General features: G+C 37.3%; 3 protein-coding genes and 1 pseudogene across 4 annotated transcripts in view; 2 read left to right on the top strand and 2 right to left on the bottom strand.

The window, feature by feature from the left end:
• LOC138872943 (uncharacterized) overlaps nucleotides 1–826 on the bottom strand; it is a 5,274-nt gene extending 4,448 nt beyond the window's left edge. Inside the window, exon 1 of the mRNA XM_070151366.1 lies at nucleotides 596–826. Within this exon, the coding sequence (XP_070007467.1) occupies nucleotides 596–826 (231 nt within the window). The remainder of the gene's footprint in view (nucleotides 1–595) is intronic.
• Nucleotides 827–38,274: 37,448 nt separating this feature from the next.
• Nucleotides 38,275–40,222, top strand: LOC138872942 (uncharacterized). Its single transcript, XM_070151365.1, has 3 exons — nucleotides 38,275–38,384; nucleotides 39,694–39,942; nucleotides 40,036–40,222. The coding sequence occupies exons 1-3, from the start codon at nucleotides 38,275–38,277 to the stop codon at nucleotides 40,220–40,222; spliced, it is 546 nt and encodes a 181-aa protein (XP_070007466.1).
• An 8,439-nt stretch (nucleotides 40,223–48,661) lies between these two features.
• LOC104214662 (universal stress protein PHOS32-like) lies at nucleotides 48,662–65,404 on the top strand (annotated as a pseudogene).
• LOC104214663 (uncharacterized) lies at nucleotides 64,393–69,344 on the bottom strand. 2 transcript variants are annotated; one of them, XM_009764367.2, is made up of 5 exons: nucleotides 69,113–69,344; nucleotides 67,870–68,982; nucleotides 66,390–67,709; nucleotides 65,289–65,403; nucleotides 64,393–64,907 (listed from the first exon to the last, which is right to left on the bottom strand). In XM_009764367.2, the coding sequence occupies exons 2-5, from the start codon at nucleotides 68,518–68,520 to the stop codon at nucleotides 64,672–64,674; spliced, it is 2,322 nt and encodes a 773-aa protein (XP_009762669.1). In that variant the 5' UTR covers nucleotides 68,521–68,982; nucleotides 69,113–69,344; the 3' UTR covers nucleotides 64,393–64,671. The 2 variants fall into 2 exon arrangements, with proteins under 2 accessions (XP_009762669.1, XP_009762671.1); XM_009764369.2 differs by having other exon boundaries at nucleotides 67,870–68,977.
• Nucleotides 69,345–72,089: the final 2,745 nt, after the last annotated feature.

Genomic DNA, 72,089 nt, shown 5'->3' with positions numbered 1-72,089 from the left:
TAAATGTAGATTAACTGTAGTTAGAATGAAGTTAAATATATGAGCTATACAGGTTACAATAAAAAATATCATATCTACAATTTAACCATCAGACTACACATCAACTACAAACTAACTACATTTATACACTGTCTAAGAGTCACAGTTCCAATTAGACTACAAAATTGAGACAAAGAATCTACAAAATTAGGACAACACCACATTTTACCAAAATACACTTGAACAATCAAAGAAGAACAATGCACTTGTAAACATTATCTACAGAATGTAACAGTTACTTCAAGTAACTCACAACATGTAGATAAATTGTATTTAGAATGAAGTTAAATGAAGCAGCAATACAGGTTGCAATGAAAAATATCATCTCTACAATTTAACGATCAGACTACAAATCAACTACAAACTAACTACAGTATACACTGTCTAATAATCACAGTTCCATTAAACCTACAAAATTGCGAAAAATAATCTACAAAATTAGGACAATACCACATTTGGCCAAAAAACACTTGAACACTAAATTAACACTTGAACAACAGATTTTTACAACCAAAATCAAACTACAAAACAGTAAGGAAACATAAATAGTCTTTACCTTTATTGAAATTTTTTCCTTAACCAATTTTGGTACTTTTTTTGAGGGTTTCTTCTTCTTTGGTTTTGATGAAGAAGGAGAGACCTTGTGTTTTTTCACAGATGGAACTTTGGGAGAATCATCTACAAAATCGTCATCTACACTCAACTCTTTCCCCTTGCGTTTCAGTTGATTGTCGACTAGTTTATCAACTCCACCAACATCAACATCGTGCAAATGCTTGCTTCTCATTTCCGCATGAATTTGTCTAGGAGATGAAATACCAGTAGTTTGTTCACTTGCATGCGTCGTTTGTGAATTTTTTGGTGGTGATTTTGGTGTTAAAACAACCAAATCAAAGGTTGGAATATCAGCTAATATAGCTTTTGATGATTTTTTTGGGGAGTGTTGGTTTTTTTCATGATTTAGGAATTGAAGACAAAGATGGAAGTGAATTCAAATCGTGGGGGATACTATCAACTGAAGGTAATTAAGTGGAGAAGAAAGTGATGGTAATTGTGGGTGAGAAGAGGTTGTACGAGAATGGAGGAAAAACTGAAGGTAAATCGTGGGGGTTGGGAACTGAAGGTAAATCGTAGGGGGTGTGGGGGTGGGAGGAGAGAGGGGCGGGTAAACCAAATAACGTGAAGATACAGTCCTATAATTATGCCTAATAAAAATGAACCCTTAATTATATCCCTAATTTGAATTATGGTATATAAATTGTAATTTGGTATGCTTAAATGTAATAAACACAAACCTTAAACATTGAGGGTAATATAATATAGATCGGTAAAATTCCCAATTTTGAACCTATAAAGTTAAAGCCCGAATACGCCTCGGGTTGTAGTCAGCATAAGTATCCGTAGTTCAGAATTGAATGGACTGTTGCCCATCTGTCATAATTGTCTCTTTTACTCAAGATTTGCTCGTAGGTCGGAACAAAATCCGAATCAGTTTCAGTGGTACAAAATTGAATGGACATGTCCCACGTGGAACACCTAAATTGGACACCTAAGCATAGAAGATGCTTTGCCGCTACGTTACTGGAAATTTATGGCTATGGAAACTTGATATTCGGGATTGTCCCTGTCAAAGTATAAAATAAAAGAAACTTTGTTATAGATATATTATATTGTAGATGTTGATTTAGTACTTCGTGTAAATAAGCTTCTATGAACTTTACCGTACATATATTTATCTATTTAGTATTCTATTGGAAATAAATTTCCTAAAAAAGCTTATTATTTCGGTACTCGGTTATGGATAAATATTATCTCCGGTAGAAGATTATTTATATCTGGTACAATAAGCTTATCCTTTCAGTACTCCGTTATAGATTAACATTACTCTCAGTCAAAAATTATCCATATCTGATATAATAGCAGCTTACACAGCAGCTTACACAACAACTTCCTTTCTTCTGTAAATAGAAGAGATTTCAGTTCATTATATACATCAGTTTGAAAAGTTAAATAATATATCAATCACTTTCTACTTCTCTTCAATTTATTTACTTTATAGTAATTATTTTATAATACGTTATCAACACGAGATTCTGCCATTTTGAGCGCTAGTAAATGAAAAAAATTATTATATGGCCCCAGAATTTCGGGAATTTGAAATTGGGTCTTTGTATTATGTTTAGGAAATTTCAGAGAAACTTGAATTTCAAGAATTTGAAAACGGGAAAAAGGCTGATGTATTAGTAGAGAAAGATGACAAGGGGCTATTGTATTATTTGGATTTGAAGCACCGAAAAATTATCATTAAAACCAAAGATGGCTTCCAACGATTCAACAATTGTAGACCGAATCAGTGAGTTTTTTCTTTCTTCGTAGTAGTGACGTAGATATCACTTACATCTGGAGTGATCAAATTTGCATAATTTAATTTGAGCCTTTTGCTTATATTTTAATATTTTTATTATCGCTTGTTTGGTTATATGCTACGTATACACTATCTATTTTGGTATTTGTTTTTATCCGTATTATTTTAATAAAGGGTTACAAAGTGAATAACATCGTTAGATCCATTTAAACTCCAGGAGAGTTTGCAAGAAATATACAATCACCATAAGTGATTATATTTTGTATATCTCATTTTAACTAAATTTTGTCAACCACCAAAAGTGGTATATGCCTATGACCACCAGATGTGATAATTTAGGCTTTCTATAGTTACAATTGAAGATAAACTAGAGAAATATTCTCTATATTACATGCATGCCTCGGTTTGCTCCTGAAGTAGTATAATCATAAAAAAATTCTAAGACATCACACAATTTGATGTGATTAATGCACGTTTAGATAATTATGTTCTGTTCCCTGAAGGATGAGAACTTTTGATAAATATTAATCTATTCCTTGAAGTAAATATGACAATATTAATAAAGTTAGTAAATATGAACGCGCTCTTGATGTAAATATATTACAATTCACCTCCGAAAAAGGTAATATGATTGAGGGAATATATGCTCAATATTTCGTATTTTAAATTTGCTCATGAAGAAGTAACACAATTAAAATTTTCTCCTGAAGCAGAAAAATATTATGAAGCTGTGTCTTTCTGTGCTTAAATAAAATAATAAGTTATCCAAAGTTATTTTTGAAGCACATTTTCATTCCCTGGAGTGAATGAAGAAATACCACAACTCACCTCTTGAAGAGATACAATAACAAATGATATAAATCTTGTTTTTGTGGCATAAAGATCATTGTCGCACGTACCCGTTGTCGCACCTCCTTTTTTCGCCCCCGCGAGGGTGCGTAGGGAGTTTTCTCCAATTAAAGGACAGTCGAAACGGGATTTGTTTGTTTGTTTCAGAGTCGCCACCTGGGAATTTTAAGGCGTCCCAAGTCACCAATTTTAATCCCTGAATCGAGGAGAATATGACTCTGTTTATTATTCTGCGAACCAGAAATCCGGATAAGGAATTCTGTTAACCCGGGAGAAGGTGTTAGGCATTCCCGAGTTCCGTGGTTCTAGCACGGTCGCTCAACTGTTATATTTGGCTTGATTATTTTGATTTATTAAATACATTTTTATTGCATGATTTTATTGTTACCGCTTCTATTTAAATTGTTTATAATTAAAGACCCTTCTTCGAATCGAATCACGCGTACGTGTATTCGTTTTATATATTAATATTTTTTAACGTGAAAATCGTGTCACGCGTACGTATACACAATATAATAATTATTATTTATTTTTTTTCGAAAAAAAAAAAGACTTAAGTTCGAAATTGTGCTAAAAATAAAATTAAGAACGTTCGTCGCTCTTGTATAATTAAATATTGAACCGCACATCTCGAGTTATATGAAATTAATATTGATATTCTCCGAAGAGCCCCCTTTTTATTAAATGTTCGTTCGAAGTTGCGCGAACGCATAATCCGAATTGCTTTTAGAAATATAATCAGGTTACGCGAACGCATCCCTAATCACGCAAAAGATTCTTAATAGTAGTATAGATTTTCCATAAATGTTTATTGCATCCATCTATTTTTAAATGTAAGAATCATGGAGAATTACCGATTGGGATGCCACCAAATTTCTTGACAAAGAATTCAAAATTTATTAGGCGTTGCTACAAGTCTTATTTTACGCGTATGAATTATATACCTCAAAACTATTCAAATTTTAAAGAATTAATGATATGAAAAAGAAACAAACAACATGTAACTAAAAATACTACCATTTTTATCGTGGATACAACATTAACATATCCAAAAATCGAATCGCATATAAAACTGGAAAAAGAATTAATTTGATAAACAAATTAATAGTTTCTGAAGAATTTTTATTGTTATATTTGGAGCAAACGCTATTTACACATTTTTTGACTTAAAAAGTTACAATCTATAAATCTCATCCTTCTTTTACACCACTTGTTTTTAGTCCGAGGTTATAATTGTTTGGTTAATTTTGCTTACGAAGATTGGGTTTGAGATAAATAAACCAATTCTTATATTCTGCCTATGCGAATATTTGCAAACACTAACTCTATATTTTGTAAAAAATCATTGACATTATTTCATATATTAAAAGAAATGAGTTGATCGCGTTCCTAAAATAACTAAGCCATTTGTTATTAAGAAAGAGAATTAATCTACCAATTGATTTAATACTATATTAACCAACTAAAACAAAACTGAAACTTAAACTAATAAAATTTAAATGAGTAGAAAACATCCTTATAATCAAACTTCATTTACTTGCCATGTTGAAGCTTTTCATGACATGAATTTTCAGATATGTACCTGATATTGGAAGCAAAAGAAAATGATGATGAGAATCAGCAGCAATAATAACAGTACAATAGCAACAACTGCCCAGCAACAGTAACAACCCAGTAACAGACCGGTAGAGTAGTAATCCTAAAAACAAAAACTTTAAGCTTTAAATGTAACAACAACCATTAATACTAATTTCAAACAAAGAAAGAAAGCAGTAGATTTTTTTTTAGCTTTTATTTTTATTTTGAAAGCTTAAATATTTTTCGGAATTTTTCTCTCTTCTATTCTCTGTCCGTTTTTTTCTCTCTATCTGTATTCTTGTTATCCTCATTTGTCTTCAAGACTTCCCATATATATAATCCCATCCCATAAATCTTTTAATCAATTAAATCAATACTTTTTCTCTACCCAACCCATTATCTTTCCACTCATCCCAATTACATTAAATAAACATATCACACCACCCCATTATATTTTGTCCCCCATGCTTTAATTAAAATAATGCAAGATTCCCCTTTAATTTAAATCTTGTCCCCCCTTTATATTAAATAATCATATCACAACCCACCCCATTTCATTTTGTCCCTCATGCTTCAAATAAACAATTTCAAAATGTACAATTCCTAAACTACCCCTTCCGACCTTACTGAAATTACCAAACTACCCCTGAACGTATTACAAATTTACCAAACTACCCATCAGCTATAACACATCAATTAATCAAACTTAACCAAAATATAGACAATATGATCAATTTCTAACAATGTTCAAACAACAATATGAACATGGATGAACATCATAACAACAATATCACATGAACACGATTTTAACAACATTTCAACAACAAATCACATGAACACGAATTGAACAACAAAGAACAACTAAAATTTGATTGAACAATATTTTAGCAACAAACAATCCTATTTTCGGATTCAACAACAACAACAATCAAAGTATGAAGATTTCTAAATTCAATCATATTGAACTTAAAATCAACTCTAACAACATTACAACAAACAATTCTTATATTAAACTTAAAACAAGATTATGAGAACAATTCAAGCAATAATCATAAATGGTAAACAAGAAATCAAACTATACAAAATTCGGATTCAAGATCATCCAAACAAAGTATGAACATGAATGAATCTATTTTAAGACAACAAACATGACGAATTAAACGATTAAAACAATATATTCCTTTAATACAACTAAATTCTTTAAACAAATAACAAGATCGACGAAGAAACAATTATGAACTTAAACTTGAACTTAACAATATTAACAATTTCTAACTATACATAAACACATGAAACAAATTGAAGAAATAGTTGATTAAATTTCAATTTGAATCTAACAAACATCAAACTAACAAATATTCACTTAAACAATAATACAAAACATGACATGAATATGAAAACAACTAATTAAACTTCCATTTTAAAATCTGAAAATTAATTTAACAAATAACACATGAACATGAACTAAAAATTAATTCAAACGATAAACAAAACAAACAAGAATCAAATACTTATCGGCTTTTACTTCGAAAAATATAAAAACGAAATAGACTCAAAACCAAACTAACCGGTTTAAAACAACTATGAAGCACGAAGAAGATGAAGGAACAGCAGAAATGGCAACGTGCGCAGCAATCTAGCTGTGTCCATGGCAATGAAAGAACCGAAACATGGCCATGGAAGTCGTTGAAACAGTAGACAAGGCAGTAACGGACGGGCTGGCAGCGTTGCGGCAACGGAGGAGCTTTGTCAACGTACTTTGGTGAAGCAGTAGCAGTTGATCGATGCCGAACAGCAGCAGCAGCGGAGGCCATGGCAGCAGCAGTCGCGAGGCAGCTGGAAGGAGGGAGGGAAACCGCAGCGATGGGGTTCCTCCTTCGTTGGTCGAGGGTTTTTTCCGGCGTGACTGGGGTTACCTCGGGTGGAAGACGAGGCTGGTTATTCGACGAAGAGGATGAAAAGGACTGTGAGGAAGCAGCCATGAACGAGCTTGAGCTTGGGGTCATTCATGGCGCGATGAAGAAAGCTTGGGGTCGTTCATGGTGCGATGGTGGAGTTGTTGGTGTTCAAAAGAAGAAGAAGCAGCCATGGGACTGCTCGTTCATGGTACGATGAAGAAGATGAGGACGAGGCTGCCATGGGAGCTTGAGGGGGAAGCCATGGATGAGCTTTGGAGAAATTTGGAGAAGAAGAAGATAGGGGAGGGGGTGGCGGATTGTTTAGAATTTTTTTTAGGGTTTTTTGTCTTCTTGTTTTGTTTTGTTTTTGTAAAATGTAAGACAAAAGGGTTTGGGTCTTTTGGGTTATGGACTGGGTCGACCCAGTTCGAAATGGACTGGGTCGTAGGGAAGATTGGGCCATTTTTTGGGCCTATGGCTTGAAATCGAAGAAGAGGCCCAATTCCGACTTTCTTTATATTTTCGCTCTTTTTTCTTCTTTTATTTTTTCTAAAACTAAATTATAAAAATACTTAAACTATTATTAAGAACTAAATTAAGTTATAAAAGCGCAAATTAACTCCCAATAACAATTAACGCACAATTAAGTATTAATTAAGCATAAAATTGTATATTTGGACATTAAATGCTAAAAATGCAAACGATGCCTATTTTTGTAATTTTTAATTTTTGTAAAACAAATTTAATTACTAACAATTGTAGAATTAAATCCTATATGCAAAATGCGACATATTTTTGTATTTTTTATTAATTTAGCAAATAAACATGCACAGATAAATACAAATAATTATTCAAAATATCACAAAACATCACAAAATTGCACACCAAGAAAAATCATTTTATTTTGCATTTTTTGGGAGTATTTCTCATATTGGGCAAAAATCACGTGCTTACAGCTGCCCCTCTTTGCCCGAAGACACGAAGGGTTTTCGTGCAAAGATAAAGCGAGCGATTTTTGCCCATTCGAGTACTCCGTTGAAGCATTTTTTGAAAAAGATTTGACCGAACCTTTGCTTCAAAGGTTTCCTACATATCCTGGGCTAAACAGGAATCAGGTCAATGTAGTTCGGGAAACTTTGGTAGCTGGGACTACCGTTGGACTGCAATGTTACTGTTGTTGCATGCTATTACTACTGCTTACTGATCTCCTTGTTACACCGTGTTTAAAAGAAAACAAGAAGCTAAGCTATACTGCAATTTTTTCTTGTTGCCTTGCTTTCTTGTCTGCTTGCATTTTTTCCGGTGCTTTTCTTCTTTTGACACATGCACTTGAGTTTGTGCTGTGACCTCTTGTTGCAACCTTCTGCTTCCCGGTGCCGGGGAATTTTATTGTTTCCTGCTGGGGATTCCTATTGTAACCCTCTGTTTTATTGTTCTTTGACTTGATCTTGAAATGTATGCCTCTGTTATCTGGGCGGGCTCCCAACTTCAATACTTGAAAATTAAAGACTTGAAATGTATGCCTCTGTTATCTGGGCGGGCTCCCAAGTTCAATGCTTGAAAATTAAAGACTGAAATGTATGCCTCTGTTCTATGGGCGGGCTCCCAACTTTAACAACAACTTTGAAAATAATTCGCCATTCCTCTCTTCAGGCGGGCTCCTGACTTCCACCAATACATCGCCATTCCTTTCTTTAGGTTGGCAAGATTTCAACAACTTTTGACAACGCCTTTCCTCTCTTCAGGCGGGCTCCTGACAACAACTTTGAAAATAATCGCCATTCCTCTCTTCAGGCGGGCTCCTGACTTCAAACCATACATCGCCATTCCTTTCTTTAGGTTGGCAAGATTTCGACAACTCTTTTAAAACGCCTTTCCTCTCTTCAGGCGGGCTCCTGACAACAACTTTGAAAATAATCGCCATTCCTCTCTTCAGGCGGGCTCCTGACTTCAAACCATACATCGCCATTCCTTTCTTTAGGTTGGCAAGATTTCAACAACTTTTGACAACGCCTTTCCTCTCTTCAGGCGGGCTCCTGACAACAACTTTGAAAATAATCGCCATTCCTTTCTTTAGGTTGGCAAGATTTCAACAACTTTTGACAACGCCTTTCCTCTCTTCAGGCGGGCTCCTGACAACAACTTTGAAAATAATCGCCATTCCTCTCTTCAGGCGGGCTCCTGACTTCAAACCATACATCGCCATTCCTTTCTTTAGGTTGGCAAGATTTCGACAACTCTTTTAAAACGCCTTTCCTCTCTTCAGGCGGGCTCCTGACAACAACTTTGAAAATAATCGCCATTCCTCTCTTCAGGCGGGCTCCTGACTTCAAACAATACATCGCCATTCCTTTCTTTAGGTTGGCAAGATTTCAACAACTTTTAAAAATGCCTTTCCTCTCTTCAGGCGGGCTCCTGACAACAACTTTGAAAATAATCGCCATTCCTCTCTTCAGGCGGGCTCCTGACTTCAAACAATACATCGCCATTCCTTTCTTTAGGTTGGCAAGATTTCAACAACTTTTAAAAATGCCTTTCCTCTCTTCAGGCGGGCTCCTGACAACAACTTTGAAAATAATCGCCATTCCTCTCTTCAGGCGGGCTCCTGACTTCAAACCATACATCGCCATTCCTTTCTTTAGGTTGGCAAGATTTCAACAACTTTTTAAAACGCCTTTCCTCTCGACGCCTGACTTCTTCTTTTCTCATCCTCATTCTCCAGATGGACGCCTGACTTCTTTAATTCTCATCCTCATTCTCCAGGTGGACGCCTGACTTCTTCTTTTTCATCCTCATTCTCCAGGTGGACGCCTGACTTCTTCTTCAATTTTTCCTTCGCTCTGCTTTGTTCTTGCTTGCTGGGGATAATACCACTATGGGAGCCTCCTTTCTTCCCCTCCTTCAAATTCAATTTTTTTTTTTTCAGAATTTATTTTCGCTCAACACTGCTAGGGATAAAAGTGTTATCTTCTTGGGATAACGTTGTTGAGGATAATGCTGCTGGGGAATTTTATCCCTTCAAATTGATGCATCATTCTTCTGGAAGCTGCTGGGGATGATAATGGTTTTTGCTCTTATGAGCACAAATGTCATCCCTTTGTTCTGTCTGCTGGGGAACAACTTCTTTTATTAAAACTTGTTATGCTGGGGGTAAAACTGGTTCAAAGACCACTTCCCTTGAGACTGGTGCTATATTCATTTTACCCTGAATGAGTATCTGACTTCCAGAAAATTTTCCAAATGAAAGGAAAATTTTCTGCCCCAGTTTGACAGTCTCCCTTATGGCCTGCATTTCTGTCATCAATGCCACTTCCTTTACCTGTTTCAATTTAAACAAAATTTGTTAGTTTAAAACGCGGTGGTTGGTTGTGATACTCCCACTGGGATGGTTTTCCCTTTTCCCTTCCTTGCTCTGCGTTCCACAACTTGTTGGGGATGATATTCTTTGCTGGGGATAATCCTTTTCTGCTGGGGATATCCCTCTTCTTTCGTGGCATGGCTCGGAAACTTGCATTTTCCCGACCTTTTAGTCTCGCATGAATTTCCCAAATCATGCTTATTGTTTTTCTTGTTTTGTCCACGGGCTCTGGTCTTGAGGTTTAATAACCTTTGATTTCGGCAAGGATATCCCTCTTGACACTCGTCAATCCTTTTGCTGGGGATATCTTTCTTGACACTGGCCTCGCGCTTGTTCCTTACTGACTATATCACTTGGATGTACTAGTCAGATCTTATCTTGGAAAGCTGATGGTCTACTTTGAAGTCATTTCCCACTGGTCTTGACCAAACAGACTCTACTGGGGAAATTGCTATGAAAGGAAAAGATAAAAGGGAACAGAATAAAAGACAAAGGAAAAAATGACTCTTTAACAAAAGAAACTATAAATAAAAACCTATCAAATGAAAACACTGACTCTAATGGTCATGACATGCATATGTGGCCTATCCTTCGTCATCAATCGTCTTTCAAGGTCTTCCCTTGACTATTCCCCATCTGATTCCCAATCTTATTCGACTTGTAGTGCCCGAAGGGTTTTCACTATCAAGCCTCTCTCATTTTGGGTTTTTCTCTCAGCTTTCATCGCCTTATGGTGTCCGTGAAGATTTTCACCGATAAGACTCTCTCATTTATATCACTTTCTAGCTGGGGATTTGGAGTGTTGCCGGTATGACTCTCTCTGCTGGAGATTAGAGTCCTTTCTGCTGTGGAACAGAATGTTATGTTCGCTGGTAAGATTCTCATTTGTCTGACTTGGCATCTTTTGCAGACTGATCAGAAGGTCTTTCTTTGGACCGTAATGTGGGTTTTTTGGATAGGCTTAGAAAGAAAGGGTATTAAAGGCTCAAAAACAAATCAATTTGGGGTTCAAAATTACAACCTTCGAAATCATATTTGTTTACAACAAGCGCAACCCTTGCCCCAGTTTCTTGCTTGGGGATTATTTATTATTATATTTTTTTAATTTTTTTTTGTTACACTATGCACACCATGCACACTATGCACACTATGCACCCTATGACCGAGCCGTGAAGCGCCTACGTATCCTCTTTGAGGAATCAGGTCAAACGTAGTTCCCAATTCCTTTCATTTGACTTTCTTTTGTTTGTTTTTTTTCATTTTTCTTTTTCTTTTTCGTTTTTTTTTTGATTTTTGATTTTTTCTTTACCTTCCAGGCTCGTATTTCCTAGTCGTTGCTATTGATTCCGAACGAGGGGTCTGAAAGAAAATAAATAAGGCTCAAAAGGGGTAACGAAGGATAAAGTGTTTAGGTAGCAGAATAAAATGCCTTCGTCATTCCAGTCTTCAAAACATGCCAAGTGCAAACAACACAATTGAACATAGATTTATAGTCTCTTCCGATGGTGCTGGACTTGACAATTATGTTAAACACTTGCTTTTTCATTTGTCATTTCTAAAGCACTGCTGGGCGACACTCTCACTCTCATGCACGACCCTCATGCCAATTTGGCGAATCTTGCATTTAACGGTTTTCTTTATGTTTTACTTGCCCCAGTTCCACATGACTCGGGCTTCAAATAATCTCAAACCGTTCTTATTTCCTTTAAATGCTTTGATCACCTTCCCAGGGTTTTATGATTAACTTTATAGACTAGGCCCAAACTGTGTGCGCATGTCATGTCCCTAGAATCGGCATTGAACGAAAATGACAAAAGGACTAAATAAAAAGATGACTGGAAATAATAAAAGACCGGCTTTTGTATTAGACTTCCGGCGAAATGGTTAGAAAAACAAACAAAACAACCAGAATGAAATCTTAACACAACATCAACGAGACTTAAACAAACTGATACGACAAAAATGGAAAGATAAGATGGTTTGACCCAAGACAATATTCGGATTACAACCCTAAGAATAATCCGGATAACAGAAATGACAACAAAATAACCACCAACATCTTCTCTCTTGCTAACCAAGGAACGGGGCGTCCTCCCATTTTATCAAAATTGGCATCTTAGCCACTAAGCTTTGCATTAGTATTGCCAAGACCATTATCAGCTTCCATATCATCAACCTCCGTCAACAAGTTCTTGATAGGGTTCGAGTGCTCCATGTTACTGTTATCGATCACAATCCGCCCTTCTTGAATCATTTTCTCTACTTCCCTTTTCAAATTACGACAACTCTCAATGTTGTGCCCTATGACATTGGAGTGGTACGCGCATTGCGCTGCCGGATCAAAGTTTCTTGCATGTGGATCTGGAGTATATGCGGGGAGCGGCTCAATCAAGCCAGCATGCTTTAGCCTTTCAAACAGACTTGCATAAGATACTCCGATAGGGGTGAGAGCCTTTCCTCGTTTCAGCAACCTTTCGTTCCTAAATGCTTGATTGGGCCGGAAACCTGATCCAGGGGGCTTCCGGTAGGCTTGTGAGGGTGGATAGGCCTTCTGTGGAGCTGGGTATTTGGAAAGTGAAGCCCATCTTTGGGAACCTCGTGGAGAGAAGTAGCATTGGGGAGGGGAGTAGCGTGGACGAGTGATGGAGCTACTCGGGTAGCTAGGAAAGCTGTCATAAGTGGGTTGGGATGGAGAGTATGGGGATGGGTAATGCCAGAGTTTGAAAAGCTTGGCGGTGGTGGGGGTGGTGTTTTCCCAGTTATCCATGCTTGATACATGTCTGTCACATGTTGTCTCAGCATTTTCACTTCTTCTACCAACCCGTTGTTCTGTTCGACCAATTGTTGTCGGTCATCAGTACCGACCCATCCTGTTCTGAGGTTCTGTGTCATTTGCTTTGCGGGGAGGAGTTACCACAACCAACCACTTTTCTATATATGAACACAGCAAAGGGAAGCCATGATGTTAGTGTCAGGGCATTTGACAGATAATCATATATTAGAGATGCAATGCACCTAAGCAGTTAAACTGTTCTATCAGAAATGCGATGCACTTGCGCTTTCTTTTATTTTTCTTTCTTCCTTTTTTTTCTTTTTCAGTGGTGGTCGAATCTTATAGAGATTGACTACGTATCATGACCCCGCATGAATCAGACCTTGCGTAGTTCGGACCAATAAAAGATAAGCAATACTAATCATTTTTTTTTCAATTTTCATATTGGGTTTCAAAGGTTTAAAAATGACCTACAAACTTGAAAATCAAACGACCCACATATTATAATCAAAAGTTTTACAAACTCCAAAACAAACGGCCAGCTTCCTTTCTCCGTTTGACAAATGCAACCAAACGGTTATTTTTGCAAATGTGACCCCTTTCAAATCTCACATGAATTTTGAGGCCGGGGAGGATTATTTTATGACACTTTACACACTTGTCCGTTCTTTTACGAAAATAACGTTTCGACAACTGAAAGATACTCTAAGGCTATTTTGGCAAGAACGGTTTAAGACGCGACCGAAGCTGGCTCGACTTATTTTGACTAAAAATCCACACGGTATTCACCTGACCGTTGACTCTTTATTTATTTTATTTTTTTATTATTTTTTTTTCAAATTACAATAAAAAACCGGGTGTTGCAAACACGGCCCTTCAGCGCCTCGGGGACGAAGATTTTTTTAAGGCTGTGTGGGTCAACTGGATCAAAAAATCCTAAATATGACCCAAAAGGTGGCTGTTTATGCAAAGTCAGCCTTCCGGCGTCCCTTTTGGGAACATTCGGTTATGTCTTGATAAAACAGCGTCACCCGACTTCTTTATGACAAAATTAAAATTTGACATATATTTTTTTTGTTTATTTATTGGTTTTTGGCTATTTTAGCAAAAAGGGGGTTGGACCCGATGAGGGTTGCCTACGTATCTCACATCCGGTGAGAATCAAACCCGCGTAGTTCGGGCAGGTCGTGAATAAAGTAAGTAAACTAATTTTAAATTATTATTATTTTGAATTTGTAAAAGAACTGCTTTGAAAGAAGAAATGAAGTATGTATATTTTTTTTGAATTTTTGATTGATTTTTTTTGAAAGAAAGACTTCTAAGAATTCCTTTTCTTTTGATTTGAACTTTGAGAATTTCAAAAGTAAAAGGAAGATTTTTTTTTGTTCTTTCTTATTCTAAGAAGAAAGAAAATATTTTTTTATATATTTTTTTTTGGAATTTTACCTTTAATAAATGAAATGTTTTCTAAAAAAAATATTTTTTTTTGAATTTTGAATTTTCTTTTCAATTTTTAAAGAAGAAGGAAAATATTTTCGAATTTGTTTTATTTTATTATATATATATATATATATATTTTATAATTAAAAAAGACTTTCTAAAGAAGTCAATAACGGAAAAAAAAAATTTGGATTTTTTTTTTGTTTTGAAAATTGAGAGTCTAAAAAAAACTTTTCTAGACTTTTGGCACGACAAATATTTTTGCAACAAATAAAGATATATATACATTTTTTGGAAATAAAGAACAACTTTTTTGGATTTTTATATATATACATATTTGCAACAAATAATAAAACCACTTTCGACGCGACTCTTTTTATTTTATTAGTTATTTTTATTTTGGTATCTAAACAAATAAATAAATAAAAACTCATTTTAAAACAAGACTCTTTTTCATTTTCATTTTTTTTATGGCAAGACAAACTATTTTTTTTTCTAATTTGTTTTTTTAAAAACAAGACAGAACAATGACTCTTTTTTTTTCTTTCTATTTTTCCTTTGCTTTTAATAAAACAAACTAATAAAACATTTTTTTTTTCATTTTCTCAAAATTTCGGCAGAGTTTTGACAGTTATTTGGGCATTGTTTTTTTTTTCAAAAATAAACAATCAATTCCCTAACCGCTATTTTTTTCAATTTCAAAATATTATTCATGATATTCAAAAGTCAGTCAACACAAAATTCCGAATCAAATAAATGCGCAAATAGCAGCAAGTAAGATGCATCAGGATGGTCATTTTCATTTTTTGGTACACCTGTCCTAGACAGACCCAACCCCTGTGTTGAGCCTCCAAAGTCAAATGCACGTGATGCAAACAAACGTTCCTACTAGGGATCCGGCATGAAGCTGAGTTATTCTAAGTGAAAAAACCTGAGGCATATTGTTCTAGCCCTGGCTTACCCAAGTGGACAGCTTGAGCCGAAATGGGGGCAACGTACCGGGAGCACGAAAGTCTGCCCGGCCTAGTTACTTGTCCCAACTTCGTCTTATTTGGTATGACTTCTAACAGAAAGGTGGGTCACGCGCACGTGTACACCATAAATTTAGAAGACTCAGAAAGAAGAAGAGTTTCGTAGCAGTTTTATACACAATTCAGATAATATTAAAGCGGTAAAAGCATCATTTAGCATATTAAGCATAAACATGTAAAAATCAGATAATAAATAAAGCCAATTATTGCAGTTATCTTAAGCTCGAATTCTTTAAACACTGAACCAGTGGTTCTGGGTTAAATAATATCAGTCCCCAGCAGAGTCGCCAGAGCTGTCGCACCTCCTTTTTCCGCCCCCGCGAGGGTGCGTAGGGAGTTTTCTCCAATTAAAGGACAGTCGAAACGGGATTTGTTTGTTTGTTTCAGAGTCGCCACCTGGGAATTTTAAGGCGTCCCAAGTCACCAATTTTAATCCCTGAATCGAGGAGAATATGACTCTGTTTATTATTCTGCGAACCAGAAATCCGGATAAGGAATTCTGTTAACCCGGGAGAAGGTGTTAGGCATTCCCGAGTTCCGTGGTTCTAGCACGGTCGCTCAACTGTTATATTTGGCTTGATTATTTTGATTTATTAAATACATTTTTATTGCATGATTTTATTGTTACCGCTTCTATTTAAATTGTTTATAATTAAAGACCCTTCTTCGAATCGAATCACGCGTACGTGTATTCGTTTTATATATTAATATTTTTTAACGTGAAAATCGTGTCACGCGTACGTATACACAATATAATAATTATTATTTATTTTTTTTCGAAATAAAAAAAAGACTTAAGTTCGAAATTGTGCTAAAAATAAAATTAAGAACGTTCGTCGCTCTTGTATAATTAAATATTGAACCGCACATCTCGAGTTATATGAAATTAATATTGATATTCTCCGAAGAGCCCCCTTTTTATTAAATGTTCGTTCGAAGTTGCGCGAACGCATAATCCGAATTGCTTTTAGAAATATAATCAGGTTACGCGAACGCATCCCTAATCACGCAAAATATTCTTAATAGTAGTATAGATTTTCCATAAATTGTTGAATGTTATCCATCTATTTTTAAATGTAAGAATCATGGAGAATTACCGATTGGGATGCCACCAAATTTCTTGACAAAGAATTCAAAATTTATTAGGCGTTGCTACAAGTCTTATTTTTACGCGTATGAATTATATACCTCAAAACTATTCAAATTTTAAAGAATTAATGATATGAAAAAGAAACAAACAACATGTAACTAAAAATACTACCATTTTTATCGTGGATACAACATTAACATATCCAAAAATCGAATCGCATATAAAACTGGAAAAAGAATTAATTTGATAAACAAATTAATAGTTTCTGAAGAATTTTTATTGTTATATTTGGAGCAAACGCTATTTACACATTTTTTGACTTAAAAAGTTACAATCTATAAATCTCATCCTTCTTTTACACCACTTGTTTTTAGTCCGAGGTTATAATTGTTTGGTTAATTTTGCTTACGAAGATTGGGTTTGAGATAAATAAACCAATTCTTATATTCTGCCTATGCGAATATTTGCAAACACTAACTCTATATTTTGTAAAAAATCATTGACATTATTTCATATATTAAAAGAAATGAGTTGATCGCGTTCCTAAAATAACTAAGCCATTTGTTATTAAGAAAGAGAATTAATCTACCAATTGATTTAATACTATATTAACCAACTAAAACAAAACTGAAACTTAAACTAATAAAATTTAAATGAGTAGAAAACATCCTTATAATCAAACTTCATTTACTTGCCATGTTGAAGCTTTTCATGACATGAATTTTCAGATATGTACCTGATATTGGAAGCAAAAGAAAATGATGATGAGAATCAGCAGCAATAATAACAGTACAATAGCAACAACTGCCCAGCAACAGTAACAACCCAGTAACAGACCGGTGGAGTAGTAATCCCAAAAACAAAAGCTTTAAGCTTTAAATGTAACAACAACCATTAATACTAATTTCAAACAAAGAAAGAAAGCAGTAGATTTTTTTTAGCTTTTATTTTTATTTTGAAAGCTTAAATATTTTTCGGAATTTTTCTCTCTTCTATTCTCTGTCCGTTTTTTTCTCTCTATCTGTATTCTTGTTATCCTCATTTGTCTTCAAGACTTCCCATATATATAATCCCATCCCATAAATCTTTTAATCAATTAAATCAATACTTTTTCTCTACCCAACCCATTATCTTTCCACTCATCCCCATTACATTAAATAAACATATCACACCACCCCATTATATTTTGTCCCCCATGCTTTAATTAAAATAATGCAAGATTCCCCTTTAATTTAAATCTTGTCCCCCCTTTATATTAAATAATCATATCACAACCCACCCCATTTCATTTTGTCCCTCATGCTTCAAATAAACAATTTCAAAATGTACAATTCCTAAACTACCCCTTCCGACCTTACTGAAATTACCAAACTACCCCTGAACGTATTACAAATTTACCAAACTACCCATCAGCTATAACACATCAATTAATCAAACTTAACCAAAATATAGACAATATGATCAATTTCTAACAATGTTCAAACAACAATATGAACATGGATGAACATCATAACAACAATATCACATGAACACGATTTTAACAACATTTCAACAACAAATCACATGAACACGAATTGAACAACAAAGAACAACTAAAATTTGATTGAACAATATTTTAGCAACAAACAATCCTATTTTCGGATTCAACAACAACAACAATCAAAGTATGAAGATTTCTAAATTCAATCATATTGAACTTAAAATCAACTCTAACAACATTACAACAAACAATTCTTATATTAAACTTAAAACAAGATTATGAGAACAATTCAAGCAATAATCATAAATGGTAAACAAGAAATCAAACTATACAAAATTCGGATTCAAGATCATCCAAACAAAGTATGAACATGAATGAATCTATTTTAAGACAACAAACATGACGGATTAAACGATTAAAACAATATATTCCTTTAATACAACTAAATTCTTTAAACAAATAACAAGATCGACGAAGAAACAATTATGAACTTAAACTTGAACTTAACAATATTAACAATTTCTAACTATACATAAACACATGAAACAAATTGAAGAAATAGTTGATTAAATTTCAATTTGAATCTAACAAACATCAAACTAACAAATATTCACTTAAACAATAATACAAAACATGACATGAATATGAAAACAACTAATTAAACTTCCATTTTAAAATCTGAAAATTAATTTAACAAATAACACATGAACATGAACTAAAAATTAATTCAAACGATAAACAAAACAAACAAGAATCAAATACTTATCGGCTTTTACTTCGAAAAATATAAAAACGAAATAGACTCAAAACCAAACTAACCGGTTTAAAACAACTATGAAGCACGAAGAAGATGAAGGAATCAGCAGAAATGGCAACGTGCGCAACAATCTAGCTGTGTCCATGGCAATGAAAGAACCGAAACATGGCCATGGAAGTCGTTGAAACAGTAGACAAGGCAGTAACGGACGGGCTGGCAGCGTTGCGGCAACGGAGGAGCTTTGTCAACGTACTTTGGTGAAGCAGTAGCAGTTGATCGATGCCGAACAGCAGCAGCAGCGGAGGCCATGGCAGCAGCAGTCGCGAGGCAGCTGGAAGGAGGGAGGGAAACCGCAGCGATGGGGTTCCTCCTTCGTTGGTCGAGGGTTTTTTCCAGCGTGACTGGGGTTACCTCGGGTGGAAGACGAGGCTGGTTATTCGACGAAGAGGATGAAAAGGACTGTGAGGAAGCAGCCATGAACGAGCTTGAGCTTGGGGTCATTCATGGCGCGATGAAGAAAGCTTGGGGTCGTTCATGGTGCGATGGTGGAGTTGTTGGTGTTCAAAAGAAGAAGAAGCAGCCATGGGACTGCTCGTTCATGGTACGATGAAGAAGATGAGGACGAGGCTGCCATGGGAGCTTGAGGGGGAAGCCATGGATGAGCTTTGGAGAAATTTGGAGAAGAAGAAGATAGGGGAGGGGGTGGCGGATTGTTTAGAATTTTTTTTAGGGTTTTTTGTCTTCTTGTTTTGTTTTGTTTTTGTAAAATGTAAGACAAAAGGGTTTGGGTCTTTTGGGTTATGGACTGGGTCGACCCAGTTCGAAATGGACTGGGTCGTAGGGAAGATTGGGCCATTTTTTGGGCCTATGGCTTGAAATCGAAGAAGAGGCCCAATTCCGACTTTCTTTATATTTTCGCTCTTTTTTCTTCTTTTATTTTTTCTAAAACTAAATTATAAAAATACTTAAACTATTATTAAGAACTAAATTAAGTTATAAAAGCGCAAATTAACTCCCAATAACAATTAACGCACAATTAAGTATTAATTAAGCATAAAATTGTATATTTGGACATTAAATGCTAAAAATGCAAACGATGCCTATTTTTGTAATTTTTAATTTTTGTAAAACAAATTTAATTACTAACAATTGTAGAATTAAATCCTATATGCAAAATGCGACATATTTTTGTATTTTTTATTAATTTAGCAAATAAACATGCACAGATAAATACAAATAATTATTCAAAATATCACAAAACATCACAAAATTGCACACCAAGAAAAATCATTTTATTTTGCATTTTTTGGGAGTATTTCTCATATTGGGCAAAAATCACGTGCTTACAGCTGCCCCTCTTTGCCCGAAGACACGAAGGGTTTTCGTGCAAAGATAAAGCGAGCGATTTTTGCCCATTCGAGTACTCCGTTGAAGCATTTTTTGAAAAAGATTTGACCGAACCTTTGCTTCAAAGGTTTCCTACATATCCTGGGCTAAACAGGAATCAGGTCAATGTAGTTCGGGAAACTTTGGTAGCTGGGACTACCGTTGGACTGCAATGTTACTGTTGTTGCATGCTATTACTACTGCTTACTGATCTCCTTGTTACACCGTGTTTAAAAGAAAACAAGAAGCTAAGCTATACTGCAATTTTTTCTTGTTGCCTTGCTTTCTTGTCTGCTTGCATTTTTTCCGGTGCTTTTCTTCTTTTGACACATGCACTTGAGTTTGTGCTGTGACCTCTTGTTGCAACCTTCTGCTTCCCGGTGCCGGGGAATTTTATTGTTTCCTGCTGGGGATTCCTATTGTAACCCTCTGTTTTATTGTTCTTTGACTTGATCTTGAAATGTATGCCTCTGTTATCTGGGCGGGCTCCCAACTTCAATACTTGAAAATTAAAGACTTGAAATGTATGCCTCTGTTATCTGGGCGGGCACCCAAGTTCAATGCTTGAAAATTAAAGACTGAAATGTATGCCTCTGTTCTATGGGCGGGCTCCCAACTTTAACAACAACTTTGAAAATAATTCGCCATTCCTCTCTTCAGGCGGGCTCCTGACTTCCACCAATACATCGCCATTCCTTTCTTTAGGTTGGCAAGATTTCAACAACTTTTGACAACGCCTTTCCTCTCTTCAGGCGGGCTCCTGACAACAACTTTGAAAATAATCGCCATTCCTCTCTTCAGGCGGGCTCCTGACTTCAAACCATACATCGCCATTCCTTTCTTTAGGTTGGCAAGATTTCGACAACTCTTTTAAAACGCCTTTCCTCTCTTCAGGCGGGCTCCTGACAACAACTTTGAAAATAATCGCCATTCCTCTCTTCAGGCGGGCTCCTAACTTCAAACCATACATCGCCATTCCTTTCTTTAGGTTGGCAAGATTTCAACAACTTTTGACAACGCCTTTCCTCTCTTCAGGCGGGCTCCTGACAACAACTTTGAAAATAATCGCCATTCCTCTCTTCAGGCGGGCTCCTGACTTCAAACCATACATCGCCATTCCTTTCTTTAGGTTGGCAAGATTTCAACAACTTTTGACAACGCCTTTCCTCTCTTCAGGCGGGCTCCTGACAACAACTTTGAAAATAATCGCCATTCCTCTCTTCAGGCGGGCTCCTGACTTCAAACCATACATCGCCATTCCTTTCTTTAGGTTGGCAAGATTTCGACAACTCTTTTAAAACGCCTTTCCTCTCTTCAGGCGGGCTCCTGACAACAACTTTGAAAATAATCGCCATTCCTCTCTTCAGGCGGGCTCCTGACTTCAAACCATACATCGCCATTCCTTTCTTTAGGTTGGCAAGATTTCAACAACTTTTGAAAACGCCTTTCCTCTCTTCAGGCGGGCTCCTGACAACAACTTTGAAAATAATCGCCATTCCTCTCTTCAGGCGGGCTCCTGACTTCAAACCATACATCGCCATTCCTTTCTTTAGGTTGGCAAGATTTCAACAACTTTTTAAAATGCCTTTCCTCTCTTCAGGCGGGCTCCTGACAACAACTTTGAAAATAATCGCCATTCCTCTCTTCAGGCGGGCTCCTGACTTCAAACCATACATCGCCATTCCTTTCTTTAGGTTGGCAAGATTTCAACAACTTTTTTAAAACGTCTTTCCTCTCTTCAGGCGGGCTCCTGACAACAACTTTGAAAATAATCGTCATTCCTCTCTTCAGGCGGGCTCCTGACTTCAAACCATACATCGCCATTCCTTTCTTTAGGTTGGCAAGATTTCAACAACTTTTAAAAATGCCTTTCCTCTCTTCAGGCGGGCTCCTGACAACAACTTTGAAAATAATCGCCATTCCTCTCTTCAGGCGGGCTCCTGACTTCAAACAATACATCGCCATTCCTTTCTTTAGGTTGGCAAGATTTCAACAACTTTTAAAAATGCCTTTCCTCTCTTCAGGCGGGCTCCTGACAACAACTTTGAAAATAATCGCCATTCCTCTCTTCAGGCGGGCTCCTGACTTCAAACCATACATCGCCATTCCTTTCTTTAGGTTGGCAAGATTTCAACAACTTTTTAAAATGCCTTTCCTCTCTTCAGGCGGGCTCCTGACAACAACTTTGAAAATAATCGCCATTCCTCTCTTCAGGCGGGCTCCTGACTTCAAACAATACATCGCCATTCCTTTCTTTAGGTTGGCAAGATTTCAACAACTTTTAAAAATGCCTTTCCTCTCTTCAGGCGGGCTCCTGACAACAACTTTGAAAATAATCGTCATTCCTCTCTTCAGGCGGGCTCCTGACTTCAAACAATACATCGCCATTCCTCTCTTCAGGCGGGCTCCTGACTTCAACCAATATATCGTCATTCTGTTCTTCAGGTGGGCTCCTGACTTCTTCTTAAATTCTTCATCCTCGTTCTCCAGGTGGACGCCTGACTTCTTCTTTAATTCTTCATCCTCATTCTCCAGGTGGACGCCTGACTTCTTCTTTTCTCATCCTCATTCTCCAGGTGGACGCCTGACTTCTTCTTTTCTCATCCTCATTCTCCAGGTGGACGCCTGACTTTTTTTTTTCTCATCCTCATTCTCCAGATGGACGCCTGACTTCTTTAATTCTCATCCTCATTCTCCAGGTGGACGCCTGACTTCTTCTTTTTTTCATCCTCATTCTCCAGGTGGACGCCTGACTTCTTCTTCAATTTTTCCTTCGCTCTGCTTTGTTCTTGCTTACTGGGGATAATACCACTATGGGATCCTCCTTTCTTCCCCTCCTTCAAATTCAATTTTTTTTTTTCAGAATTTATTTTCGCTCAACACTGCTAGGGATAAAAGTGTTATCTTCTTGGGATAACGTTGTTGAGGATAATGCTGCTGGGGAATTTTATCCCTTCAAATCGATGCTTCATTCTTCTGGAAGCTGCTGAGGATGATAATGGTTTTTGCTTTTCTGAGCACAAATGTCAATCCCTTTGTTCTGTCTGCTGGGGAACAACTTCTTTTATTAAAACTTGTTATGCTGGGGGTAAAACTGGTTCAAAGACCACTTCCCTTGAGACTGGTGCTATATTCATTTTACCCTGAATGAGTATCTGACTTCCAGAAAATTTTCCAAATGAAAGGAAAATTTTCTGCCCCAGTTTGACAGTCTCCCTTATGGCCTGCATTTCTGTCATCAATGCCACTTCCTTTACCTGTTTCAATTTAAACAAAATTTGTTAGTTTAAAACGCGGTGGTTGGTTGTGATACTCCCACTGGGATGGTTTTCCCTTTTCCCTTCCTTGCTCTGCGTTCCACAACTTGTTGGGGATGATATTCTTTGCTGGGGATAATCCTTTTCTGCTGGGGATATCCCTCTTCTTTCGTGGCATGGCTCGGAAACTTGCATTTTCCCGACCTTTTAGTCTCGCATGAATTTCCCAAATCATGCTTATTGTTTTTCTTGTTTTGTCCACGGGCTCTGGTCTTGAGGTTTAATAACCTTTGATTTCGGCAAGGATATCCCTCTTGACACTCGTCAATCCTTTTGCTGGGGATATCTTTCTTGACACTGGCCTCGCGCTTGTTCCTTACTGACTATATCACTTGGATGTACTAGTCAGATCTTATCTTGGAAAGCTGATGGTCTACTTTGAAGTCATTTCCCACTGGTCTTGACCAAACAGACTCTACTGGGGAAATTGCTATGAAAGGAAAAGATAAAAGGGAACAGAATAAAAGACAAAGGAAAAAATGACTCTTTAACAAAAGAAACTATAAATAAAAACCTATCAAATGAAAACACTGACTCTAATGGTCATGACATGCATATGTGGCCTATCCTTCGTCATCAATCGTCTTTCAAGGTCTTCCCTTGACTATTCCCCATCTGATTCCCAATCTTATTCGACTTGTAGTGCCCGAAGGGTTTTCACTATCAAGCCTCTCTCATTTTGGGTTTTTCTCTCAGCTTTCATCGCCTTATGGTGTCCGTGAAGATTTTCACCGATAAGACTCTCTCATTTATATCACTTTCTAGCTGGGGATTTGGAGTGTTGCCGGTATGACTCTCTCTGCTGGAGATTAGAGTCCTTTCTGCTGTGGAACAGAATGTTATGTTCGCTGGTAAGATTCTCATTTGTCTGACTTGGCATCTTTTGCAGACTGATCAGAAGGTCTTTCTTTGGACCGTAATGTGGGTTTTTTGGATAGGCTTAGAAAGAAAGGGTATTAAAGGCTCAAAAACAAATCAATTTGGGGTTCAAAATTACAACCTTCGAAATCATATTTGTTTACAACAAGCGCAACCCTTGCCCCAGTTTCTTGCTTGGGGATTATTTATTATTATATTTTTTTAATTTTTTTTTGTTACACTATGCACACCATGCACACTATGCACACTATGCACCCTATGACCGAGCCGTGAAGCGCCTACGTATCCTCTTTGAGGAATCAGGTCAAACGTAGTTCCCAATTCCTTTCATTTGACTTTCTTTTGTTTGTTTTTTTTCATTTTTCTTTTTCTTTTTCGTTTTTTTTTTGATTTTTGATTTTTTCTTTACCTTCCAGGCTCGTATTTCCTAGTCGTTGCTATTGATTCCGAACGAGGGGTCTGAAAGAAAATAAATAAGGCTCAAAAGGGGTAACGAAGGATAAAGTGTTTAGGTAGCAGAATAAAATGCCTTCGTCATTCCAGTCTTCAAAACATGCCAAGTGCAAACAACACAATTGAACATAGATTTATAGTCTCTTCCGATGGTGCTGGACTTGACAATTATGTTAAACACTTGCTTTTTCATTTGTCATTTCTAAAGCACTGCTGGGCGACACTCTCACTCTCATGCACGACCCTCATGCCAATTTGGCGAATCTTGCATTTAACGGTTTTCTTTATGTTTTACTTGCCCCAGTTCCACATGACTCGGGCTTCAAATAATCTCAAACCGTTCTTATTTCCTTTAAATGCTTTGATCACCTTCCCAGGGTTTTATGATTAACTTTATAGACTAGGCCCAAACTGTGTGCGCATGTCATGTCCCTAGAATCGGCATTGAACGAAAATGACAAAAGGACTAAATAAAAAGATGACTGGAAATAATAAAAGACCGGCTTTTGTATTAGACTTCCGGCGAAATGGTTAGAAAAACAAACAAAACAACCAGAATGAAATCTTAACACAACATCAACGAGACTTAAACAAACTGATACGACAAAAATGGAAAGATAAGATGGTTTGACCCAAGACAATATTCGGATTACAACCCTAAGAATAATCCGGATAACAGAAATGACAACAAAATAACCACCAACATCTTCTCTCTTGCTAACCAAGGAACGGGGCGTCCTCCCATTTTATCAAAATTGGCATCTTAGCCACTAAGCTTTGCATTAGTATTGCCAAGACCATTATCAGCTTCCATATCATCAACCTCCGTCAACAAGTTCTTGATAGGGTTCGAGTGCTCCATGTTACTGTTATCGATCACAATCCGCCCTTCTTGAATCATTTTCTCTACTTCCCTTTTCAAATTACGACAACTCTCAATGTTGTGCCCTATGACATTGGAGTGGTACGCGCATTGCGCTGCCGGATCAAAGTTTCTTGCATGTGGATCTGGAGTATATGCGGGGAGCGGCTCAATCAAGCCAGCATGCTTTAGCCTTTCAAACAGACTTGCATAAGATACTCCGATAGGGGTGAGAGCCTTTCCTCGTTTCAGCAACCTTTCGTTCCTAAATGCTTGATTGGGCCGGAAACCTGATCCAGGGGGCTTCCGGTAGGCTTGTGAGGGTGGATAGGCCTTCTGTGGAGCTGGGTATTTGGAAAGTGAAGCCCATCTTTGGGAACCTCGTGGAGAGAAGTAGCATTGGGGAGGGGAGTAGCGTGGACGAGTGATGGAGCTACTCGGGTAGCTAGGAAAGCTGTCATAAGTGGGTTGGGATGGAGAGTATGGGGATGGGTAATGCCAGAGTTTGAAAAGCTTGGCGGTGGTGGGGGTGGTGCTTTCCCAGTTATCCATGCTTGATACATGTCTGCCACATGTTGTCTCAGCATTTTCACTTCTTCTACCAACCCGTTGTTCTGTTCGACCAATTGTTGTCGGTCATCAGTACCGACCCATCCTGTTCTGAGGTTCTGTGTCATTTGCTTTGCGGGGAGGAGTTACCACAACCAACCACTTTTCTATATATGAACACAGCAAAGGGAAGCCATGATGTTAGTGTCAGGGCATTTGACAGATAATCATATATTAGAGATGCAATGCACCTAAGCAGTTAAACTGTTCTATCAGAAATGCGATGCACTTGCGCTTTCTTTTATTTTTCTTTCTTCCTTTTTTTTCTTTTTCAGTGGTGGTCGAATTTTATAGAGATTGCCTACGTATCATGACCCCGCATGAATCAGACCTTGCGTAGTTCGGACCAATAAAAGATAAGCAATACTAATCATTTTTTTTTCAATTTTCATATTGGGTTTCAAAGGTTTAAAAATGACCTACAAACTTGAAAATCAAACGACCCACATATTATAATCAAAAGTTTTACAAACTCCAAAACAAACGGCCAGCTTCCTTTCTCCGTTTGACAAATGCAACCAAACGGTTATTTTTGCAAATGTGACCCCTTTCAAATCTCACATGAATTTTGAGGCCGGGGAGGATTATTTTATGACACTTTACACACTTGTCCGTTCTTTTACGAAAATAACGTTTCGACAACTGAAAGATACTCTAAGGCTATTTTGGCAAGAACGGTTTAAGACGCGACCGAAGCTGGCTCGACTTATTTTGACTAAAAATCCACACGGTATTCACCTGACCGTTGACTCTTTATTTATTTTATTTTTTTATTATTTTTTTTTCAAATTACAATAAAAAACCGGGTGTTGCAAACACGGCCCTTCAGCGCCTCGGGGACGAAGATTTTTTTAAGGCTGTGTGGGTCAACTGGATCAAAAAATCCTAAATATGACCCAAAAGATGGCTGTTTATGCAAAGTCAGCCTTCCGGCGTCCCTTTTGGGAACATTCGGTTATGTCTTGATAAAACAGCGTCACCCGACTTCTTTATGACAAAATTAAAATTTGACATATATATATTTTTTTGTTTATTTATTGGTTTTTGGCTATTTTAGCAAAAAGGGGGGTTGGACCCGATGAGGGTTGCCTACGTATCTCACATCCGGTGAGAATCAAACCCGCGTAGTTCGGGCAGGTCGTGAATAAAGTAAGTAAACTAATTTTAAATTATTATTATTTTGAATTTGTAAAAGAACTGCTTTGAAAGAAGAAATGAAGTATGTATATTTTTTTTGAATTTTTGATTGATTTTTTTTTGAAAGAAAGACTTCTAAGAATTCCTTTTCTTTTGATTTGAACTTTGAGAATTTCAAAAGTAAAAAGAAGATTTTTTTTTGTTCTTTCTTATTCTAAGAAGAAAGAAAATATATATATATTTTTTTTTGGAATTTTACCTTTAATAAATGAAATGTTTTCTAAAAAAAATATTTTTTTTTGAATTTTGAATTTTCTTTTCAATTTTTAAAGAAGAAGGAAAATATTTTCGAATTTGTTTTATTTTATTATATATATATATATATTTTTTTTATAATTAAAAAAAAGACTTTCTTAAAGAAGTCAATATTGGAAAATATTTTTGAATTTTTTATTTTGAAAATTGGGAGTGTAAAAAAAACTTTTCTAGACTTTTTGGCAGGACAACAAATAAAGATATATATACATTTTTTGGAAATAAAGAAAAACTTTTTGGATTTTTATATATATATACATATTTGCAACAAATAATAAAACCACTTTCGACGCGACTCTTTTTATTTTATTAGTTATTTTTATTTTGGTATCTAAACAAATAAATAAATAAAAACTCATTTTAAAACAAGACTCTTTTTCATTTTCATTTTTTTTATGGCAAGACAAACTATTTTTTTTTCTAATTTGTTTTTTTAAAAACAAGATAGAACAACGACTCTTTTTTTTTCTTTCTATTTTTCCTTTGCTTTTAATAAAACAAACTAATAAAACATTTTTTTTTCATTTTCTCAAAATTTCGGCAGAGTTTTGACAGTTATTTGGGCATTGGTTTTTTTTTTCCAAAAATAAACAATCAATTCCCTAACCGCTATTTTTTTCAATTTCAAAATATTATTCCTGATATTCAAAAGTCAGTCAACACAAAATTCCGAATCAAATAAATGCGCAAATAGCAGCAAGTAAGATGCATCAGGATGGTCATTTTCATTTTTTGGTACACCTGTCCTAGACAGACCCAACCCCTGTGTTGAGCCTCCAAAGTCAAATGCACGTGATGCAAACAAACGTTCCTACTAGGGATCCGGCATGAAGCTGAGTTATTCTAAGTGAAAAAACCTGAGGCATATTGTTCTAGCCCTGGCTTACCCAAGTGGACAGCTTGAGCCGAAATGGGGGCAACGTACCGGGAGCACGAAAGTCTGCCCGGCCTAGTTACTTGTCCCAACTTCGTCTTATTTGGTATGACTTCTAACAGAAAGGTGGGTCACGCGCACGTGTACACCATAAATTTAGAAGACTCAGAAAGAAGAAGAGTTTCGTAGCAGTTTTATACACAATTCAGATAATATTAAAGCGGTAAAAGCATCATTTAGCATATTAAGCATAAACATGTAAAAATCAGATAATAAATAAAGCCAATTATTGCAGTTATCTTAAGCTCGAATTCTTTAAACCCTGAACCAGTGGTTCTGGGTTAAATAATATCAGTCCCCAACAGAGTCGCCAGAGTTGTCGCACCTCCTTTTTCCGCCCCCGCGAGGGTGCGTAGGGAGTTTTCTCCAATTAAAGGACAGTCGAAACGGGATTTGTTTGTTTGTTTCAGAGTCGCCACCTGGGAATTTTAAGGCGTCCCAAGTCACCAATTTTAATCCCTGAATCGAGGAGAATATGACTCTGTTTATTATTCTGCGAACCAGAAATCCGGATAAGGAATTCTGTTAACCCGGGAGAAGGTGTTAGGCATTCCCGAGTTCCGTGGTTCTAGCACGGTCGCTCAACTGTTATATTTGGCTTGATTATTTTGATTTATTAAATACATTTTTATTGCATGATTTTATTGTTACCGCTTCTATTTAAATTGTTTATAATTAAAGACCCTTCTTCGAATCGAATCACGCGTACGTGTATTCGTTTTATATATTAATATTTTTTAACGTGAAAATCGTGTCACGCGTACGTATACACAATATAATAATTATTATTTATTTTTTTTCGAAATAAAAAAAAGACTTAAGTTCGAAATTGTGCTAAAAATAAAATTAAGAACGTTCGTCGCTCTTGTATAATTAAATATTGAACCGCACATCTCGAGTTATATGAAATTAATATTGATATTCTCCGAAGAGCCCCCTTTTTATTAAATGTTCGTTCGAAGTTGCGCGAACGCATAATCCGAATTGCTTTTAGAAATATAATCAGGTTACGCGAACGCATCCCTAATCACGCAAAATATTCTTAATAGTAGTATAGATTTTCCATAAATTGTTGAATGTTATCCATCTATTTTTAAATGTAAGAATCATGGAGAATTACCGATTGGGATGCCACCAAATTTCTTGACAAAGAATTCAAAATTTATTAGGCGTTGCTACAAGTCTTATTTTTACGCGTATGAATTATATACCTCAAAACTATTCAAATTTTAAAGAATTAATGATATGAAAAAGAAACAAACAACATGTAACTAAAAATACTACCATTTTTATCGTGGATACAACATTAACATATCCAAAAATCGAATCGCATATAAAACTGGAAAAAGAATTAATTTGATAAACAAATTAATAGTTTCTGAAGAATTTTTATTGTTATATTTGGAGCAAACGCTATTTACACATTTTTTGACTTAAAAAGTTACAATCTATAAATCTCATCCTTCTTTTACACCACTTGTTTTTAGTCCGAGGTTATAATTGTTTGGTTAATTTTGCTTACGAAGATTGGGTTTGAGATAAATAAACCAATTCTTATATTCTGCCTATGCGAATATTTGCAAACACTAACTCTATATTTTGTAAAAAATCATTGACATTATTTCATATATTAAAAGAAATGAGTTGATCGCGTTCCTAAAATAACTAAGCCATTTGTTATTAAGAAAGAGAATTAATCTACCAATTGATTTAATACTATATTAACCAACTAAAACAAAACTGAAACTTAAACTAATAAAATTTAAATGAGTAGAAAACATCCTTATAATCAAACTTCATTTACTTGCCATGTTGAAGCTTTTCATGACATGAATTTTCAGATATGTACCTGATATTGGAAGCAAAAGAAAATGATGATGAGAATCAGCAGCAATAATAACAGTACAATAGCAACAACTGCCCAGCAACAGTAACAACCCAGTAACAGACCGGTGGAGTAGTAATCCCAAAAACAAAAGCTTTAAGCTTTAAATGTAACAACAACCATTAATACTAATTTCAAACAAAGAAAGAAAGCAGTAGATTTTTTTTAGCTTTTATTTTTATTTTGAAAGCTTAAATATTTTTCGGAATTTTTCTCTCTTCTATTCTCTATCCGTTTTTTTCTCTCTATCTGTATTCTTGTTATCCTCATTTGTCTTCAAGACTTCCCATATATATAATCCCATCCCATAAATCTTTTAATCAATTAAATCAATACTTTTTCTCTACCCAACCCATTATCTTTCCACTCATCCCCATTACATTAAATAAACATATCACACCACCCCATTATATTTTGTCCCCCATGCTTTAATTAAAATAATGCAAGATTCCCCTTTAATTTAAATCTTGTCCCCCCTTTATATTAAATAATCATATCACAACCCACCCCATTTCATTTTGTCCCTCATGCTTCAAATAAACAATTTCAAAATGTACAATTCCTAAACTACCCCTTCCGACCTTACTGAAATTACCAAACTACCCCTGAACGTATTACAAATTTACCAAACTACCCATCAGCTATAACACATCAATTAATCAAACTTAACCAAAATATAGACAATATGATCAATTTCTAACAATGTTCAAACAACAATATGAACATGGATGAACATCATAACAACAATATCACATGAACACGATTTTAACAACATTTCAACAACAAATCACATGAACACGAATTGAACAACAAAGAACAACTAAAATTTGATTGAACAATATTTTAGCAACAAACAATCCTATTTTCGGATTCAACAACAACAACAATCAAAGTATGAAGATTTCTAAATTCAATCATATTGAACTTAAAATCAACTCTAACAACATTACAACAAACAATTCTTATATTAAACTTAAAACAAGATTATGAGAACAATTCAAGCAATAATCATAAATGGTAAACAAGAAATCAAACTATACAAAATTCGGATTCAAGATCATCCAAACAAAGTATGAACATGAATGAATCTATTTTAAGACAACAAACATGACGAATTAAACGATTAAAACAATATATTCCTTTAATACAACTAAATTCTTTAAACAAATAACAAGATCGACGAAGAAACAATTATGAACTTAAACTTGAACTTAACAATATTAACAATTTCTAACTATACATAAACACATGAAACAAATTGAAGAAATAGTTGATTAAATTTCAATTTGAATCTAACAAACATCAAACTAACAAATATTCACTTAAACAATAATACAAAACATGACATGAATATGAAAACAACTAATTAAACTTCCATTTTAAAATCTGAAAATTAATTTAACAAATAACACATGAACATGAACTAAAAATTAATTCAAACGATAAACAAAACAAACAAGAATCAAATACTTATCGGCTTTTACTTCGAAAAATATAAAAACGAAATAGACTCAAAACCAAACTAACCGGTTTAAAACAACTATGAAGCACGAAGAAGATGAAGGAACAGCAGAAATGGCAACGTGCGCAGCAATCTAGCTGTGTCCATGGCAATGAAAGAACCGAAACATGGCCATGGAAGTCGTTGAAACAGTAGACAAGGCAGTAACGGACGGGCTGGCAGCGTTGCGGCAACGGAGGAGCTTTGTCAACGTACTTTGGTGAAGCAGTAGCAGTTGATCGATGCCGAACAGCAGCAGCATCGGAGGCCATGGCAGCAGCAGTCGCGAGGCAGCTGGAAGGAGGGAGGGAAACCGCAGCGATGGGGTTCCTCCTTCGTTGGTCGAGGGTTTTTTCCGGCGTGACTGGGGTTACCTCGGGTGGAAGACGAGGCTGGTTATTCGACGAAGAGGATGAAAAGGACTGTGAGGAAGCAGCCATGAACGAGCTTGAGCTTGGGGTCATTCATGGCGCGATGAAGAAAGCTTGGGGTCGTTCATGGTGCGATGGTGGAGTTGTTGGTGTTCAAAAGAAGAAGAAGCAGCCATGGGACTGCTCGTTCATGGTGCGATGAAGAAGATGAGGACGAGGCTGCCATGGGAGCTTGAGGGGGAAGCCATGGATGAGCTTTGGAGAAATTTGGAGAAGAAGAAGATAGGGGAGGGGGTGGCGGATTGTTTAGAATTTTTTTTAGGGTTTTTTGTCTTCTTGTTTTGTTTTGTTTTTGTAAAATGTAAGACAAAAGGGTTTGGGTCTTTTGGGTTATGGACTGGGTCGACCCAGTTCGAAATGGACTGGGTCGTAGGGAAGATTGGGCCATTTTTTGGGCCTATGGCTTGAAATCGAAGAAGAGGCCCAATTCCGACTTTCTTTATATTTTCGCTCTTTTTTCTTCTTTTATTTTTTCTAAAACTAAATTATAAAAATACTTAAACTATTATTAAGAACTAAATTAAGTTATAAAAGCGCAAATTAACTCCCAATAACAATTAACGCACAATTAAGTATTAATTAAGCATAAAATTGTATATTTGGACATTAAATGCTAAAAATGCAAACGATGCCTATTTTTGTAAATTTTTTATTTTTGTAAAACAAATTTAATTATTATCAATTGTAGAATTAAATCCTATATGCAAAATGCGACATATTTTTGTATTTTTTATTAATTTAGCAAATAAACATGCACAGATAAATACAAATAATTATTCAAAAATATCACAAAAACACTCAAAATTGCACATCAAGAAAAATCATTTTATTTTGCATTTTTTGGGAGTATTTCTCATATTGGGCAAAAATCACGTGCTTACACCCGCGGTACGTAAAATATCTTGGATAATTTTATTAAATATCATTCCAAGGCAAAAGTATTCTTGTAGAATGCTTTCTACTACAACCACATTAATATGTTATGGTTAGTTATCGAGTTCCCCGAAGGATATAATAACTCATGTATCTTTCCCTGAAGGATGTAATGACTATGTGGTTAATACTTTGATATAAAATATTCAGATGTTAATGGCGTTTCTCCCTGAAGGAGATATTTGTCACAAAGTTGGTGGTAAAAATACTGAAATTCTTAATTTCTTACATTCATAAATTTAGAATTGTCTTTATAATGTTCATTTGATTATGATTTTCTCTCATGATACCAGAAGTATCTGAGTAATATTTGATAGTACAAAATATATCAACAACTCCTGAAGAGCTAGCTGTTTGTCTAGAAGACATATGATACCAGTAGTGTACGATAAATATTAGATTGTGAATAATGATGATGGCTACCATATTGAAACTACAAATGATTGAAAGATTGAAAATTGTTATGTTTCCACAACCATAGGGGGTAAAATAATATGTATGTGAGAAGTAACCCGCCTTATTCTTCATTTTGTACTATAACATGTATCACAGTAAATCAGAAGTTTACTAATACAAAAGCAGCTACAGTAAATCAGAAATTTACTTATACAAAAGTAGCCACTGTAAATAAGAAGTTTACTAATGCAAAAGTTTATGCAATAGTAAACCAGAAGTTTGCTAAGAGATAACACATGCCACGATAAACTTGAAGTTTTCATTTGCCTTTTTTAAATGAGCTATTTGAGAATTCAGATAAGCATATATTGAAGAACTAGAAGATTCTTAAAGAATTCTTGTGTTGCTTGTTCTCATAATAAATTGATTATACCAGCTAAAGTTGGGACTAAGACCCCTGATTATGAAATATATAAAAGGTGAATATGGGCTTATTCACCTATCATGTGAACCACTTATAGATGCATATATAAGATAGTTCATCTTGATGATGCTGGTTTATATCCAAGTTGGTCTAGTATTGAATACCCCCTATTAATGGCTAAACTATTGCTTATGAGAACAAAGCTTCATGTGTTGGTCTAAGATTTTTTAAATTGTATGAAACAACACTTGTATGCATCAGACCAGCAATATATTGTGATGACCCAGCCGGTCGTCTTAAGAATTTACGCCCCGATCCTCCATTAACTGCTTTTTCCAAGTTTATTTCTGCTATTTTGATTTGCCGAGATGTTCGATTTTTAGTTTCGGAGAGTTTTGGGATACTTAGTCCCTAAATGAGAGCTTAAGTATTGGAAAGTTGACTGTAGTCGGAACAGTGTGAAGACGGCCTCAGAATGAAAATCCAATGGTTCTGTTAGCTCCGTTGGGTGATTTTGGGCTTAGGGGCGCGTTCGGATTGTGTTTTGGAGGTCCGTAGCTAATTTAGGCTTGAAATGCTGAAAGTTGAATCTTTGAAGTTTCCGGTTCGATAGTGAGATTTTGATCCGAGGGTCAGAATGAAATTCTGGAAGTTGGAGTAGCTCCATAGTGTTTAATGTGACGCGTGTGCAAACTTTCAGGTCATTCGGACGAGGTTTGATAGACTTTTCGATCGAAAGCGTATTTTTAGAGTTTTTGGAATTCTTAGGCTTGAATCCGTTGAAAAATAGGTGTTTTGATGCTGTTTTGAGCGTTCCGAAGGTTGGAACAAGTTTGAACGATGTTTTAAGATTGGTTGGCAGGGTTGGTTGAGGTCCCGGAGGCCTTGGGATGATTTCAGATGGTTGACGGAAGGATTTTGGAGTTTGAAGTTTGCAGCTTCAGCTGATATCCGTCATAACCGCACCTGCAGTTTGGGTTCCGCAGGTGCGGAGCCGCAGAAGCGGCGGATCAACCGCAGAAGCGAAATTGAGGAGTATCAGCAGGTTCCGCAGATGCGAGAGACTTACCGCAGAAGAGGTACCGCATCTACGAATGGGTAATCGCAAGTGCGGAATCTGGACTTTAAGTGAGAAGTCGTAGATGCGACCTTGGCTCCGCAGAAGCGGTCCCAGGACCGCAGATGTGAAAACAGCTGGGGCAGAAATATGAAATTTTAAGGGTTTAGTTTCATAAGTTGGAAATTTGAGTTGGAGCTCGGGAGAGGGAGATTTTGGGAAGAAATTGAAGAGGAGATCAGTGGGTAACAATTCTTTAACCCTTTCTAGTTATATTCCATCAATCTATAGTTAGTTTTATCATTTAATTTCTAATCGGAGATGAAAATTGGGGAAAAGTTAGAAGAAAGTTCTTAGACCTAAAAGTTAACTTTTGACTGGGAATTTGACCTTAGATTTGGATAATTTTGATATGCATGAACTCGTGAGAGTGTGAGGATTTTGAAAATATAAATTTTACCCGATTCCGAGACGTGGGCTCGAGGGTCATTTTGGTTATTTTACCTAATTTTGCGTATTAGCTTAGAATTTCTTTGTAAAATCAGTTACTTGAAGTGTTATTTACATTATGCAAATGAATTGAATAGATTTGGGCCATTTGGAGTCGATTACTTATGGCAAGAGCGTGGTTTGGGGTTGATTATTGAGTCAGTTCGAGGTAAGTGGCTTGCCTAACCTTGTGGGGGGGGGGGGACCTTCCCCTTAGGATTTGGTATATTTGGTAATTGAAATGCCTTGTACGTGAGGTAACGAGTGCGTACTTGTGCTAATTGTTGGAAATCCGGTTTTCTTTAAGTAATTACTAGTATGTTTCCTTTTCTGTTTTTATTACTTGCACTATTAAGCCTGTTGTTAGCTTAGGAAAGCATGTCTAAGTGACTTAATTGCTTTACTTGCTCAAACTGCCTTTCCTGAATACTGTGCAGTATGCTAGACTAGAATTACTTGTTCGCCTCAATATGAAATTGCCATTTCTGAATATTTTTCCTGTTGTTGTTGGGTATTTACATTTGGACTACGGATGTGGGATTCCGGTAGTTCCCCCCCTTGCTTGTTTATTTTTGGACTACGGATGTGGGATTCTGGTAGATCCCCCTACACAGTTATATGGAACTACGGGAATGTACCCGGTAGATTCCCCCAGTACTGGGTATTTACAATTGGGACTTCGGAACGGGATTCTGGTAGATCCCCGCGCACTATAAGTTGGACTATAGGACGGGATCCCAGGAGATCCATTGGATATGTACATATGGAACTACAAGACGGTATCCTAGGAGATCCCCGGTTGTTATTTTGGTGCTAAGTCGCATTTCTTTCCGTGTTTTGCCTTGTCTCTGTAATAGTTGTTGTTGCCCTTTTTATATCCTGTGTTACTTTTACCGCTGTATTTATTTATACTGTTCTGTTCTATACTGTCAAACTTTATATTTTATTTAACCTCAGTAGAGCCTTGACCTTCCTCGTCACTACCCGACCGAGGTTAGGCTTGACACTTACTGAGTACCGTTATGGTGTACTCATGCCCCTTCTACGCATGTTTTTCATGTGCAGATCCAGGTACTGCGACTCAGTCCTATCACCTTTGAGGTGAGGCGACTGCTCCAGCGACTTCGAGGTATATCTGCCGCGTCTGCAGACCGAGGAGTCCCTTTCTATTCTAACTTTTAAACATTTGCCCTTCTGTATTTCTTTTACTTGTTAGATATTTTGGAGTTAGAGTACTGTGTAATGATCCTTAGCTTATGATTCATGGGTTTCCGGGTCTTGAAAGTATGTATTTGTTTGAGAGTTAAATATTGTGTATGCCGAGCGTCACTTTTAAACACTGTTTTATCACTCTTCATTCTGTTTAATTTGTTTTATTCCGTGCTTTGGTTACCTTCCGCAATTTAGGCTTACCTAGTCGTAAAGGACTAGGTGCCGTCACGATGGTTCACGGAGGGCGAACCGGGGTCGTGACATATATGATAAGTCCTCCCCTTACAATTGGTTTAGGATCAGAAACCAAATATTTATACTATCTAATAACTTTTAATGTGTGGTATATAATTAATTTGTCTACCACAATGCACAAAGATAGGTTTACCAAAGAGGATTGAGGATATATGTTAGTTTTTCTAACATTTGGGATGGAATAAACAGCTGAAAATATGCTATATGAATCGAATTATCATTAATATGATCCTCACTTAAAAGATAATTCAAGTCAAATGCCAGAAGCATTTGCTGATCCAAAATTAAATATCATATTTCAGCTACAAATGCTCCTATTAAAACTAAAGCCCCTGAAGCATAAAGTTTATTGTAAAACTGATCGATTCCAAAGGTAACAATCCTTGAAAAATGATAGGAGCAAATGATCAAAATGATTATAATGAGGAGGAAATGAGCTCTAGAAGAGCACACGACATAACATTTCATGAAACTCCAGAAGAAGTTTAGGTACCTGAAAATAAAGAAAGTGATAAGATCTCAACAAGTTATGTTGCTTAGGAACCGAGACAAAATGATCGTCGATGATATATTTGATACAATATAGTGCACAATATTGTAAAAGATTGTGAGGATCGTACCTGTAGTCCAGACACCTAAAGATGTCATGCCATTTAAATGCAAGGCATAATCTATATGACTCATTTGATTAAGTCTATATGAAGATCCCTGAAGGATTTAAAATGCTTGAAGCATATAATTCAAAGTCTTGAGAAATGTATTCGATCAACTTATAAAGATCTTTGTGTGATTTAAAACAATCTGGAAGCGTGTGGTATAATCGCCTCAGTGAATATTTGCTGAAAGAAGATTACATAAATAATGTTATTTATCCATGTATTTTTATAAAGAAAATGTCATCAGAATTTGTTATACTTGATATTTATGTTGATGACATAAATAGTTGGAACTCCATAAGAGCTCCAAAAGGCCATTGAATATCTTAAGAAAGAATTTGAGATGAAAGATCTTGGAAAGATAAAACTTTGTCTTGGTCTGCAAATTGAACATTTAGCAGACGGGATCTTTATCCATCAATCTCCCTATACATAAAGGGCCTTAAAACACTTTTATATGGACAAAACGCACCCATTAAACACCAATGGGTGTTCGATCACTTGAAGTGAATAAGGATTCGTTCCGACCTCCAGAAGATGATGATAAACTCCTTGATCCTGAAGTACTCTATCTCAGTGCAATTGATGCACTTATGTATTTTCTAATGCTAACAAAGGTGGTGCAAATCGTATTGGTTATGCAGATGCATGTTACTTATCCGATCCCCATAAAGCTCGATCTCAAATCGGCAAATCTGTTCAAGTGACAATCCAGCAGATTTATTCACTAAATCTTTACCAACTTCAACTTTTGAGAAGATAGTATACAAGATTGGAATGCGGAGACTCAATTATTTAAAACAAGGTTTTCTTTAGGGGAGCAAAATACATGTTGTACTCTTTTTCTCTTACCAAGGTTTTTCTCACAGGATTTTCCTTATAAGGTTTTTAATGAGGCAACCAGCAATGCATATTACTAAATATGTGTACTCTTTTTCCTTCACTAAATATTTTTTCCACGGGGTTTTTCATAGTAAGATTTTAACGAGGCACATTATCTTTTAATTAACATCCAAGGGGGAGTGTTATAAATATATTATATTATAGATATTCATTTAGTACTCCGTGTAAATAAGCTTCCTAAAGAAGTTTATCTATATGGACTTCGCCGTAAATATGTTTATCTATTTAGTGCTCTATTAAAAATAAGCCTCCTGAAAAAGTTTATCAGTTCGGTACTCGGTTATGGATAAATATTACCTCAGGTAGAAGATTATCTATACCTAGTACAATAAGCTTATCCTTTCAATACTCTGTTATGGATAAACATTACTCTCAATAGAAGATTATCCATATCTGGTATAATAGTAGCTTACACGGCAACTTGTAGTAGCAGCTTACACAGTAGCTTGCAGTAGCAGCTTACACAACATCTTCCTTTCTTCTATAAATAGAAGAGATTTCAGTTCATTATGTACATCAGTTTGAAAAGTTGAATAATATATCAATCTCTCTCTCTCTACTTCTCTTCAGTTTATTTACTTTACAGTAATTATTTTATAACAAACTTTACTTTATTAGTAGTAGTTATTTCTACCTCAAACTCTCAAAGTTGAAGGAGAAAAAACTATCCCTTAATATTACGATCTCAATAATAATATCCTTATATAACAGTCATTTTGTTATAAATATAATTATATTTAAGACAAATGTCTATATTTTAGAAAGATCTTAGGGTTTGTTACTTGGTGGCTAGACCAATTTTTCCGTATAAATCGAAGGATTGTATTTAATTATATTTCATCTCAAAATCAATAAAATTCTATCTCTCTTTCTTTGCAATATTCTTCTTTATTGTTTCATTACACATTATCAGCACGAGACTCTACCGTCTCAAGAAGCTCTTTGAGAAGACTAAGGTATAATTTTTCTCCTCTTTCAATTATAACTGATATTATAAAAAGAAAGTTTGTTGCCCTTGAAATTTCGGGCAAGAACTATATGTCATTGGTGTTGGATGCTGAAATCCATTTAGATGCAATGGGTCTTGGAGACGCCATTAAAGATAAAAATAAAGCATCTACCCAAGACTGTGCTAAGGCTTTGATTTTCTTGCACCATCGCCTTGATGAATGGTTGAAAATAGAATATCTCACGGTCAAAGATCCATTTATTTTGTGTAATGTCTTAAAAGAAAGATATGACAACTTAAAGTTGGTCACACTTTCACGAGCGCGATATGATTGGGCTCATTTAAGGCTCTAAGACTTTAAATCTGTTTCTGAATACAATTCGGTGATGTGCAGAATTACTTCTAAATTGAAACTCTGTGGAGATAGTATCATTGACTATGATGTGCTTGAAAAAGTATTCACAACGCTTCATGCCTCTAATACGATCTTGCAACAGCAGTACAGAGAGAAAGGTTTCAAGAAGTACTCTGCGTTGATTTCTCTTTTCCTTGTGGCTGAACTTGCTCATGAGAAATTATGATAATCGACTCATTAGGTCTATACCATTGCCTAAAGTGGATGGGGTGTATTCTCATTATGCTAAGGGTGGAAAAGGTCGTGTCCCTCTTCGTGGCCATGGCCGTGGCCAGGGAAGAAATTTTTCTTGAGTTAATTATCCCCCAAAGAAAAATAATCATCAAAAGTGGAAAGGAAAAAATAAGAAGCCAAAGACAAAGTGTTTAGAAACTGAATATTATCGTTGTTGTGGAAAAGGGTATTGGATAAATATTTACCATACACCAAGACATTTGGTTGAGCTTTATCAAGCGACATCATCCACTTGGATGTGGCAGAGTTCTTTGAGCATCACGATGGAAAAATACACATAAACATCATGTAATCACAGTTCTTTACATGAGTAGTAGTCATTAGTATTATTTATTTTATGAATAGTGTTAGTTCGTTCTGATTAAATATAGTTCTAGTATTCGTTTTAAACAGTGTTTCATGACTCGAACTCAAAATTAAGGATGAAAAAAAAAACTAACTCGTCCCACTATTTGTAGTGCTTCAGTTAAAAGTTAAATCTATAACTCAATACTATAGTTGGCGTGAATTGTGCGAGAATTAGTTATCTCATATTGATAATTTAAGGTTTATACTTATAAAGATGTTTAGCTACTTCACTTTTCACGTTATGTTTTGATTTAAAAGTTCAAATTATTTTATATTTATTAAAAGAAAGAAACTTTCGTACAAAAAGAATGATATATTTATGGAAGTTTTAAATTGATTAAGTCATTGAGTATTTAAGGGATCCAATTTCCTCTGTGTTTTTTTTACTATGCAAGACAATTAAGGCATTTAATATAAAGCATAATTGTATTATTTTTAGCTATAAAATTATTTGTATCTTAATCAGAGTTTGCTCGAAATTGCATTAAAAAGTCATGGTTGAATCATTGATTTAACTTTGTTCATTTTCCTTTTTCTGTGAAAATACTAATATTTATTCGTATATTTCTTTTGTATGTCAAACCATGAGAAGCAAATATGGATACCTCACAAAGCAAACTTGGATCAAAGTTTAATTGTAAAAGTATTTGTTTAATTGATTCATGTACGACACATAGAATATTCAAAGAAAAGAAATATTTCTCTCATTTAAGTATGTATAAGACAGATGTTACTACAATTTCTGGTAGTATTCATCTAATTGAAGACTCTGGAAGAGCTACTATAACTTTGCCTAAGGGAACAATACTTATCATAGATAATGCAATGTTTCCTCCAAGTCCAAGAGAAACTTGTTGAGTTTTAAAGATATCCGCCGAAATGGATATCATATTGAGACAATAGATGAGAATAACCTTGAATATCTCATCGTCACCAAAAATGCCACTTGCCAGAAAAGGGTCATTGAGAAGTTCCCATCTTTATCTTGTGGCCTGTATTGGACAAGAATTAGTGCAATTGAGGCACATTCTATCGTAAACCAAATGGTTACTGATTCCAATACTTTTGTACTTTGGCATGATCGATTGGGACATCCTGAATTAATTATGATGAGACGAATTATAGAAAAGTCAAATGGGCATCCATTAAAGAATTTAAAGATTCTTTTAAATAATAAATTTTCTTGCACTTCTTGTTATCAAGGCAAGTTAATTATTACACTATTACCAACAAAGATTAGGATTGAGTCCCCTGTAATTTTTAAACATACATAAGGGGATATTTGTGGACCTATTCACCCATCTAGTGAGTCATTTAAATATTTTATGGTCTTAATAGATGCATCTTTTAGATGGTCTCATGTGTGCCTATTGTCATTTTGCAACCAATACTTCGATTACGGGCACAATTTTTTGATAATCTAATTAAGTCTATTAGACTTGATAATGTTGTTGAGTTTTCATCCCAAGCATTTAATAATTATTACTTATCAATTGGGATAAAAGTGGAACATCCTATAACTCATGTTCACACTCAAAATAGTCCTGCAGAGCCTTTGATTAAACGTCTACAATTGATAGCAAGATCGTTACTCATGAAAACGAGGCTACCCACTTCTATTTGGGGTCATTCTATTTTGCATGCAGCAATGCTAGTTCGTCTCAGACCGACAAATCATCATAAATATTCTCCGGTGCAATTAGTTTTTGGTCATTAACCTAATATATCTCATTTAAGAATTTTTAGGTGCGCAGTATATGTGTATGTAGCCCCGCCATATCGCACCAAGATGGTCCCCAAAGAAGGTTAGGAAAATATGTTGGATTTGAATCGCCCTCTATTATTTGCTACCTCGAAACATTAACGGGAAATTTGTTCACTGCTCGATTTGTAGATTGTCAATTCGATGAGACATTTTCCCCAAAATTAGGGGGATAAAATGGTGAAATCAAACGAGAAATTTTGTGAAAAAATTCACCATTGTCTCATCTTGATCCACGTGCCTCTATTTGTTAAAAGTGGTGCAAAAGATTATTCATTTAAAGAGAATAACAAATCAAATGCCAGGTGCATTTACGGATCCGAAAAGGATAACAAAATCACATATCCCTGTAGAGAATGTTCCAATCCGTATTGATGTCCTTGTTGGACAATCTTCTAGTGTCCTAGCTAATGAGTCAAAAACACGCCTAAAGCGTGGTAGACCATTGGATTCTAAGGATCGAAATCCTAGAAAAAGAAAAATAAATTATCAAGATGACACTACGAAAGAGTCTCATGAAGAAATCCACGATTTAACCAATCCTAAGATTCATGAGCAAATCACTGAGCCTGAGACTCAAGAAAATAAGGAACTATCAACAAACACAATCGATATTGAGCGAATTTGAATCGATTGGATATAGTGATGGATTACGTATTTGTTATAATGTTGCATCGAGCATTATGCAAGAGAGTGTGGATCTTGAACCTTAATCTGTTGGAGAATGTCGACAAAGACGTGATTGGCCAAAATGGGAGTTGGATTTACTTGCAAAACGTGAAGTTTTTGGGCATGAAGTCCAAACACCTAATGGTGTTAAGCATGTCGGCTATAAATGAGTCTTTGTACATAAGAGAAATGAGAAAAATGGAGTACAAAGATATAAGGCACACCTTGTTGCACAAAAATTTTCACAAAGGCCTGGTGTCGATTATGAAGAGACATATTCACCTGTTAGGGATACAATAACATTTCGTTATCTCACTAGTTTTGTTGTACATAAAAAGCTTGACATGCATTTAATGGATGTGGTTACAACCTACCTTTATTGCTCACTTGATAATGAGATATACATGAAAATTTCTGAGGGAGTTAAAATGCCTGACGCACATAATTTAAAGTCCCGAGAAATATTTTCAATCAAATTGCAAAGATCTTTGTATGGTTTAAAGCAATCAGAACGAAAGTAGTATAACCATCTTAGTAAGTATTTATTAAAAGAAGGTTATATAAATTATGTCATTTGTCCATGTATTTTTATAAAGAAAATAACATAAAAATTTGTTATACTTGCTGTATATATCAATGATGTGAACCTTATTGGAACTCCTCTAGAACTCCAAATGGAAATTGATTATTGAAAGAAGGAATTTGAGATGAAAGATCTCGAAAAGACAAAATTATATCTCGGTTTGCAAATTGAACATTTGGCAAACGATATTTTGTTCATTAATCTGCCTACACAGAAAATGTATTGAAACGGTTTTACATGGATGGAGCACATCCATTAAGTACTCCGATGGTTGTTCGATTACTTGATGCGAATAAGAATCTGTTCCGACCTCAAGAAAAGAATGAAGATCTACTTGGTCCTGAAGTACCATATCTTAGTGCAATTGGTGCACTAATGTATCTTGCTAATACAACAAGGCCTGACATAACTTTTTCAGTTAATGTCTTAGCAAGATATAGCTCTGCTCCTACAAGGAGACATTGAAATGGAATCAAACACATATTGCGGTATCTAATATGTTCTTATTTTATGGCAATAATTACAGTCCCGATCTTGTTGGTTATGCAGATGTTGAGTATTTATCTGACTCATACAATACTCGATCTCAAACAAGTTATGTGTTTGCATGTGGAGGCACTTCCATAACTTGGCAATTGACTAAGCAATCAATCATGGCTACTTCATCTAATCATGCTGAGATAATTGCTATTCATGAAGCAAGTCGAGAAAGTGCGTGGTTGAGATCTATAATACATCTTATTCGAGACAAATGTGATTTTAAGTGTGGCAAACTGCCCATGATTTTGTATGAAGACAACGCAACATGCATAGCCAATTGAAGAGAGGACTCATAAAAGGAGATAGGACAAAACACATTTCACCAAAATTATTTTTCACACATGATCTTCAAAAGAATGGTGATATTAATGTGCAGCAGATTCTTTCAAGTGATAATATGGCGATTTGTTCACCAAATCTCTACCGATGTCAACCTTCAAGAAGCTAGCGTACAAGATTGGGATGCGAAGGCTCAAAGATGTGAATTGATGCCCTCGTTAGGGGGAGTGAGTATGCGATGTACTCTTTTTCCCTTACAAGGTTTTATCCCACTGAGTTTTCCTTGCTAGGTTTTTAACGAGGTAACCGAAAGGTGTATTTCCAAACATGTGAACTCTTTTTCCTTCTCTAGAATTTTTTTCGCTGGATTTTATTTTAGTTAAGGTTGTAACGAGGCACATTATCTGTTGAATAGACATTCAAGGGGGAGTGTTATAAATAGAATTATATTTAAGGTGAATGTCTATATTTTAGAGAGATCTTAGGGCTTGTTACTGGTTGTATTCCATTGTAATTCATCTCAAAATCAATAGAATTCTCTCTCTTTCTTTACAATATTCTTCTTTATTGTTTCATTATACATTTATTATAAAAGTTAAGTTTTTTTCACAATCGATTTTTATATTATATTATAATACGTGTCCTCTATAATAACACTTCACTATAGCATCCAAAAAATATTAAAACAAATAAGACTGTTACGGAGAGATTTGATCGTACTATATGACAGGAAACCCTTTATAATGATGCATTGGAAGTATATATTAGAAAATTTTCCGATTGTAATGAAAATCACGACGTACCACAGAGTGCCACTAGATGCACAGCTTTTATAGTGATGCACGTTAATTTATGTAAATAATTATCATGATTTTTTGCACTAATAAAACAATCACGATTGAACTTGAACTTCTTAGGGATGATACATTTAGAACCTTTTCCCACAAAAAACAAGTCATCTAATAACACATGAATATATATTTATCTATATCATAAAAAAATTAAGATTCCCCTTTCTTAATTCATAGTTAACTTTCTTTTTTTAAAACCTTTTTAGGGTGGAATAAACTCGTAAAAAGAGAAAAACGAAAAAATAAAAAAGTAATATTTAATAGAATGAAACCTTATACCTAAATAAGGACAAATGTAAAATTTGTAATTACTAGAGTTTGTAATTTGAATCCAAAGTTGAACTTATAATTTGCTTGTCAAAGGAGGGAAGATGGAGTTGAATCTGGAAACATCAATCTTTAATCAACTTCTGCAAAATTATATTCCAATAAGGTTATATCCCCGAGGAGGTAAACACCACTTACGTCTGCTTGATTTCAAAAGTCAAGAGCCCCTCCTCTATGGCTCAATTTAGATCCATTAGTTTATGCAACACCGTACAAAATCATAACCAAAATAATCATTAATCGTATCAAACATTTTCTTCAACAATTAATCAGCCATACTCAATCTGCTTTCCAAAGAAATAAAAGGCTAATAGATAATGTCATTATTGTGCAAGAATTACACACTCATTTTCGACACTCAAAATCAAAGAGCTCCAACATGCTTCTAAAAATGAAAATAGAAAAAGCTTTTGATAGAATGAAATGGAGCTTCATAAGAAGATCTTTAACATTCTTTAATTTCCCTCCTCAATTAATATCTCTCATATGTCACGTGTGTCAACAACTTCCACTTCTATACTTTTCAATGGCTCACCAACTAATTTCTTCACCCCCTCACGTGGTATTAGGCAAGGTGATCCACTCTTCCCTTATCTCTTTATTTTATGTATAAAAATATTGTCTAGACAAATAGATATAGTTGTTGACTACACAATTTGGAAGCCTATTTCATTAAATACTAATGGACCCCATATTTTCCACCTATTTTTTGCCGACGATATTATCTTGGCATCCACAATAACCACAACTAGTTGTCATAAAATTATAGACATTCTCAACCATTTTACTGAACATTCAGAGCAAAAAATAAACTTTGAAAAATCAAAAAAAATCTTCTCTAAATATTGCCATGTAGCTGACAAAATTTTTATCTTGTCATGTTTTAACATGCTGGAAGGGCCTTCATTTGGAAAATATCTGAGGTTCCCTCTTTTTACCTCTCGACCAATAAAAATGGACTACCAATTCATATTAGATAATTTCAAAAATAGGATAGCGGGTTAGAAAATAAACCATCTTTCAATGGTTGGTCGTACTACATTAGTCAAAGTCACTCTCAATACCATTTCCAATCATGTAATGCAAGTTATATCCCTACCTACTAATATCAGTAATAGACTAGAAAGCTACCAATTTTTTTTTTGGGGCTCTACCTCACAAAAAAGGAAGCTACACCTCTTAAATTGGAAAACAGTTACTTCCTCTGAGGAAAATGGAGGATTGGGTATACAAAAACTAAGACAAAAAAATGAAGCATTACTAGCAAGTATGGCTTGGAGGTTATTTCATCAACCTTCCACACGTTGGGCCTCTTTATTAATCTCTAAATACCTTACTAACACTAGACCAATAAGCACCGGGAGCATGACTGGCAAATATGCCAAATAGGACTAAAATGGCAAGTTACACGGGGTACTCATGTTAAAATTTGGATGGATAATTGAATTGCTCTGAACAAGACCATTCGTAGCCTCATCCATGGCCCGTTAAATAATAAAGAACACACTCTTAGAGTAGCCAATGTACTCCAACTTAACACTGGCCCAAGACAACTAATATCCTTCCAATTATCAGAACAGATAATTCATCAAATTAATAACACTTACATTATTAATTATGACACTACTCAAGACCATATAATATGGGAATTAACACAAATGGATCAATTTACTGTCAACTCCTGTTATACAGAACTCACTAAACCTCCTAACGGTACTAATAATCATGGGTGGATTTGGCAATTACAAGTGACTCCAAAAATAAAACACTTCCTATGGCTCACAAGTCATAATTGACTTCCTACCAAAGATTATCTACATAAATTAAGAATTACTCAATCCAATATGTGCCCGCATTATCCCATGGAAAAAGAGACTATTGTGCACATCTTATTAAAATGTGTCCATGCAACACATTGCTGGCAAAAACTTAAACTACAATCTCTTATATGATCAATCACCACACACGACACTCCTTACCATAACTGGCTTAGATACCTCATTCATCGAAAGGGTAAGTTCCACATACTCAACATTCCTCTAAAACACCTCATTCCTTTTGCACTATGGCATTTGCGGAATACTCGAAACAAAAACTGCTTTGAATACAGTGGGACTCTCCCATCACCAATTCACAAGCAGGCTTTAGGGGCTCTTTCAAAACCACAAAGGTGATTGGATTACGGGCTATGCGGGAAGCTATCAAGCAAATAATGTCATAGATATAGAATTAATGGCATTACTATGAGGTTTACAATTAGCAGTCCATCACAACCTAATTCCTTTGGAAATCCAGATGGATGCCCAACAGAGAATATCCATGCTCAATAAACACACTGTCCAATACTCATCCTTGTTAAATGATTGCAGGTTCCTGATCCGCCAACTGCCTAATCCACCAGTCATCCATATTTATATGGAGCAAAATATGGTAACAGATAGACTGACACTTTTTGGACTATAAGTGTCGGACAGTAACATCACCTTTTTGGTAGACCCTCCACCATTCATCAGCAACCTCCTCACGCAAGACCAACGGGGCCATGCAACACAAAGAAAGAAACATATAGCACATGAGGCCTCATATGATCAATCACCCACTTTTTGTAATCTGTGGGACATGTCATCTACGAGCAGTCCCAAACAGACCCTCCTCATACCCCGCCCCCACTAGTAGTACTAGTATCAATAGTTATAGTGCAGCTAAGCACAATAGTGCAAGTAGTTTTAACTCGGTAACTTTTTGTAATACTGCCCGTGAACAGCAGCTCCCTGTGACACCTTTTTCCCTATTTTATACGGCAGTGTATAGAATTTAAGCTACTTTTCCACTTCAAAATGATTGGATTAGAGGAATAAACATTTACTCACATTTGTATATAAAATAAGAAAGATATTGATAAAAGACTATATATAGGATGAAGAGATAATATTTGGCATTTATTTTGGACCTCAAACTTTAATTTTCTTGAGAAAGTGTACTACTGCTAGTAAGTACGGAGTACTACAATTACTAAAACTCAACCTTAACACATTCGAAAACTACCCACGACTAAACCTTGTAAAACCACCCACTATCCTCCATGTCAACTCAACCACCAAAACCGACCCATAATTCTCAACTCAAACCCATTTCCCCGCGCTTTCCACTTTCCGCCGCCAACCGCCGCGTCGCCATTGCCGTCGACCTGAGCGACGAGAGTGCTTACGCCGTAAAATGGGCCGTTCAGAACTACCTCCGCCCAGGAGACGCCGTCATTCTCCTCCACGTCCGACCAACTTCCGTCCTCTAAGGTGCAGACTGGGGCTTCTCCCCAACTAACCAGCAACTAAAAATCGAACAAGATTACGATAATTTAACCAACACGAAAGCTACCCAATTGGCCTTACCTCTAGTGGAAGCGAACGTGCCGTACAATACAAAATCCATATAGTGAAAGACCGTGATATGAAAGAAAGGCTTTGTTTGGAAGTGGAGAAGCTAGGATTGAGTGCTATGATTATGGGAGGCAGAGGATTTGGGGCGACGAGTAGTGGATTTATTAGTAAAGGGAAACTTGGGAGTGTTAGCGATTATTGCGTTCACCATTGTATTTGTCCAGTGGTTGTAGTTAGGTACCCGCAAGAAGATGGCGACGGAGGAGTGGAGAAGAAGGCAGTGGTTGAGGCTGAGAGGCCACCTGTGCCGGAGGAGGAGCTACAATATCATGATGCTGATGATGAGTTAACTAAAGGTACAATCTTTAATCCATTTTATAATTAATTCTTTAAAAATATTTGCACACAACAGGCTAATTAAATGGTAATTTTTGGTAATTTTAGATAATAGCATTGATATGTATATTAAATAAATGGTAATTAATCCAAGCAAAATTATGCTAATACAGACAGTGTATATTGTTTGACCAAAAAGGTTAAAACTCTTTTGTCAAACTAATTATTGATAATAAAGAAGGTAAATCTTAGCCAAACATAATTAATTTCAGATCCAAGCATATTAAGTGTGAAATAACCAAGAGTAGAAATGTATAAAATTTATTAATATGATAATTGTACACCAAATATGAGAGATGAGCTTACATCTAGAGCGAGATGTATCATAAATGAGGGAGCAAAGAAAGGGAAGAGAAGTAATTGTTGATAAACGAGAGATTCATCTTGTTTCCTCTGCTGTGGTTGCTCTCCATTTTCAGAATCCTCCCCCTTTCTCTAAGCTCTCTCTGCCCATATATATAGTTCCTTTCCCTTTTTATCCAACGGTCTTTGACCGGCGTGCTTTCTTACGACTGTACCTTTCGTCGTTGCTCGAACACAATGCTTAGCCGAGGTGCTCTTTGCTATATCGTCCCATGGGCATGATTACAGCTTGGTCGACCTCTTATCATTCTTCTTGGGGACGACCACTACGGTCAGATTTTGACCCATGCAGTTAGTCCCTCCGTCCGTCGAGGTCGCCTCTTAGCGGGCTCAATGGCCGGGCTCTGTCGATTCGAGAGTTAGGAGAAATTTGAATGTTTGCGCCTTGAGTAAGGCCTTTAGGTCGAGGTGATGGCGTGACGCTTCAATGATACCATTGAACCGTTACGTTTGTTCGGAATTGAACCGTTGTATCGATTCGATGCATCATGAATAGCCACTGCCATTAAGGCGCACGTTTCCCAGGAATCATATCGTTTCTTGTGCCCTATCAGTTTTGATTGGCGGCTCTTGGGTTTCCCGGTTATGACATTTATGTTCCTAAAAATATGGAGAAAATACCATTCTATTGCCACACTTTTCAACTTATCAAAGGAGTTTTGCAAGTCTTTACCTTCTTTAATACTTCAAATTTCTGAGTTCATTTTCCTGTCAGTCAGAAATTGACGCCACCATCTTCTTTCTCTCCCTTTTCTTACTCATTTACTCCGATTAATTGAGACAAATGGCTAGTACTTCTTCCCACATACTGACAGACCCGGCGAAGCTCCGGTGCCCGAAAATGACGCACCTGTTCTCGGAGAAGGAGCGGAGGCGGCAAATAATGAGGGGGTTCCAACATCGGCTGAAATACTGCCCCGTCCCGGGAAATTATGGAATGATTTTAACAACCTCACCGGAGAAAAGCCGGAACCTGCGTCATCTACCATGGATGAAGCGGCGATTGCGGCGCTCAAGACCAAGTGGGGAATTTCGAATCATATTGAAATGATACCGCGACGGGAATAAACATTGTGCATCTACATCGCCCAAAGTACTGCGCATTCTGCGCGTACCCTTTTGTTATTGGGTATACGCTTCAGCTCCCCTCCCTAGTGGTAGACTTCTGCCGCTACTACGAGGTGTGCCCGACTCAGCTTTCACCGTATATGTATACAAACTCTTCCTCTTGCTGCTCAAGTACGCAGAACTCGCTGGTCGAGAGGTCACTTTGGGGCATATGCTTAATCTTTTTGTTCCCCAACTTATTCGAGGGCTCGATGATCCATATGCGTCACCGAGGAACAAAAAGTTTGGTGGTGAAGATGGACGACAAGGCTAATTGTCGTTTCTGGGAGAGTTATTTCTTCGTAAGGACCGAGCACCTTGTGGCGAACCCAGCAGGGCTTCACGAGGCGTGGAACTTCGCCCGTAAGTTTTTTTTGTTTGATTTACGACTTCCCTCGAGGCGGTGGCCGACCGTTCCTCTTTAGGTGGCATTGCTAATTCGTTTTCTGCGTTCACAGCTGAGAGATTGCCTCCCCCACCCGTTGATGACATCCGCGAATGGGTTAATGCTATTCTTTTCTATATGGCGGGGGTACGTGAGTGGGCATCCTTCTATGAGAGATAAGGGCATAAGCCTCTCACCGGTAAGTCGACCTGTTGAAATTTCCTTATTTTTTGTCTTGTAATTTGATCTCGTTGCTTACATGATATTTTTTCTCCTTTAATCAGGGAGAGTGCGAACGACGAGGGCTCCTCCACTTGCGTTCCGTCAACCGGTGCCTTCTACCCGTCCCGCACCGAGGTCCGCTGCTCGACCTACATCAAGAGCTGCTCAATTTACTCCTACAACCGGGGTCGTGTGTATGGGAATTATTCCTCACGCTGAGACTCCAACTCCTACTGCCCACTCAACGGGTGAATCTTCTCGTGCTGATGACGGAGAGGGTTCGTCAAAGAAGCAGCGAGTGGAGTGTGCAATGGCTCCTTCAGCTGCAGTGCCTTCGAGGGCGACCTTCCTTTGACAGTGTCTGAAATTGGCAGTGATGCTAACCTGGCCGCATAGGCAAACCAGGTGGACGAGGCCAACCCAACAACAGAGGCTTCGGCTGTTGTGATTGATCAACAGGCTACTGTGACGGGAAGTCGGGGTCCCGAGGCCGCTATTGCCGCTTTGGGCAAGCCTTCGTCTTCCGAACTGAATCGAGCTTCTTCTTCGGCCACAAAGAGGGGAAAGGGTGTCGTGGTCGACGACTACGAGTCTGACTTCGACCTCGATCTTGATGATGTCAGGATATTTGAGGAGGGCTTTACCCGTACTGTGGTGAGAGCATGAGGTCCCTCTCGTATATTTGAGATTCCGTCGGAGCTTAACCTTCTGCGGGACACGGAAGGCTTGGTACCGTAGTTTGACCTTTTATGCTCTGCCGCTGATTGTGAGGCTCTCCGGGACGTTAGTGACGTTGAATTGATGCATGAAGTGGCCGCAATGGGCCTGAGGGTAAGTTTCTCCTCTTTGTTTCTTTTTTGTGTTCCTTCTGTTTTTGGCGGCCTTGGCCTTTACCGACTCTTTTCTCTTTTTTTTGGCTTTCAGTCTTATATGTTGGAGAATGAAAGTGCTCGCAAGGCCAACACTCGGGCCAAGATTTTTCTGATGATGTTGGAAAAGTATCGACGCTACCGTAACAAGTGTCGTGAGATGTATTAAGCGGCTCAAGGCAAGCGTCGGTAATCAATCTCTCAAGGAGGAGCTGGAAAAAAAAGGATCAGGAGATGATGCAGTCCATTCACAAGAATAGTGAGCTCGAGGAGCTACTTCGTGTAAAGGATGAGGAACTCGAGTTGGGAAAGGGGGTCATCGCAGAGTGTGAGCATCTTCAGGCGAATGTGCTATGGTTGCAGTCTGAGCTTGGTCAAAATGCCATCAGGGTGGAGGGTTTGAGTGCGGAGTGGATGAGAAATTAGCCGAGCTAGAGAGAAAAGTGTCCGATTTAGAGAGGGCCGAGAGTGTTCGGGCATCGGCTTCAGCAAGGGCGGCGACGTTGGGGGACACTGTCTGCGTCCTTCAATCCGAGCAGGAATCGGAGAGGGCAATGGCCACGCTAAGGGAGGTAAGGCTCGAAGAGCGTATTGGCAAAATTGACCAGGAAGCTTCAAACTTGGGAGATCGGGTCGTTGTACTTGAGGCCGAAAAGGCATAATTATTGGCCCAAGTTGAATCTACCTCTGATGCGGTTCCTCTCCACTTGCATGAGATCTGGGTTCATATCGAAGCCCAACAGGACATATACAGGAGTTTGTGGGAGGCGGGCAATATTTCTAAGGTTACTTATGAAGGAGCCCGGACGAAGGTACGAGAGGCTCGTGTCAACTGCAGCTACGATCCTGCGACACCGAAGGCCGGCGAGGATGCGGATGCTGAGGAGGAATTTCCTGGAGATAATGATATGGAGGATGATAGTGATGATGCCGAGTGAAAAGTTGTTGCCTTAGTTTATGTTTTTTTTGTTTTGCCTTGTTCTTCTTTTTTTGTACTGGGTCGGTTCTGGCCATGTATAAGGTACGGCTGTTGCGCAAGTGTATAAATAAAAGGGTTGTTTCGTCATTGTACGTCCTTTGTATTTCTCTCCTTTCCCCTTGCTTTACATTTTTTGCTTTGGCGTAGACCTTTGGATTTGCATATTTGGGCGAGATTGACTTTTGATTAGTCGCTTTAGGCAGAATCATCATTGAATCAAACGAGGTTGAATTCGAGTTCGTCGTTTTGGATGAAGTCAGTTTCGACTTGAATCATTCGAGGAACTCAATTATTGATTTAGGCGAAATCGACCTTTTCATATGTATTCGAGCGAGGTCGAACCTAGGACTTGGAGCGAAATCAATTTCTAACTTATTTGGACAAGTTTGAGAAACAAAAAACAAAAAGTTTTTGTTTGACGACGACCGATGGCCGCAAAGACGTTATTACGAGTAAGATCGTAATGTTAATCCGTATAATTCGAGCTACATCGAGTTTTTCTTTTGGCGATAGCCCTTGGCCGTATGGGTGTTATTTCGAGTTAAGGTTGAAATATTAACTCGTTGTGATTCGAGCAAGGTCGAATTCTTCTTTTGGCGATGGCCCTTGGCCGTAGGGGTATTATTTCGAGTTAAGGTCGAAATATTAACCCGTTGTGATTCGAGCGAGGTCGAATTCTTCTTTTAGCGATTGCCCTTGGCTGTAGGGGTGTTATTTCAAGTTAAGGTCGAAATATTAAACCGTTATGATTCGAGCAAAGTCGAATTCTTCTTTTGGCGATGGCCCTTGGCCTTAGGGGTGTTATTTCGAGTTAAGGTTGAAATATTAACCCGTTATTTCATTGTCAGATTTTGGAGAATCACAGGCTACCATATTGTCTGTGTATACGTCGGAGTGGATCCTAGTGCACTCGGTTTTGTTTTTTCTGGAGAATTTTGGGCGTTCCCTGGAGGAGTCCCAGTTTTGCTTAACTTCTGCGTTTCCTGGGTCCCAGTTTGCTTAATTTTGCTTGCATTGGAGAATACGATGCATTTCCTAGGTAAGTCCCAGTTTGTTTAATTTTACCCGCATTGGAGAATATGACAACGGGGATTATAAAATGTTGTTGTTTCACTCACTGGGGAGTGCTGTACATGTTCGTTTCATACATTTATTGGAGAAGTTTCCATGTATCTAGTCCCTTCATTTCCCGATCTGAGGAAGTGGTCAACAGGCGGGGTGATGAATCATATTTGGACTTTGAGACATCCCTTTCGTCACCCCATTAGAATCTTCCCCGAGAACCCGATTGGGACGAAACTCGGGTGAGGGAAATAGAGTACGACTTGAGGTGTGTCCTCTTTCAGGAGTTGAGGTATTTGAGGTGGGCGGCGTTTCAATTATTTGGTAGTAAGTATTCCTTCTATTGTTTTTAGTTGGAATGCTCCTTTGCTCGCTTACCCGTATGGCACTCGTGTTCTTGTTTAAACCAACAGAGGGTAAAATAAAATGAAATTTTCTGTACCTCGATCCAACGGGTCGGCGAGAGGGGGCGGCTTTGTAGTGTTGCTTGCTCTGCCTGGTGTTTGAATGGTTGATGGAATGGTAGTTTTAGATTCGACGGCCGTGTTCAGCTCCTTTTTTAGCTGCGTCTAAGCTTTGCGCGGGTTGGGCTCGCCTCAATTGCTGCAATGTTGAAATCGAGCCCCGGTTCGATCTCGCTCAATTTGTACCCACAACAAGGGAGACATGTCAAACTTCGTTCGTGGACCATCCGATATGGGGGGGGGGAATATGAAAGTAGGGCAGGATGTACCCATTCTTTCAAAGGACTACGCAGCAAGCTGTCGTCCTCTCATAAAGTGTGGGAACATGGGTTAATATACAAGGTGAATGTTTCAAATGGGGATGTGATCATGCCAAAAAACCATGATTCTATTTTGAACGTGCGTATATCATGCTAAATCCATCGCTACTGGTGATATATGGGTTTTGCGTGGATATTGGTTATAACGTCTACTTTTATGTAGCAGCCTAATCTAGAATAGCATGTTAGGTTTATTTACCTCTCTTTCGAGTGGGTGGTTACATTTCGTCGGTTTTAGATCTGAAGGAAACTAAGAAATCCTCACAGATGGCGCCAAATTGTTTGAGCAAAAAGTTTAAAACTCTTTTGTCAAACTAATTATTGATAATAAAGAAGGTAAATCTTAGCCAAACATAATTAATTTCAGATCCAAGCATATTAAGTGCGAAATAACCAAGAGTAGAAATGTATAAAATTTATTAATAAAATAATCGTACACCAAATATGAGAGATGAGCTTACATCTAGAGCAGAGATGGATCATAAATGAGGGAGCAATGAATGGGAAGAGAAGTAATTCTTGATAAACGATAGATTTATCTTATTTCCTCTGTTGTGGTTGCTCTCCCTTTTCAGAATCCTCCCCTTTCTCTAAACTCTCTCTGCCCATATATATATATAGTTCCTTTCACTTTTTATCCAACGGTCTTTGACCGGCGTGCTTTCTTATATTTGTACCGTTCGTCGTTGCTCGAACACAATGCTTGTTCTATGATGTACGATTTCGACGATTTGACCCCGACGATGGCCGAGGTGCTCTTTACTATCTCGTCCCCTGGGTATGATTACAACTTGGTCGACCCCTTATCATTCTTCTTGGGGATGACCACTACAGTCAGATTTTGACCCATGCAGTTAGTCCCTCCGTCCGTCGAGGTCGCCTCTTAGCGGGCTCAACTGGCGGACTCTCTCGATTCAAAAGTTAGGAGAAATCTAAATGTTTACGCCTTGAGTAAGGCCTTTTGGTCGAGGTGATGGCGTGACGCTTCAATGATACCATTGAACCATTATGTCTGTTCGGAGTTGAACCGTTGTATCGATTCGATGCATCATGAATAGCCACTGTCATTAAGGCGCACGTTTCCCAGGAATCATATCGTTTCTTGTGCCCTATTAGTTTTGATTGGCGGCTCTTGGGTTTTCCGGTCAGGACATTTATGTTCCTATAAATAGGGAGAAAATACCAATCTATTGCCACACTTTTCGACTTATCAAAGGAGTTTTGCAAGTCTTTACTTTCTTTAATACTTCAAATTTCTAAGTTTATTTTCCTGTCAGTCAGAAATTGACGCCACCATCTTCTTTCTCTCCCTTTTCTTACTCATTTACTCCGATTAATCAAGACAAATGGTTGTTACTTCTTCCCATACTGACAGACCCGACGAAGCTCCAGTGCCGGAAAATGACGCACCTGTTCTCGGAGAAGGAGCGGAGGCGGCGGATAATGAAGGGGTTCCAACAGCGGCTAAAATACTGCCCTGTCCGGGGAATATATGGAATGATTTTAACAACCTCTCCGGAGAAAAGCCGGAACCTGCGTCATCTACCATGGATGAAGTGGCAATTGCGGCGATCAAGACCAACTGGGTAATTTCGAATCATATTGAAATGATACCGCGATGAGAACAGACATTGTGCATCTGCATCGCCCAAGGTACTACGCATTCTACGCGTACCCTTTTGTTATTGGGTATAAGCTTCCGCTCCCCTCCCTAGTGGTAGACTTCTGTCGCTACTACGAGGTGTGCCCGGCTCAGCTTTCACTGTACGTGTACAAACTCTTCCTCATGCTGCTCAAGTACGCAGAACTCGCCGGTCGAGAGGTCACTTTGGGGCATATGCTTAATATTTTTGTTCCCCAACTTATTCGAGGCTCGATGATCTATATGCGTCATCGAAGAACAAAGAGTTTGGTGATGAAGATGGATGACAAGGCTAATTGTCGTTTCTGGGAGATTTATTTCTTCGTACGGACCGAGCACCTTGTGGCGAACCCAGCAGGGCTTCCCGAGGCGTGGAACTTCACCCGTAAGTTTTTTTGGTTTGATTTACGACTTCTCTCGAGGCGGTGGCCGACCGTTCCTCTTTAGGTGGCATTGCTAATTCATTTTCTGCATTCGCATCTGAGAGATTGCCTCCCCCGCCCGTCGATGACATACGTGAATGGGTTAATGCTATTCTTTTCCATACGGCGGGGGTCCGTGAGTGGGCATCCTTCTATGAGAGATACGGGTGTAAGCCTCTCACCGGTAAGTCGACCCGTTGCAATTTCCTTGTCTTTTGTCTTGTAATTTGATCTTGTTACTTACATGATCATTTTTATCCTTTAATCAGGGAGTGTGCGAACGATGAGGGCTCCTTCACTTGCATTCCGTCAACCGACGCCTTTTGCTCGGCCTACATCAAGAGCTACTCAATTTACTCCTACGACCGGGGCTGTGTGTCTAGGAATTATTCCTCATGTTGAGCCTCCAACTCCTGCTGCCCGCTCAACGGGTGAATCTTCCTGTGCTGATGACGGAGAGGGTTCGTCAAAGAGGCGGCGAGTGGAGTGTGAAATGGCTCCTTCAGCCGCAGTGCCTTCGAGGGAGACCTTCCTTTGATAGTGTCTGAAATTGGCAGTGATGCTAACCCGGCCGCATAGGCAAACCAGGTGGATGAGGCCAACTCGACGACAGAGGCTTCGGCTGTTGTGATTGATCAACAAGCTACTGTGACGGGAAGTTGGGGTCCCGAGGCCGCTGTTGCCGCTTTGGGCAGGCCTTCATCTTCCGGACCGAATTAGGCTTCTTCTTCGGCCGCAAAGAGGGGAAAGGGTGTCGTGGTCGATGACTACGAGTCTGACTTCGACCTCGATCTTGATGATGTCAGGATGTTTAAGGAAGGTTTTACCCGTACTGTGGTGAGAGCGGGAGGTCCCTCCCGTATACTTGAGATTTCGTCGGAGCTTAACCTTCTGCGGGATACGGAAGGCTTGGTACCGCAGTTTGACCTTTTATGCTCTACCGCAGAGTATGAGGCTCTTTGGGATGTCAGTGACGTTGAATTGATGCATGAAGTGGCCGCCATGGGCCTGAGGGTAAGTTTCTCCTCTTTGTTTCTTCTTTTGTGTTCCTTCTGTTTTTGGCGGCCTTGGACTTTACCAACTCTTTTCTTTGTTATTTTTTTGGCTTTCAGTCTTATATGTTGGAGATTGAAAGTGCTCGCAAGGCCGACACTCGGGCCAAGATTTTTCTGATGATGTTGGAAAAGTATCGGGGCTACCGTAACAAGTGTCGTGAGAAGCATGAGCGGCTCAAGGCGAGCACCGGTAATCAATCTCTGGGGGAGGAGCTGGAGAAAAGGGATCAGGAGATGATGCAGTCCATTCGTAGGAACAGTGAGCTCGAGGAGCTACTTCGTGTAAAGGATGAGGAACTCGAGTTGGGAAAGGGGGTCATCGCAAAGTGTGAGCATCTTCAGGCTAATGTGCTATCAGGGTTGAGGCTTTGAGTGCAAAGTGGATGGGGAAATTAGCCGAGCTAGAGACAAAAGTGTCCGAGTTGGAGAGAACCGAGAGTGCTCGGGCATCGGCTTCAGCAAGGGCGGCGACATTGGAGGACACTATCTGCGTCCTTCAATCCGAGCAGGAATCCGAGCAGGAATCCGAGAGGGCAATGGCCACGCTAAGTGAGGCGAGGCTCGAAGAGCATATTGGCAAAATTAACCCGGAAGCTTCAAACTTGGGAGATCGGGTCGCTATACTTGAGGCCAAAAAAGGCATAATTGTTGGCCCAAGTTGAATCTGCCTCTACTGCGGTTCCTCGCCACTTGCACGAGCTTTGGGTTCATGCCGAGGCCCAACAGGACATATACAAGAGTTTGTGGGAGACGAGCAATATTTCTGAGGTTGCTTATGAATGAGCCCGAACGAAACACGAGAGGCTCGTGTCAACTGCGTCTACGATCCTGCGACACCGGAGGCCGGCGATGATACCGAGTGAAAAGTTGCTGCCTTAGTCTATGTTTTTTTTTTGTTTTGCCTTGTTCTTCTTTTTTTGTACTAGGCCGGTTCTGGCCATATATAAGGTACGGACGTTGCGCAAGTGTATAAATAAAAGGGTTGTTTCGTCATTGTACGTCCTTTGTATTTCTCTCCCTTCCCTTGTTTTACATTTTTTGCTTTGGCGTAGACCTTCGGATTTGCATATTTGGGCGAGATTGACTTTTGATTTGTCGCTTTAGGCGGAGTCATATTTGATTCAAACGAGGTTGAATTCGAATTCGTCGTTTTGGATGAAGTCAGTTTCGACTTGAATCATTCGAGGTAGATTGAATTCAATTATTGATTTAGGCAAAATCGACCTTTTCATATGTATTCGAGCGAGGTTGAACCTAGGACTTGGAGCGAAATCAATTTCTAACTTATTTAGACAAGTTCGAGAAACAAAATAAAAAAGTTTTTATTTGACGATGACCGATGGCCGCAAAGGCGTTATTGCGAGTAAGACCGTAATGTTAATCCGTATAATTCAAGCGATGTCGAGTTTTTCTTTCGGCGATGGCCTTTTGGCATTTAGGTGTTATTTCGAGTTAAGGTTGAAATATTAACTCGTTCTGATTCGAGCGAGGTCGAATTCTTCTTTTGGCAATGGCCCTTGGCCGTAGGGGTATTATTTCGAGTTAAGGTCGAAATATTAACCCATTGTGATTCAAGCGAGGTCGAATTCTTCTTTTGGCGATGGCCCTTGGCCGTAGGGGTGTTATTTCAGGTTAAGGTCGAAATATTAACCCGTTGTGATTCGAGTGAGGTCGAATTCTTCTTTTGGCGATGGCCCTTGGCCGCAGGGGTGTTATTTCGAGTTAAGGTCGAAATATTAACCCGTTATTTAGTTGTCAGATTTTGGAGATTCACATGCCACAATATTGTTTGAGTATACGTCGGAGTGGATCCTGGTGCACTCGGTTTTGTTTTTTCTGGAGAATTTTGGGCGTTCCCTAGAGGAGTCCTAGTTTTGCTTAACTTCTGCGTTTCCTAGGTGAGTCCCAGTTTGCTTAATTTTGCTTGCATTGGAGAATATGATGCATTTCCTAGGTAAGTCCCAGTTTGTTTAATTTTACCCACATTGGAGAATATGACGACGGGGAGTATAAAATATTGTTGTTTCACTCACTAGGGAGTGCTGTACATGTTTGTTTCATACATTTATTGGAGGAGTTTCCATGTATCTAGTCCCTTCATTGCCCGATCTGAGGAAGTGGTCAACAGGAGGGGGGATGAATCATACTTGGACTTCGAGACATCCCTTTCGTCGTCCCATTAGAATCTTCCCCGAGAACCTGATTGGGGCGAAACTCGGGTGAGGGAAAGAGAGTACGACTTGAGGTGTGTCCTCTTTCAAGAGTTGAGGTATTTCAGGTGGGCGGCGTTTCAATTATTTGGTAGTAGTTTTCCTTCTATTGTTTCTAGTTGGAATGCTCCTTTGCTCGCTTACCCGTATGGCGCTCGTGTTCCTGTTTAAACCAACAATAGAGGGTAAACCAAAATGAAATTTTATGTACCTCGATCCAACGGGTCGGCGAGAGGGGGCGGCTTTGTAGTGTTGTTTGCTCTGCCTGGTGTTTGAATGGTTAATGGAATGGTGGTTTTAGATTCGACGATCGTGTTCAGCTCCTTTTTTTTTAGCGGCGTCTAAGCTTTGCGCGGGTTGGGCTCGCCTCACTTGCTGCAATGTTGAAATCGAGCCCCAGTTCGACCTCGCTCAATTTGTACCCACAACAAGGGATACATGTCATACTTCGTTTGTGGACCATCCGATGTGTGGGGGAATGTGAAAGTAGGGCAGGATGTACCCATTCTTTCAAAGGACTGCGCATCAAGCTGTCGTCCTCTCATAAAGGGTGGGAACATGGGTTAATATACAAGGTGAATGTGTCAAATAGGGATGTGATCACGCCAAATGACCATGATTCTATTTTGAACGTGCGTATATCATGCTAAATCCATCGCTACTGGTGATATATGGGTTTTGCGTGGATATTGGTTATAACTTCTACTTTTATGTAGCAGCCTGATCTAGATTACCATGTTAGGTTTATTTACCTCTCTTTCGAGTGGATGGTTACATTTCGCCCGTTTTAGATCTCAGGGAAACTAAGAAATCCTCACAGACAACGCCAAATTGTTTGAGCAAAAAGTTTAAAACTCTTTTGTCAAACTAATTATTGATAATAAAGAAGGTAAATCTTAGCCAAACATAATTAATTTCAGATCCAAGCATATTAAGTGTGAAATAACCAAGAGTAGAAATGTATAAGATTTATTAATATGATAATTGTACACCAAATATGAGAGATGAGCTTACATCTAGAGCAGAGATGTATCATAAATGAGGGAGCAAAGAAAGGAAGAGAAGTAACTGTTGATAAACGAGAGATTCCTCTTGTTTCCTCTGTTATGGTTGCTCTCCTTTTTCAGAATCCTCCCCTTTTCTCTGAGCTCTCTCTGCCCATATATATAGTTTCATTCCTTTTTTATCCAACGGTCTTTGATCGGCGTGCTTTCTTACCACTGCACCTTTCGTCGTTGGTCGAACACAGTGCTTGTTCTATGATGTACGCTTTCGATGATTTGACCCTGACGATGGCCGAGGTGCTCTTTGCTATCTCGTCCCCTGTGCATGATTACAGCTTGGTCGACCCCTTATCATTCTTCTTGGGGACGACCACTACGGTCAGATTTTGACCCATATATATATAACTTAAACTCTTTCCAACATATATATATATATATATATATATATATATATATATATATATACATGTTTCTTGGTTTATATACTAAAATCTCTGTTTGTGCTGAAAAGAGAGGGGGAAAAAGAGATTGTTTACTGTTTCTTAAGTTTCTTTATAGTCACATTGCACAATCCCCTTGAAGAAACATAGCAAGTCAATTAAAGTCAGGGGCGGAGCTGGAGATCGAGATGCGGGTTCGGATGAATTCAGTAATTTTGGTTTAAATATTGTATTTGTCTTAAAAAAATTATTTAATATGTATAAATTATTAATTTAGAACCCAATAATTTAAAAGTTTTAAAATCTTAAATCCCTAAGTTTCAAATCGTGGCTCCGCTTCTAATTAAAGTAAGATTCTCCCCTTTTCTTTTTTGCATATATTGCTGTGAAGTAGATGGTTATCTTGAAGTCTGGTATTTTACTGCTTAAATTGCAAAAAGAAAATGAAAAGCTTTTCCATTTGAACATTTCGTTGGAGCTTAGTTACAGACTCCGAATAATCCTGGCAAATGTAGTAAGGTCAGATTTGAAAACTAAGTGCTTTTGGAAGTCATAGTGGTAAACCAGTTTCCTTTATCTTGATTGGTTGGCCTCTCGAAATAAACTAATGAAAGAGGTACTGATGAGACGTATAAATTCAGTTCGTTCCCTAAACTTTTAAGGAATGCAATTATGCTCTCTTCAATTATCTTATTTATAAAAGGGAAAGATAAAAAAAATAAAGTTAATGGATGAAATAAATTTAACACTTTTATATTTAAATAAAGTTAGTGGTACCGATATTTAGGAGTACTTTTAAATTAAAAATAAAAAAAAATATATTTAAATACAAACAAACTTTAATGGATGAAATAAATTTAATACTTTTATTTCAATACTTATTAAAATAAAGTTAAATTTAAGAAAATTTTCAATAACTTTTGTTGGTTCTTCGTTTGAAATTAAGCATTTATTCTTCTGGGTCCTGCTGTCTCCAATAGATAGTATTTCACTATAAGGATCGTCATCTTCTTAAATTATTTCTGGAAAACAAAAGTTTTTTCTCTTTCAATATTTCAGCAAATCTTCATTTCCTTCATCATCGCAAACATTATTTCTAACAGTTATTCTAGGAAAATCTTGAAAAGTTGGATTATACATTTTTTATATGTAACGCCTAAACTCGGACTAGTTTGGACTTGTTTCAAAACGAGGGCCCCTCCCTTAGTATTACCCTTAGTCAATCTATTAAACATTTTTTTACCAATTTAGCAGTCATTTTTAATAATAAATTATTAAAATTACAACAAATAGCAACACAAATATAACAAAATAAATGCAAAAATTAATATGAGTGCTAGAACGTTAATTGCAATTAGAAATAGAGAGAGATAGAGGAGTAGAGAAATATGAGAGTTTTGTGTGAAAATTAAAAAAATGAAATGGAGTATTTATAGATTTAAAATAGGGACTTTGTGTATTTGAACAAACGTAGAGGTTAAAAAATATAAATTGGGGGGGGGGGGGGTAGGGGTTTGGGAGGCAAAAATAATCGTTTTTTGTTGTTGCTAACGACTATTTTTTTTAAAAAAAAAATCGTTGGCTAACTGTGCAAAAATGGCAATTTTTAAAATTTTAAAAAAAAACTTAGGAGTACTGATACGGGTACCAGTACGGACCGGTCTGGAACCTTAAAGGTACTAACTGTACAGGTACCAAGGGTATTTTATCGGTACCCTCCCATTAGCTTTACCCTTTACCCAAATCCCTCACTCCTACCCCAATCCAGACCGGCACAATGTGGTACGGGTACAGACCTCTACGGGTAATACCCTCCCTTGAGACAGCCCTAGTTGTGGGTGAGTCACCAAAGGAGCAATAGCTCCAACAAAGGGGATCAAAGGGAGGGAATTAAAAAAGGAAAAAAATAGATTTAAAAAGTTTGGTTTGTCTAAAAAATTATGGTTTTTTTTTTGCTCTGCCTTCTAGAGAATGAACTTAAGAAAAAAAAAATTAAAAGGGAATCGAAAAACATTAATCATGGTACAAATCAATATAGTAGCTTTTATGTTCGAACAACGGGAAGAATGACCAAATCGAAAAGCTTAAAGTAATTTCTTTCACTTGCCGGGGGAAAATGCTGTTTTTGTGCAAGAAAACTCGTAGGTTTCTGTTAGCATCAAAATGTAAAAAGATTTAGTCCTTTAGCATTAGAGAATTACAAGGAAAAAGGTGTACACATACAAGTAAACAAAGAACATGCCTGCCGACATATCAACTCAAGCGTTTTCAGAACACTCCCTAACCGAAAAACAAAAGAAGGCACAATAAATCATCACACGTCAATTACTCCAAACAGGCGAACATGAAACGGTATCAAAACGGCCTAATGGTCTAGAAAACAAAATATTAACAGAAAACAAAAGTTGCAGAAACGGCGAACCATGTGCTCTCAAAATCTTGTATACTTGTCTTGCTTCTATATGGTTTCCTTGAAACAAATGGATAAACCCTCTCTTTTTCCTTGTACACATCTATCTAAGCTAACATATAAGAATAATGATACAGAATGTACATCCATTAGAATCTATACACAAAGTTACTTTAAATCCTGTCAAAGATGGACCTCCACAGGCCTCTCTAAAAAAGGCCATGAGGCTGTGTTCCTCCGATTTCAATTCGGGAAAAATTGGCCATTTCAACTATATTTCTGAAGAACACTGTTTCTAACCTATGAAAAACGGCACAACAGCTTCTGTAGACTTAGCAATCTTAGCTGCTTCTGCTATTTTAAGTGCCATTGCGGCTTTGTAAGTTGCTAGATCAGCATTCTCCATCAGCTGCTGAGCCCTTTGTCTCAGCCTAACTGCCAAATCCTCCGATTTGTTTGCAGCAGCTTTAGCTTCTTGCACCTTAAGAACTGAGTTCTGTCGCTGCAAAGCATCTTTTTCAGTCACCATTGCTGTCATTGAATTTCATGTTAGTCTTCATTCAAGTGAAAAAATCCAAACTATAAATAGTAGCAGATATTGTATAGAGCAACCTATTTTAGAGAGAGATGAATTACACTGCAACACAAATCAACCTTAATTCCCTTATCAGAAGCACCGTGGGCAACTAATAAGTTGAGAAAAGAGGGCAGGGCTTGAAGACAGAGCCCTGCTACTAGCCATGAACGAACATTCACATGGGCACGACTTAGTCTAAACCAGACCATTAACTATAGAGCAGCAACAGATCTAACGTAGAATCCTTGTTAACATGGAGTAATTTCGTAAATAAACAGTGCAGATCACATAATAGGACAACAAGATTCTGATACCAATTCACACAGAATACACACCTGGTAGAAATGGCCGCTGTTTGCCTCTTCCGGCTTGGCTTCCTTGTCGTTTGAAAGACCTCTTCTTGCGGAGAACAGATTTTGGGATGACCTGAGTTCTCCTTGGCTGGTAACACTGTCAAGAAAGAGCATTGTATCATCAGATAGCGATAATTTGGATGAAGCAGCAGACCATGCACTGACATTTGCAAATTATCCCAAGTGATGAAATATGTTCAGAATTATGACAAGGCTAATATTTAACAGGAAATGCCAGTGCCTTTTCTCCTTTTTTTCTTTTAGAGGAGACACCAGTGCTAAGGTTTGTTGTTTTATTTCTTTCTTTTTCATTTTGCTTTCTATTTTAATGGAACAAAAAGTTTATATTCCCCTAAGAATTACTGTCGGGCAATGTTGCAGCTGAAAATTTTCCTACAAAGAATTCAGCCTTGATTATGGTTAAAACAGCAATCAATAAGACATCTATTTAATTCCTTTGCTTGCTCATAAACCATTCATCAAGGTCAACGCCAATAGGAGAATACATTCTTGTTCCTTTTCTTTTATCTGGGGGAGGGATATAGTAAGCCCACCCCATACACATCCAAGAGTCCAACAGCGGACTTTTCCCACTTTGCTCCATCATTGAAGAGCCTTATCACAAGGCTATCCCTCCCTTGTCAGATTGGTGAATCTTAATTGCAAAACATCAAGAGACAATCTGGTCCAACGCTCTAGTCACTTTATCCAATTGGCTAGTGTATTTTCTCTCTTTTCATTGAAACTATGGCGAAATGATGACAAAAATGGGTCATCTTCGTCATAACACAACTTCGCTATGGAACAAAAGAAGCTTTTGTGACTTTTTGAATTTGCTTCACCTAAGAAATATGCATGTGGATATCAACTTCTTCAAGGAGAAAGTAAACAGAAATTCCATTTCGAGGAAAAGAAAAAAAGAGAACTAAAAAAAAGTTCATACTCCAGGTAGAAAGGCAAAGGCCAATAGTTGGAAAGCACGCGTGCATAAACAATTTTACTACTACTTTGTGGAAGTTAAAAACTATGAGTAGAATACATATGCTTCCAAAGATATTGTTGGCAAGAAAAACACACTTTTACCTGGAAAATTCTTATCAGGGAAGACCGCTTTTGCTTCCTCTTTTTGGACCAGTAACTATACACAGCCTCAACAATTTCTTTCTTTTCCTTATCCAGGCAACTATTGATAGCCGTTTTCTCATCAGAATAATCATCTGGATTACAATAAAAGCCTTTCTCAAAAGTATCAATCAGTATCTCAAAGCTCTCAACCGAAAGATGCTTGTTTTCCGAAAAAAGTTCATCATTAATGTTTTCTAGCCACTCGTCGTCATCAGAATCCATGTCATAGCATGTTGTACTCCTTGCTAATGCCCTTGTCAACTCATCATCTCTAACAGTTATGTATGAATCCGGACGGGCAAACTGAGCAGGATTGCTCTCTGCATAGCCTGATACTTCACGTACACCAGGAACAGGAATGATGCTTAACGCAGGGGGCTGTACATTGCGATCAGAACATTCTTTATAAAGTTCCTTGAAAATCAACCAGTCTCGCCTATCTGGAAACTCTAGCTTCCAACCACGATCCCCGACCCATATAATGTCATGAGTTACACGGTTGGCGCTACAAGGCCTCATAACTTTCTCAGCAGTGAGGTTGAATCTCCTTACTCCACCTACCTTCACTGCTAAAATCCACTGTTTTGAACCAGAAAGTTGCATAGCAATGGTGGCTCCTTTTTGCCTGTAACACTTGTCAGATTCAATAACCAATATGTTGGCAGAACAGCTTGTTGCATCTATATCCTGCGTCAATTCCACCAAAGCAGATTTTAATTCTTTGATGCTTGGTGTGGAAATCTTCTGACCTGAACTCCTAAGTTCATACCGAGACGTAGGAGACGAAAATCGGAGGCCATTACGTCTTAACCTCAATCTGTCAGAAGCCAAAGCACCATTAACATCCTGTGAGCCAAAGCAAGAACGCCTGCCTCTTCTTGAACTCAAAGAGCTTCTCCTCTTCTGAATACCACGACTGTTCCTTAGCTGCAAGTGGTGGGCAGCTAATTTAGGAACGCCAACAGTTGGGTGCACCACTGCAATCTCCCTGGAATCATCATACATTCCAGACGTGGATACATCCAATCCAGGTTGACTATTCACGGGGATAAGGCAAGATACAATCTCCTTCTCATTAGCCACATTAGTTTCCTCAACCATAACTGTAGAATACATGACCAATGCATAGGACATGTGAATAAATCTGAGAAGCATGCTTGAGTGCAGGTACATAAAACAACACGGGACTGTAGAAAAATCCAGCGTAAAAACAGGAATCGAGCATGTGCCACCAGCAATAAAGCAAGCTCCCGTGTTTATTTTTCTGAGAGTCTGATCCTGAAGTTGCAGAAACATAAATAACAACAAGGTTAGTAAACCTCACAAAAATTAGGACAAAAAAAACAAAGAAATGGGGAAAAAAATAAAGGCTAAGGCCCAATAGCCATAAAAGTCGAGCAAATGAATGTCTGGTAAAGCAGTAGTGACAAAATAATACCTGTAAGAGGAGGATACCATGCAACGAAGAAACATCCCTCAAGGGTTTTGAGTTAATGAATCCAAAGATTTGCTGCAAACTAACAGTTGACTTCCTCAAGTACCTTAAAACACAACTCAAAAGGCAGGAAACCCAATAACTGCTTCCACATGATGTATTTACAATAACAATGCCAGTTGATATTTGACCCTCTTCAGATTTATCTGAATCCTTAGCATAAGCTGCCCTAACTCTTTTCTTCCTAACAAAGTGCTTGCCAAACCTCTTGCCCTCTGTTACCGTATCACCTTTACCGGATTCATGCCTTTTCCTCTTCCTCGTATATACAGTTCCCCACCTCCTAAAACTATTGCTGTTCGGACTAATGATCAGTGCCTCCGGTTCAGCTGTTGCCTTACTCTCTACATCAATATCCATTTCTTGGTTAGTTTCTTGCTTCGGAGCACTATCCTTCTTAAGCCACCCGTTTTCCTTGTACTTAGTGGCCCCACCACCACCACCATCTCTTACTACATTGTCAAGAAGCTCAATCCACTCATTTCCATGTTTAGCCCGCTTAACCTCCTCACCTGGGGTCCACAACCGCCTTCCTGACCTCAAAACCCTCGCCCCAAAAACCCTTGTAGTCCTTCTCATCCCTACTGAAGGCATCAGTGCTCGCACCTCACAAGGCAGAACCCCTGCCCTTGAACCAATCTTACCCCCTATTTCACTACTGTTCCCACCCAAACTTGGTTGGGATCGAGGTGTCTGTTCTTCTTCTTGTTTTTTTTTCACTGCTGTTACTACCAAAACTTAAGTATTACAGATACTTTTGCAATTTCTCACACATGCAAGTACAAAGTTATTTTCTTTAAAATTTATCTATTCTTAATCTCATATACCCAAAATCTTGCTCATTTTCGGAAAAGAAAAAAAAAAGAAACTACTTCAAGTCCTGTTATTTTCCAAACAACCTCAAGAAATGCTAATTAACCGACATAACTCCTTTTTTTTCCTTAATCAGTGAAGACAACAAAAACGCGAAAATTTGAAACCCCACTTCAGTCCTAATTAGATTTGAATGTCTTCACTTCAGGCCGCCCCCATACGGTGGTTAAACTGCAAACTGCACTGAGTAGCGATGAAAAAAGGAAAATAATTAAAACAAGAATCAGTATGATAAAAGAAAAGGGTACCAGTTTTCTTTACATAAAAGAGTTGATCTTTGACATAAACAGAACAACAAGATTTTTAAAAGTACCTGTAAGGGCAGAAGAATACTGATCGTCTAAGTAAAAGTTCCACAGAAGAGAAAGAGAGAGAGGGGGTGAGGGTTAAAAGGGGGTGGGTGGTGGAAGATGGTGGGAGTGAAGAGGTAGTTAAGAGTCGGCGTTTTCATATACAGAGAGAGGCAAAGAGGAGAGTGGAGTTCACGATTCAAGATTAGGGTTCTTCAACGATTCACTCTCTTGTTTCTCTCTCTCTCTCTCTCTCTCTCCCTCTGTACATTTTTGTACTTCTCAATTGAGCCCCCTAATGTTTAAGAAATATCATTTCTACCCCTATTTTGGTGTTTGAAAAGTTATTATGTGGCCTCGAATGTTTCTGTAAATTGCAAATGTAGCCCACATGAGATATTTATTTTTTAGCTGGAACCCACACAAGGATACACAGACTGACACCACATATATTGTATAGTATCAGGGTCCTTTTCTTTTTCAACTTTGCCCTTTGTTTTCCCTCTTCTTCTTTTTTCACACCATTTTTGGCGGGTAAGCCCAGACCAGAGTTGGTCCACTCGGAAATTAGCCCAGCTGGCAAGTACACGGAGGCCCTTCATTGAAGAATTTTAAAATAAAATAATATTTACCAAATAGATTATGTCAATTGTCATCTATTACTATTACCAAGAGGTCTCGGTTAAGTATTGAAAGCCAAAAATTTCTAATAGGGGCATCACCGACCCTTCCACATTTCTTCGTAGCGGAGCTATTTTTTGCCAAAATGCATCTCCAATCTTCCTCCATTTTTGCCCCCTGAGGATGAATATTGTTACTATTATTATTTTTTTTATTTATTTCTTTATATATATCTAATTATATTTATATAATATTCTAATATTAATTGTACATCTTAACTTTGGCATATAATTTTGATAAATTAATTTTAGTGCATTTATTTTTTTTATGTAAATTGTAAGTTAATTTTATTATAAGTTATAATTATACATGAAAATCATATAATCATCTCAAAAAATGAATGGTGCAAATATAAAATATTATTCATTAATATATATAATCTATAATATTTGCTTACAAATTATATTATTTAAAAATTTATGGTATAAAATAATTTTATATTAAATTATGAATATGTAAAAAAGAGAAAGGATAGATTTTCTTTAATAAATTAAAAATAAAATTTAATTAAAAGATAATATATAATATTGAAGTGAGAGAAGAATATAAAATGGAATATTCTTTTTTGAAGTAAAAATGGAGTAATGGTTGGAGTAACTTTACTCAATTTTGGAGGAGAAAATGGAAGCAAGGGTTGGAGATAGCCTAAAGACGCAGCTTTCTCCTTTATTAGCTTTACGTGACACAAATTCAAATTAACTGGAGCTCAAGGCCAGTAACGGACACCGAATGAATAACCGAAGAAAAGAATAGACTTATAGGCTCTTCAGCTGTTTAACTTATCAGCCTAAAATACTCAATAATAAAAAGAGAACACTTGACCATGCTCTCATTTTAATATTCGCGTAAGTACTTTAATTAATCAAACTTTGAAAATATTCCAGAAAATAGCTTTTAAGGTAGAACATAGTCTACATGATATATTTACATTTCATATCATATAAGAAGTATATGTCTAAATCTTTGTGTTTGTCATACTTTAAGTGAAAAAGTTTACAAGTATATTTTGAGACCAAAAAAGTACGTTACCACAAAAAGCAATTTATTTCAATGTAGTTTCAAGCACCGTTTTAAAAGGCTTTTTTGGGACTCGCCCCGGAGCGGGGCACTATCAAAACGCCTTGAGACTTATATGTGGGGCTTAGTTCTCTGAGGCTTACGCCCCAAGCGCCCGACAGTGCGCCTTAAACACGCCTAACGCTCAACGCTCGGGACTCGCCTAACAGTTCCTATGCAAATCATGTGCTGAATTCACTAATTTGCACTATTAATTATCAAAATTCTTTAACAAATAAATGATTATAGTTTTTTTTTATTCTAGAAATATGAAAATTGTGAATGATTCAAATAATGAAATATATTATTGCATACTTACTAATTAACAACATCTTGAGGGTGAATATCATTTGAATATTTCTTCTAAAAATAGATAACTAAAATTTACATAGATCTACATGTCTTAGTTCCATGTCACTCAAAATTATCATAAATTTTTTATTTTACTATTTAAAAATAATTTTATATTTACTCATGAAGGAGTAATATTTTAAATTATAGTATTGAAGAATTTATTGTGTATTTACTTTTAAAGAGGTAAAATATGCAGTTTGATAATTTTTTAAGAAATTATAGTTTTTAATTGTTTGAAAGTTAAGAGGTTGGAGTTTATTTATATTTCATAGTAACTTTAACAATATTGTATTACTTATACTTGTAAAACATGCTAAATATTTTATTTTATATGAGTTTTTTTTAATTCTTTTTAGTTTCCTTGAACTTTTAATGTATTTCTTTATATTTATTGTGTTATAATGCTATACTATTATTTATTTATAAATTTAAAAAATTAAAGATCCGTGGGACTTACGCCTCATGTCTCGAGGCTTTCGCCTCGCCTCACGCCCTCGCTTTTTAAAACACTGGTTTCAAGTGATAAAATGTGTCAACAACCAAATTGACTGCATCCTACTAGTTCAAACTATCAGGTAGTTGTTATATAGTAACATGTTCCTCATCTAATAGTCAAGGTCTCCATTTGTGGATTTCTTAGCTTCTTCTGCTCCAGTTAAAAGTAGTGTTACCTACTCGTGACACTGAGAAAGATACTAACTCTTGCTATTTAAGTTTTGATAGACAGAATTACCCGATATCTTTGTTGGTAAAATAAATAATGGTTACCATCCTTTTTTTCCCCTTGTAACAAGATGGCTATATACTTTCGTGGCGTACATTAAATTCCAATTTTTGTTTGTTCCAATTTTTTTGGTTTTTATAGTGAACGGCTGTTATACACTTATAACAGCATTTGACGTTTAAATA

Source organism: Nicotiana sylvestris, chromosome 7 (genome assembly GCF_000393655.2).
Source record: "Nicotiana sylvestris chromosome 7, ASM39365v2, whole genome shotgun sequence".
NCBI lineage: Eukaryota > Viridiplantae > Streptophyta > Magnoliopsida > Solanales > Solanaceae > Nicotiana > Nicotiana sylvestris.
The sequence above is the reverse complement of the archived record's forward strand: the minus strand, read 5'-3'. Positions and strand labels throughout refer to the sequence as shown.

Bases quoted from the DNA above. Each gene is read 5' to 3' on its own strand.
- LOC138872942 (XM_070151365.1), top strand. From the start codon at position 38,275: ATGGGTGTTCGATCACTTGAAGTGAATAAGGATTCGTTCCGACCTCCA. The intron at 38,385-39,693 runs GTATTTTCTAAT...TATTATAAAAAG, and splicing joins AGTGCAATTGATGCACTTAT to AAAGTTTGTTGCCCTTGAAA. The intron at 39,943-40,035 runs GTTGGTCACACT...GGTGATGTGCAG, and splicing joins GAAAGATATGACAACTTAAA to AATTACTTCTAAATTGAAAC.
- LOC104214663 (XM_009764367.2), bottom strand. From the start codon at position 68,520: ATGCCTTCAGTAGGGATGAGAAGGACTACAAGGGTTTTTGGGGCGAGG. The intron at 65,404-66,389 runs GTAAAAGTGTGT...CTTTCTTGACAG, and splicing joins CCCTGATAAGAATTTTCCAG to TGTTACCAGCCAAGGAGAAC. The intron at 64,908-65,288 runs GTGTGTATTCTG...ATTCAATGACAG, and splicing joins ACAGCGGCCATTTCTACCAG to CAATGGTGACTGAAAAAGAT.